At 35.2% G+C, this 71834-nt stretch overlaps 6 protein-coding genes and 1 long non-coding RNA gene across 15 annotated transcripts; 6 read left to right on the forward strand and 1 right to left on the reverse strand.

Annotated features, from left to right (window-relative positions):
* Nucleotides 1-9271: 9271 nt before the first annotated feature.
* LOC118488159 lies at nt 9272-10396 on the forward strand. The gene is made up of 3 exons (XM_035985368.1): nt 9272-9289; nt 9424-9990; nt 10114-10396. The coding sequence occupies exons 1-3, from the start codon at nt 9272-9274 to the stop codon at nt 10360-10362; spliced, it is 834 nt and encodes a 277-aa protein (XP_035841261.1). The 3' UTR covers nt 10363-10396.
* Nucleotides 10397-16167: 5771 nt separating this feature from the next.
* LOC110915699 (kinesin-like protein KIN-14S) lies at nt 16168-21010 on the forward strand. Its single transcript, XM_035986009.1, has 8 exons — nt 16168-16415; nt 16508-16620; nt 16728-16793; nt 16880-16974; nt 17399-17498; nt 17600-17712; nt 18668-18851; nt 20525-21010. The coding sequence occupies exons 1-8, from the start codon at nt 16399-16401 to the stop codon at nt 20530-20532; spliced, it is 696 nt and encodes a 231-aa protein (XP_035841902.1). The 5' UTR covers nt 16168-16398; the 3' UTR covers nt 20533-21010.
* Nucleotides 21011-24631: 3621 nt separating this feature from the next.
* On the reverse strand, nt 24632-28389 carry LOC110918445. Its single transcript, XR_002581321.2, has 3 exons — nt 27784-28389; nt 27649-27700; nt 24632-24904 (listed from the first exon to the last, which is right to left on the reverse strand). It is a non-coding gene; the product is annotated as an uncharacterized LOC110918445 (long non-coding RNA).
* Nucleotides 28390-28391: 2 nt separating this feature from the next.
* LOC110918444 (golgin candidate 5) lies at nt 28392-33577 on the forward strand (the record flags this gene model as incomplete). The annotated part of the gene is made up of 11 exons (XM_035986010.1): nt 28392-28511; nt 28586-28651; nt 28752-28850; nt 28933-29151; nt 30241-30361; nt 31238-31449; nt 31742-31801; nt 32119-32232; nt 32851-32925; nt 33018-33104; nt 33219-33577. Coding segments are annotated over 10 exons (1122 nt in total), but the record flags the coding sequence as incomplete, so codon positions are not given.
* Nucleotides 33578-34464: 887 nt separating this feature from the next.
* On the forward strand, nt 34465-42349 carry LOC110915993 (probable plastidic glucose transporter 3). The gene is made up of 15 exons (XM_022160741.2): nt 34465-34725; nt 35777-35905; nt 37105-37204; nt 37288-37355; nt 37438-37570; nt 37673-37772; nt 37837-37949; nt 38227-38320; nt 38572-38725; nt 39278-39421; nt 39511-39584; nt 40313-40401; nt 40779-40893; nt 41386-41571; nt 42012-42349. Exons 2-14 carry the CDS (start codon nt 35809-35811, stop codon nt 41563-41565), a joined length of 1461 nt encoding a protein of 486 aa, XP_022016433.1. The 5' UTR covers nt 34465-34725; nt 35777-35808; the 3' UTR covers nt 41566-41571; nt 42012-42349.
* A 5017-nt stretch (nt 42350-47366) lies between these two features.
* On the forward strand, nt 47367-51597 carry LOC110916326 (syntaxin-52-like). Of its 8 annotated transcripts, none has more exons than XM_022161069.2 (9): nt 47367-47468; nt 47648-47767; nt 48443-48484; nt 49525-49561; nt 49679-49770; nt 49870-49991; nt 50449-50667; nt 50789-50986; nt 51088-51298. In XM_022161069.2, the coding sequence occupies exons 1-7, from the start codon at nt 47466-47468 to the stop codon at nt 50450-50452; spliced, it is 420 nt and encodes a 139-aa protein (XP_022016761.1). In that variant the 5' UTR covers nt 47367-47465; the 3' UTR covers nt 50453-50667; nt 50789-50986; nt 51088-51298. The 8 variants fall into 8 exon arrangements, 4 of the variants coding, with proteins under 4 accessions (XP_022016761.1, XP_022016765.1, XP_035841905.1 ...); XM_022161073.2 differs by having other exon boundaries at nt 49870-49898; nt 51088-51293; XR_004884701.1 differs by having other exon boundaries at nt 47374-47468; nt 47651-47767; nt 49679-49898; nt 50789-50910; nt 51088-51586.
* A 4032-nt stretch (nt 51598-55629) lies between these two features.
* LOC110918791 (malonate--CoA ligase) lies at nt 55630-63793 on the forward strand. Of its 2 annotated transcripts, none has more exons than XM_022163076.2 (17): nt 55630-55964; nt 56812-56975; nt 57068-57241; nt 57328-57487; nt 57579-57667; nt 58268-58337; nt 58441-58493; nt 58587-58694; nt 59237-59335; nt 60282-60374; nt 60471-60548; nt 60676-60771; nt 62048-62138; nt 62242-62315; nt 62774-62953; nt 63060-63113; nt 63500-63793. In XM_022163076.2, the coding sequence occupies exons 1-17, from the start codon at nt 55820-55822 to the stop codon at nt 63545-63547; spliced, it is 1776 nt and encodes a 591-aa protein (XP_022018768.1). In that variant the 5' UTR covers nt 55630-55819; the 3' UTR covers nt 63548-63793. The 2 variants fall into 2 exon arrangements, with proteins under 2 accessions (XP_022018768.1, XP_022018767.1); XM_022163075.2 differs by having other exon boundaries at nt 55632-55964; nt 56806-56975.
* The last annotated feature ends 8041 nt before the right edge of the window (nt 63794-71834 follow it).

Raw genomic sequence — 71834 nt, forward strand, 5'->3', positions numbered from 1 at the left:
GTCGCAATGCTCGACGTTTTTGGTTAAACGTGTGTGTCATGTGATTGGCTATATATAAAGATTATTTGTGATATTAATATTTGGTAAATGTCTAAAATTCAGATGGCCGACGCGGGAAGTCAAGAAAATCTGAATAACGATAACCAGAGTAACATTAACGTGGTTAATGAAAATTCGGACAATAATATCAACGGAAACCAAATGGATAATAGTGCCGTTCAGCATATTGTGGCACAGGGAATTATAGATGCGATGCCATTTATTATTCAAACAGTTCAGGAAGCGAATAATAAAAGTAAGCATAGCAGTAAGCGACCAACTGAACCCGAAAACAGCGTGAACAATGGACCCATACTTCAAGCGCCCGTTCCCAAAAGAAGAAGAACCATGCCACATGGTTGTTCTTACAAGGAATTCTGGTCCTGCAAACCAATAGAATTATCGGGCAATGAAGGACCCATTGCAGCTTTACGCTGGATAGAGAAAACTGAGGCAGTTCTGAAAATAAGCAAGTGTGCTGAAGAAGATAAAATAATGTTTGCTTCAAATCTGTTTAAAAATGCAGCCTTAGAATGGTGGAACACTATCCTCCAATCCAGAGGAAGTGATAGGATTTATAATATGGAATGGGAAGAATTCAAGAACATGGTAGAAAGGAAATTCTGCCCTCCCAATGAAAAAGAACAGATAGCAAATAAGTTTCTGAATCTAAGAATGACCGGGGTAGATAGTAAAGGTTACACTACCACATTCTTTGAATATGCTAGAATAGTACCTACCCTTGCATCACCTGAACCGGTATTAATCTCCCGTTACATCTGGGGATTAATTGGAGAAATTAGACATGTAGTCAAGGCAGCTAGACCCCAAACCATAGAGGAAGCTGTAGAACTAGCCAATACCTTGACAGATGAGTTAATCCGTACTAGAGAAGAAGACCAGAGGAGAAACCTAACCCAAAGGCTTACTCAAGAATTCCGTTCTGGGAATTCCAATCGTAGGAATGTAGGTTCTACCTCTGCACCCTACTGCAAAGCCTGCAGAAAGAAGCATTCTGGAAGATGCTCTACTTACTGTAATTTTTGCAAGGCCCCAGGACACAAGGAAGAGAATTGCAAGAAGAAATCCAGTAATGGAATGTGTTTCAATTGTGGGGAAAAAGGTCACATTAGGACAAACTGTCCGAAATTGGCTCCAGCTGCAACCAACAAAAATCCTAAAAATGCCAGAGCATTCGTGCTAACTACAGAGGAAGCCAGGATGATTCCAGACGTCATTGCTGGTACGTTTTTAGTTAATGATATTTTTGCTAAAGTATTATTTGACTCTGGTGCAAACCAAAGTTTTATTAATACTTCGTTTTGCAAACTCCTAAATCAATCATTAACTAAACTACCACAAGAATGTCTAGTGGAAACCGCAAATGGAGAAACTGTTAAGATTTCTGAAATCTTGCAGGGAGCAAGAATAGAAATTTTTAATCAAAAATTTATGGCAAACCTTTACCCAATGAATCTGGTTGGATTTGATGTAGTATTAGGAATGGATTGGTTAATAGCCAATAAAGCCAGTATTTTATGTGATCAAAAGACAATTCAATTAAAATCACCAAGAGGTGAAAAGATCTCAATTAAAGGAGATAGACCTTTTAGATCCACTAAATTCATCTCTGTGATGAAAACTGCAAGTTATATAAGAAAAGGATCTATAGTGTATTTGATTTCAATAATCACTAACACTAAAGGAAAATAAGTAAAAGATATTCCAGTAGTGTCCCAATTTTCAGATGTCTTTCCAGAAGAATTGCCAGGACTACCGCCAGACAGGGAAGTGGAATTCAGAATCCATCTGCTACCAGGAACAGCACCAATTGCCAAAGCACCTTACCGTTTAGCACCCGCTGAAATGCAAGAATTGAAGAAACAACTAGACGAGTTGTTGGAAAAGGGATTCATACAGCCAAGCTCATCGCCATGGGGAGCGCCGATTTTATTTGTTAAAAAGAAGGACAGATCAATGCGTATGTGCATTGACTACCGGGAATTGAACAAAGTCACGATTAAGAATCGGTACCCATTACCGAGGATCGATGATTTGTTTGATCAACTTCAAGGAGCTCGATTTTTCTCTAAAATTGATTTAAGATCAGGATATCATCAATTAAAGGTACAGGAAGAGGATATTCCTAAAACCGCATTCAGAACAAGGTATGGTCATTATGAATTTACTGTCATGCCATTTGGTTTAACCAATGCCCCAGCCGCATTTATGGACATGATGAACCGAATATGTAAGCCATATTTGGATAAATTCATAATTGTCTTCATAGATGATATTCTAATTTACTCTAAAAGTAAAGATGAGCATGCAAAGCACTTGCACTTACTTTTAAGTTTATTGAGAAAAGAAAAGCTTTATGCTAAGTTTTCAAAGTGTGAGTTTTGGTTAGAACAAGTGCAATTTCTCGGACATTTGGTTAATCATGAAGGAATTCATGTAGATCCAACGAAAATCGAGGCAATTACCAAATGGAAAACCCCAGAATCACCAACTGAAGTTAGAAGTTTCTTAGGATTGGCCGGTTATTATAGAAGATTTATTCGAGATTTTTCTAGAATAGCCATTCCTTTAACTAAGCTAACCTGTAAATCTGTTAAGTTTGAATGGGGACCAAAACAAGAAGAAGCCTTTAGAATCCTTAAGCAAAGATTAACCCATGCACCGATACTAGCATTACCAGAAGGAACTGAAGACTTTGTAGTCTTTTGTGACGCTTCTAAATTAGGTTATGGATGCGTATTGATGCAACGTCAAAAGGTTATAGCTTATGCATCTAGACAGCTTAAGAGTCATGAAGGAAATTATTCAACCCATGATTTGGAATTAGGAGCCATAATTTTTGCCCTTAAGATTTGGAGACATTATCTTTATGGTAGTAAGTTTACCATATTCACAGATCATAAGAGTTTAAGATATGTCTTCGGGCAAAAAGAGTTGAATATGAGACAGAGACGTTGGATGGAATTGCTTAGTGATTATGATTGTGATATCCAGTATCATGCAGGAAAAGCCAATGTGGTGGCTGATGCTTTAAGTCGAAAATATCACGAAAAACCAAAAAGGGTACGTTCTCTTAAATTAAATCTACAAGTAGATTTAAACAATCAAATTAAAAAAGCACAAGAATCAGTAATCAAGGAAGATACTGAAAAGTTAAAAGGAATGATTAAGGAATTAGAACAAGGAACAGATGGAATTTGGAGGTTCCATAAAAAGAGAATGTGGATACCTAAATTAGGAAATTTACGTCACCGTATATTAGAAGAAGCCCATAAGTCTAAATATACGATGCATCCAGGAAGTGATAAAATGTACCAGGATTTAAGGAAAAATTTCTGGTGGATAGGAATGAAAAAGGACGTAGCAGCTTATGTTTCTAAATGTTTAACTTGCTCACAAGTTAAAGCTGAACATCAGAAACCCTCAGGTTTGTTACAACAATTAGAAATACCAGTTTGGAAATGGGAATGGATAACAATGGATTTTGTTACCAAATTGCCTAAAACAAGGAAAGGTAATGATACAATCTGGGTGATTGTAGATAGATTAACCAAGTCAGCTCATTTCTTACCAATGAAGGAAACCTTTAGTATGGAACAATTAGCCAAATTGTATGTAAATGAAATTGTTTCATTACATGGCATTCCTTTATCAATTGTTTCTGATAGAGATAGCCGTTTTACTTCTCATTTTTGGTCAAGTTTCCAAAAAGCAATGGGAACCAGGTTAAATCTAAGCACAGCTTATCATCCTCAAACAGACGGACAAAGTGAAAGGACAATTCAGACAATGGAGGACATGCTTAGAGCTTGTGTAATTGATTTTGGAGGTAACTGGGACGAACACTTACCATTAATAGAATTTTCTTATAATAACAGTTATCACACAAGTATCAATGCTGCACCATTCGAAGCACTTTATGGACGAAAGTGCAGAACCCCAGTCTGTTGGGCAGAAATTGGGGAAAAACAATTATCTGGACCTGAGATAGTACAAGAAACAACTGATAAAATCATTCAAGTCAAGGAACGACTGAAAACAGCACGTGATCGCCAAAAGAGCTATGCTGATAACAGACGCAAACCATTAGAATTTCAAGTGGGAGATAAAGTGTTATTAAAAGTCTCTCCCTGGAAAGGAGTGGTAAGATTCATCAAAAGAGGAAAGCTTAGTCCCAGGTATATTGGACCTTTTGAAATTATCCGAAGAATAGGACCTGTAGCTTATCAGCTACGACTGCCAGAGGAAATGGCAGGAATACATGATGTGTTTCATGTATCTAATCTTAAAAAGTGTTTAGCTGATGAATCACTCGTAGTACCTCTTAAGGATATAGAGGTTAATGAGCAACTCAAGTTTGTGGAGAAGCCTCTACAAATTGAAGATAGGAAAGTTAAAAATCTCAAGCATAAGAGATTGGTTCTGGTCAAAGTAAAGTGGGACTCCAAAAGAGGACCCGAGTACACGTGGGAGCTTGAATCCGAAATGCAAAAGAAATATCCACACTTGTTCCAGTAGATCTCGAGGACGAGCTCTAAAACAAGGTGGGGAGGATATAACAACCCTCGGTAAAACAGACATCCTCATAATATTTCCGACACCCTAATATATTTTAAATATCTCAATGTGTCTTTATATGCACCCCGTATGTGAAAACCGAGCCCCAAGATAGATTATACTATATAAAATAAATAAAAACAATAATTATTAAGTTGAGGCGGGCCGCGTAGGGCCTCACCTCAAGTCCATGCGGGCCGCGCGAGTAGGAGAACCAGATATCGTCAAACCATAAGCCCAAGCGGGCCGCGTACCTATTCAGTTTAGTTGATGCGGGCCGCGAACGACCCAATTTGTGGCGTGACCCGGTGCGGCCACGTGTCATCATCGTGGCGAGTCTAGTAGATGAGCCGGACAAGCTAGTCCGTTGACTAGCATTGACGCGGGCCGAGTAGACCCGGCCCAAACTTCACGCGGGCCGCGAGGAAGTCCAATTACAGCCCTATATAAGAAGGCAACGGGCTTTCGGTTTTCGTCGCTCACAACTTTCTTTCTTTCTAAATTTCTGAAGTAGTATACACTATACCCGGGCATTATACCCCCTAAAATAGCGAGGTTCTGCTACGATGTAAGTATTATAACCCCTGGAGACGTATTAGATACGCTGCCCGATTGATCTAGGGTTCCGTAACAGCTGTCGTGGTTCTGCCCGACGTAGTCGTTGGAATGCCGTCTCGGGGAGGGTATTACTAATGTTAAAATGGGTTATTATACTAACACACGTGCATTTGTGTAATTTATAGATTATCTCCAGGAAACCCTTACGAAAAACCTAAAACAGCAATGTGAGTTGATTCGCTTTTTGTAAACCTTTTTGTTTACTGTTCTTACAAAACCTCACTTAATTAAATATATACAAAGCAGTTTTTGAGTATTTGTAAAGAATACAATTATAGTGGGTATGTTGGGGTTTTGTATACAAAATTGGTTACTGGCGTGGTAACATCCCATATGTTGAGTATGACCGTACCACTGATGTTAATTGTGATGTCTTGGATACAAATGTAATTGCGGATGTGCCCTCAATACTGCAAATTGGTTTTTACTTAAACTTGATTAAACTGGGATTCACTCACCAGTATTTCCCACTGACAAAATGTTTTTAAAACGCGTTTCAGGTAACAAAGTGTGAAAGCCAAATAGAAGCCAGCTGGACAGCACTGAAGGCTTGGAAAAGTGGCAATAAAGTTACCTAAGAATAAAATGGATGTTTTTATTAAATAAATAGGATTTATTCCTATGAAACGTGTGTATTGAAAACTTGGGTTTTTACCCATATGTTTAAATGTTATAAAATGTGGTGGTTTACTCTGATTAAATATTTCCTAACTACGGTCCTGATGAAAATTTCCGCTGCCAAATTGGATAAATAAAACGTGATACCACCGAAACTGGCTCACGGCCGCCTGTTCCCGGGAGTTAGGGATCGGGGGCTGTGACAGCTAATGATGTTATGGCACACCGTTGCCGGTCCGGCGGGTAGTGGCCGGCGGGTATGTTGAAGGTGTTGTATAACTCATGTGTGATGTTGGATGTGAACGTTGGGGTATGACTATTGAATGGTGAAATCTGTTTTGATTTTTTTTTAATAACTATATACACACACATCACACCTTTTTTAACAAAAATACTACCATTGCTTTCATGCTCTCATCTCTATACACTCATTTTCTCCCAAACTTTTTTCACAATGTCTGACGAGATTATCATTCCACCGCTTAATATCCCCGATCTATTGATAGTAGCCTACACTATTTTTTGGATGTTACGGAGCGAGCCGAAATAGAATACATGACAACGTCTACAAAAAGAATGGTGCCACATGATCGTGGAAAAGGATAGAATGTTTTGTTTGAAGATTAATTTTCAGACAAGCCGAAATATAGAAGGTATACTCAGGCAAAAGATTCGAATGTCGAAACGTCTATTTTTAAAAATTGTAGCCGACATAGAAGAAAAATACAAGTGGTTTCTAGAGAGCCTGAACGGGAGGATAAAAAAGAGTTTTAAAGCTATATAAAAATGCACATCCGCCGTTAAACAACTTGCAACCGGTGATCCTTCTAATGATTAGGATGCGTATTTATCTATGGTCGAGAGGACGTCACGTGAATGTGTCGTGATAAGATTATACGACGAAGAATATTTTTACGGAGACCAACAAGCCACGATAGGTATGACCATGGTACCAGTACCGTTACCGAAAATATCTGTACCGATACCGAAAATATTGGTACCGAAATTCGTAAAAAATGGGTACCGCTACCTGTATCGAAAATGTTCGGTACGGTACGATACCCGTATTTGAATATAAATTTCGGTATTTTACCGGTATCGTACCGAACCGGTACTGATACCGAAAATGCAAAAAAGTGGATACCGGTACTGAAAAAAGTTCGGTACGGGAAATTCGGTACCAAATGTTCATCCCTTAGCCACGACATTGCATTGTTGTCCCAAGTAGATGAAAAAAGACATCACCTTCTAGGTATGATCGGTAGCATTCACGACACACATTTTTATTTGAGAACGTGTCATACGGAATTGCGAAGACAACATATGAGAGGTGAACACCGATACCCTACGATCATGCTAGAAGCGGCTGCGTCACAAGATTTGTGGTTTTGGCATAGTTTTTTTTTGTCCGCCTGGATCACTAAACGACATCAATGTTATCTAACAATCTCCAATTTTTCTCACGCAACAAAATAGATCTACGTCGAATTATCTGTTTCAATTAAACAGACACTTATACAAACATGGATAATCTCACTGATGGGATGTAGCATATTTGGTCAACGTTTCACGTTTGTGAAATCGTTTCGCTATTTAACTGATCCGAAGGAGAATAAATTCAAGTAGGCGTAAGAGGCGGCAAGAAAGGATGTGGACGGTCGTTTGGTGTACTGAATGGGAAATGGGGTATACTTAATCAATCATTTCGGGATATGACCGTAGATATGAATATGAGTGTTATCTATGCATGCATGCTATTGTGCAACATGATTTCGAAGGAGGACGGAAATGCAATATCACCGGTACACATAAGAGATCTCCCGTCGAGCTAGTTTTGACGAAAATGTCCTTACGGAGTTGCAAAATTTCCGGCTTCAATATGATTTTTTGGAACACATTGCATCTCTAGATCTACCATAACTTAAGGAACCAGACTCAAAATAGTTTATTTATGTTTTTATAGTATTTTTTAGTTTATTTGTCATTTATGATGTGTCGCATTTATATTTTTAATTATGTAACTTTTTTTTATTTAGTGTTTTATATATGTTAACTTAAAATGATATATCTATTATATATAATAAATGTGATAAATTTTGTTGATGTGTCAAGCTATTAGCCCCTCTAGATTGTGCATTTTGGCGGGAAAACATGCGTGTGTTTTTTTCATTATGTAATACCCGGTTTTATCGAGTCCGACCCGCAATCATGGATCCTTTCTAATATCTTTTTTTCTCTTACCAAATCTTCATTACTCATTCTAAAATCTCTTTCTTCAACTATTATCTCACATCTCCCCATAAACCCTTTCTTCTTCATCCGATTCAATATCAATCCATCCATATTCATCTTTATCCGATAATCGGAGCTTGAATGTATGTATTAATAACTTCCGTGTCTCTTGATCTGTAATAATCCGTTGTGTATCTTCTTTTTTTGTTATTTTTATTTTCGAAGAACCGATCTTCGTCAGTGTAGCACCGACTGTAAGTTGTCTTATAATTATATTTATAGAGTCGTCTGAGTTTTATTATATGTGATTTTAACAGATTTATGGTATTTTATGTTTTTCTTGAAATCTTTTATGTGTTTGATGTTTAATTTTTTTATCTCTCTAAGTTTCTATCTAATAAGCTTATTGATGAAGTTATCTTCCTCACTGAATTTTTTGGCTTTGTTAAAACTTATTGCATGTTAGTATGTTTTTTCGAAATAAAAAACCCAGATCGGTATTTATGTTTTTATGTGTTAGTTTTTTTTTCAAAATTCCTTGATCTATTGATGGTAAAATTGTTATGCATAATTATTAGTTTTCTATTATTTTGGTTTTATATCAGATTTTGTTTTGTGGAGGTTTTTATTGGTTTACTGTCAAAATATTTTTTTATTTTGGTTATTTACAGTAATACATACTGAAAAAATTAAGAATGGTTACAATGGATTATGTTCTTTATTTTATAACAGATGATTTTTGTTAATATATTCATTTTTTTGTTCACACGCAGATTAGTATGACGTCTTTTTATACAATTTTTTCATCGGACTTTCCTGAATATTTGGTATGTTTATCAGTTTTATAATTACCTTACAGTTTTTCTTCATATTGTTTTTAATATGTTTTCTTTTTTTCAAGGAAATACCATATGAATATAGCAACAGGTTCCTAATGTATGCTGAGCCAAACAATCAAGCTGTTATCAAGTGTGTGAATGGTAAAGAATTTGAAGTTCTATTTACTAAGCATAGAGGTGGGTTTGTGTTCATGGATGGGTGGCAAGACATTGTTGCTAAACTATCATTTACCGACGGTTGTTTCCTCATGTTTAAGCAAATCGAGTTATATTCTTATTTGTTAACACCCTTTAAGAAGATGCAACCACATCCGATATTTGGTTCTAATGTTCCTTTATTTATGTCCATGTCTACGGAGGAAACTGTAAGCAATGTTTAGTACTTCTGCCAACCCTTCACACAAGACTCCAATGATAATCTGGTTATTATATAAATTTTAGTTATTTATTTTTTTAAATATCAAATTTAAGTTATTAACCAAACTGAATATATATGCAGCTCATTCCATCTGATTTCGTTGAAGGAACAATACGTTTACCATCTATTCGCAAGTTAACATTCAAGGTCCATGTTAATTGGTGGGACAGTTTTGATGTGATGATTGCTAAAGACCCTAATCTTAACGTTTATTTGATTTACGATGGATGGGACAATGTTGTTTCGTACGTACCTATATACCCTGATTATTACGTTGTGATGAGGTACATTTTTGAGAAAAATTTCCAGGTGGTTGTTTATGACTTGAATGGTTGTGAGGTTCTCGCGCCGAAGCGTGTATACACGCCTGCTGCTGTAAACATACCTAAACCCGTTCCTTCAATTATTGAAATACCAGACTCTGACGCTCACACTGATCATGAAAATGATGTTGATGAATCTGATCCTGATTATAATGAGTCCATTGGATATGATTCAGATGATGCTTCTTCCATTATAACTAACTCTGATAGCGATGGGATGGACAATGACGAGGAGGATGTTGAAGTTTCGGATTCTGAAGAAGATAGTAAGTTTGATCCGGACTACCATCCTATTGAGTTTCAATGGAAGTACGACAGGCATTTTGTAAGTGAAGTTTATATCCCTGTTATTTTTATCAACAATTTTATAAAAAACAATTTTTAGTATTTGATGTAGCCTTCGTATATATATCAAGTAATAATATTTTTCTTTTATTATTTATTGTAGCGTCTTAATTCCGATGTTGCTGAAGCATCCAGAATTGACATGACTATGGAGATGTGTGTGCAGAACTTGGCTGGAGAGGATACGATGATTTCATTTCGTGCTGAAGCACACGGTAGTGGTTTTCGATATGAGGCTTTGCAATGGCGTACCAAGTTTACGAAACCAAATGGTATAAATCATCCTACCAAGTGCACGTTTGTTTATTGTCAAGTTCAAAAGAAGTTGATTCTCAAGAAGGTTGTCCAGTAGTACCGTTTGCACGTTCTAAACAATATAAATATAATTTGCTTTTCCGTTATTTTTGTTTTTTTGGCTACTTTAGAAGCTTGATTTTGGATCTTTATCTTATAAATATGTAACCTTCTTTTTGGACTACTAAATGCTATATAATTATATTATATAAGTTATATTGTGTTTGTTATATCAATATTGTTTGTAATCACATTTTTGAATTTTAAAATATTAGTTGTGTAACTGATATCAATATTACAGTTGTGTAACTTCTACATATTAGTTGTGTAACTGATATATTAAACAAAAATGATGACGGTTTGTTATTGATTATCGTAATAGATTTTAAAGAAGATGGTAATTTCTAAATTAATGGAACTAATATTATTATATTTGGAAATCGTTTTAATTGTCCGTTGAATAGATTGATATGTATATTAAATATGTAACTGATATCAATATTACAGTTGTGTAACTTCTACATATTAGTTGTGTAACTGATATATTAAACAAAAATGATGATGGTTTGTTATTGATTATCGTAATAGATTTTAAAGAAGATGGTAATTTCTAAATTAATGGAACTAATATTATTATATATTTGGAAATCGTTTTAATTGTCCGTTGAATAGATTGATATGTATATTAAATTATAGTTCCCTTTTTATCAATAGATTTGTGTATTAATAAAATATTCTTATTTTACGATTAACTTTTACAATACATGTTGCCGTCAAAATTGCATATATCGATATGATCAATCAATGATTTGACGTGTTGTGTAAGTTGTCATCATGATTTTTTTTCCAGACAATCAGAATACGAATTTATATTTGTCTCACACATATAATCATTGTTGTTGAAATTATTATTTAATATGCATGTATCAAGTATAAAATATCCCAATTGAATGGAAATACTAATTTATTTTTGTTAACCTACTTTCAAAAGACTGAAATTATATATCTCCAATTAATGACAACAATAAATTGTGAACTGTGAATTGAATGGTATATAATTGAATGGAAATACTAATTTTATTTGTTAACCTAATTTCAAAAGATGGAAAGATTTTATCACTAATTAACGACAACAATTAATAGTGAACTGTCAATTTAAACTTGAAATTCGAATTAGAAGACATTGTATAGATAGAAACTATTTTATAATAATTACATATCAATCACATATCTATCATCTAAAAATACCAATGATTTAGTCTTAATATATATACAATTAGATTATCATATTATTTCAAACATTGTTCGTCTTTTTTTTGTCTTCAGTTTTCCGATTTTCTATTACAATTATTGTAATGGAAGAACACAAGATTACAATGTTGTCTAAGCTGACTGCATTGTCAAATAACTACACATTGAAGTTGAAAATCATCTCTATTTGGAGAAAAATGATGCATGCATGTAAGAACGAGATATTCCGGGTTGATATGATATGCATGGACGAAGAGGTATGAAAAATATATTTTTATATATTCATATTGTTTCATTTAGTATATAATTTTATTTAAGTATGTATTTTATATTGTTGACAATTCAATTTATTATCATTGTGCACTTACAGGGGCATACTATTCAAGCAAGTTGTCTTCACCGTATTTTGCCAAAGTTTGACCAGTGTCTTCAAGCTCGATCAATGTATTGTAATTAGCAGACCTTCTCTTGCTCCTTACAATACAAGTATCAACCATACCAAAAATAACCAGAAGCTGACATTTAATATGTACACACAAATTCAAAGAACCGTTGATTGGAAAGGTCCAAAGTATTGCTTCTCATTTGTGAAATTCTGAGACATTGTTGAAAATATTGTTGCCATTAATTCACCTGTTGGTATGTTTTGGCATTTTTTTTGTCATTATTGTTTAATCCGTGTACATCATTAGTTTTTTTTATTTTATATCTTACATATTAATTTCTTTTTTTTGTTTTTTTATTAATTTAAAGACTTCATAGGATATGTTGAAGTGTGCTTCAATCTGGAAGACACTAATAAGAAAGATGGAACAATAGGCAAACGATTGAATTTGAAGCTTAAAGATATTGAGTAAGTTTTTAAATTTTTTATTCGTAATATTTTATACCGTATTTATGTTACAACTTTTATATATATGTCCTTTTTGTCTATATACATAGTGATCAACAAGTTACTGCTACTCTTTGGGACGATTTCGCAATTGAGATGCATGGATACTTTAACAATCCCAATCGTGAAAAGCATGTTGTGGTGTTGGTTCATTTTGGTGTTGTTAATATGTATAAAGGTACCAATTTGCGAAGTTACTATTTATATTGCATCATATATTAGAATTTAAATACGTCTTTTGTTTTAGAGTTAATTGCCAAAATCACCCCTGAGGTTTGGGCACATTTGCCATTTTCGTCCAAAATGACACTTTTATACCATTTTGCCCCCCACGTTTATAACTTTTTGCCATTTTCATCCAAACCACTAACTTAGTTTATTTTTTCTGTTAAGCTAAAGGATATTTGGATGAAAATGGCAAATATAAACCACAGGGACGAAAATGGCAATTATGCTCAAACTCTTTTTAATTTATTTTATTTAGTTAATTTTGTCACATATATAATAAAAAATAATATACATGCATTTCTTATACGAAAAAAATAATAGTTTTGTCACATATTTTTTTTTATAAATTTTCATCCATCCACTAAGTTAATTTTTTTCTATTAAGGCGAAAGATGTTTTAAATTTTATAAATTAATTTTTTGTATCAAGGTTATTATATGTTGTCATTTGTTCAATAGAACTTTGTTTTCTTTCTCTAAGTAACATGAATATTTCGATTCTGTTTTTGAGAGTTTAACAAGAAAATAACTCGTTGTGAAAAGTGTTTATCACAAAATATTAGATGGCATTATACTTACTATTTGGTGGGTAATTTTAAGATTTGGTAACGGTACGTTGTTTGATGGGGGCACTAGCTTTTGTTTTTCGTTAGGGGCGAATTTAAAAGAGTAGAAGATGAATTAAAAACTTGGTACATATGATAATATTTGTTTATTTGACATTTTTCTATAAGGTCACAAGCATTTTAGTTTTATAAAAATTAGAGGTTTAAGTAGATTTATTTTTATAAAATTGATCTATATAAACAATTGGAAATTAATTTATGTATTAATTTATAAAATTTAAAACATCCTTCGCCTTAATAGAAAAAAAATTAACTTAGTTAGTGGTTGGATGAAAATTAAAAAAAAAATATGTGAGAAAACTGTTATTTTTTTCATATAAAAATTGCATGTATATTCTTTTTTATTATATATGTGACAAAATTAACTAAATAAAAGAAATTAAAAAGAGTTTGAACACATTTGCCATTTTCGTCCCTGTGGTTTATAGTTGCCATTTTCATCCAAATATCATTCAACTTAACAGAAAAAATAAACTAAGTTAGTTGTTTGGATTAAAATGGCAAAAAGTTACAAACGTGGGGGGCAAAATGGTACAAAAGTGTCATTTTGGACGAAAATGACAAATGTGCTCAAACCTCAAGGGCAATTTTAGCAATTAACTCTTTCTTTTATTATAGTAGATAGATTATCCTTTTACCCTTTGTCTCTGTAGAATTTAACCACATGGACCGACCACACAATTTACTTTATTCTATAAAACTAGGTTAGAACCTCGTGTATTACACGGGTTGAATAAATGTTAATTTTATATACTAAATAATAAAAAATTATATCTTTAAAAAACTCGTTTATTACACAGGGGAACATATATAATTTTATATATTAAGTAATAAAAATTACATATGAAAAACCTCAGGTATTGTACGTGTTGAGCAAATGTAACTTTATATATCAAATAAAAAAAAATATCTTTAAAAACCTTGTGTATTACACACTGGTTGAGTAAATGTAATTTTATATACTAAATAATAAAAAATATATATCTTTAATATTCCTTATGTATTGTACAGGTCGAATAAATCTAATTTTATATACAAAATAATAAAAAAATATAATTTTAAAAACTCCGTGTATTATACGGGTTGAATAAATGTAATTTTGTATAGAAATAATAAATAAGTTATATCTTTAAAAACAATGTGTATTATACGGGTTAAATAAATCTAATTTTTATAATCCAATTAATAAAAAAATATTTTTAAAAATACTAACGGATATACTCAATACGCGACGGATATGGACTTTGCGAAGATACGTTATTCAAGAAACGAATTATCAGTCATTTGAGTGATAAAATGTGGGTACAACTCCGACAATTTGATTTATAAATTATGTAATAAAATCGATATAATAATTTTTTTATAATGAATATAAAAAAATAATATATTAATATAAACTTAGGTTTTTGTTAGATATGATTTGTTTCATTTAGAAATATCTTAAATTAACTTTTATAAATTTGAGGATAATATATTATTAGAGAAATATTATTTATTTATATATATTGTTTATGAGCTATATATATGTAGCTCGTTGATTTTCACATATTCTTTTATTTTCTTTTTAATTTTCACAAATAATATGAATATATAAAAAGAATGAAAATTTAAAAAAAAAAAATCTTTTAAATAGTGGTTTTCTAAAAGGTTTTAAAATTTAGTTTAATATCTTATATTATAGATAACTCTCATACTAAATATTATTAGTTTAATATCTTATTGATAATTATTATTTACTTTAATCTCCTTCTCATTTATAATATTACTAGGTTATAACCTCGTGTATTACACGGGTTGAATTAATAAATTTTATATATTAAATAATAAAAAAATAATTATCTTTAAAAACCTTTTTTATTGCACAAGTTGAATAAATATAATTTTATATATTAAATAATAAAAAGTTATATCTATAAGAACAATATTGTACATGTTGAATAAATGTAATTTTATATACAAAATAAAAAAGTTATATCTTTAAAACCACGTGTATTACACGAGTTGAATAAATGTAATATTGTTTACCAAATAATAAAATAATACATCTTTAAAAAACCTCATTTATTACAGGGGTTGAATAAATGTAATTTTATATACCAAATAATAAAAAATTACATCTTTAAAAATATGCGTATTACACGGTTTGAATAAATGTAATTTTCTGTACTAAATAAAAAAAAATATATATCCTTAAAAAATCTCGTGTATTGTACGAATTTTTTTCTAACCTTTTTGGCCCCTAACGTCTTTTTCTAACCCTTTTGGCCCCTAACATTTAATGGATGGGGTTAGTGTTGGGGGGCCAAAAGGGTTAGAAAAGAAGACGTTGGGGGCTTAGATGTTAAAAAAAAATTTGGGCTAAAAGGGCAAAAGTGATATAACTACAGTGGCCAAAATCGTAATTTTCTCTAAAGGATTTTTTAACATCTAAGCCCCCAACGTCTTTTTTTCTAACCTTTTTGGCCCCTAACGTCTTTTTTTAACCATTTTCGCCCCTAACATTTAGTGGATGGAGTTAGTGTTAGGGCCAAAAGGGTTAGAAAAGAAGACGTTGGGGGCGCAGATGTTAAAAAATTCCTTTTTAGGCTAAAAGGGTAAAAGTGATATAACTACAGGGGCCAAAATCGTAATTTTCTCTAAATCTAACTACTATAATAAAAAAAAACCAACTTTTGAACACGTGTCATTCATTGAAGGTATCCTAAAATTTATATTTATTTATCTAAATAAATAAATAAATAATTAATTCATATTCATATATATGTATTAATTTACAACATAACTGATGAACAGTGCTACAGTGAATTAAAGTTAACGGCGTTATAACAGTATGATATATGTTTTGTACATTTGCTGTGTGTGTTGACTTCCTTCTTTTCTTTCAAACATACACACACAGCCCTTAGAGAGAGAAAGTTAGTCGGATCTAGAGAGACAGAGAAACGTTAGACAGCAGACCGATGGCGGTGGAGCCAACTATGCCCTCCGACCGGCCTCCTCATCCCGGCTACGCACTCTGTCGGTGATGATGATGGTGGTCGTGTTGCTTGTGGGTTTAACATCGGCGGCATAGATCGGAAAATGTGGGGGACGGCGGAATGAAGATGGTGACTAGGTTATGTTGTTTTGCTCTCATCTCTCACAAATCTATTTACGTTGTTGGATTTGATGATAAATTTGATGTTCGTTGTGCGTTTCCGATGTCAGCTCTTGCATATTTCTCTTTGTCCCTCTTGAATTGGAAACCCTAACTATGAACATGAAGCTTTTGAAACTAGATCCGGATGAAACCCTAGAAAAATCGCCTGATTCTGATGCAGGTTAGAAATTGTAACCCTAAGCGTGTTTTATTGTATATTTTGCATTGTAATTTCTGTAATTAATTGTTTTTAAATTGGATGTTTCCTTATTCCGATTTCGATTTCAGAACATGTTGAAGTGCAGTCTGAATATGAGCAGCAAACCCTAGAAGAATCCTCTAATTCTGATGCAGGTTAGAAATTGTGACTCTAAGTGTATTTAGTTATATGTATTGTAAATAATTGTTATTAATTGGATGTTTTCGGCTTCCGATTTCAGAACAGGATGAATGCAACAGTGAAGTGCAGTCTGAACATGAGCAGCAAACGCTTCCGATATGTGAGAAATTCGAAAAGTTGAGCAACAAAGTGATGGTATGAATTACAAATCCTTTGTTCTTTTTGTTAGTTAAATAGTTACCTGCATTAGTTTTGTGTATACTTGATCTATGCAGTTAATATCACTGATATATCGGTGATATATTGGTTATATCGGTCCCTTAGTAAAATATCGGTGTTAAATATCGGTACCGATATTATCGGTGATATTGACTGATCTTTGACCGATATAACCGATATATCACCGATGTTTGACCGATATAACCGATATATATCACTGAATTATTGGTGTTAAATTGCTATATATAAATTCTGCATTATACTAAATTACCGAAATCCCACGGATATCTCATTGAGATAACCTATATTTCAAATATTGATCCTTGACCGATATCCGATATTTTACTGCATTAACTGCATAATACTTGATATATGAATTTCTGCAATTATTTTTTTTCAGAATTTGAGAAAAGATCATATGGCACTCTGTGACGAAGTTAAAAGTATAACTTCTGATTCTTTTCCTGGATCTGAAGTTTGGACTGCTCTTCAGAGTCTTGGTAATCTCTTTGATTACACTTATAATTTGTTTTTGGTTTCCTTTCTGTTGTAATCATGATTATGACTGCTAATTTTGTTCATGGTTATGTTGTGCTATAAGGTGAGGAACATGAGGCGTTGAAGAAAAAGTATCAAGAAGAATGTGAATGGTTGAAGAACAGATGTCAATTAGAGTGCTCGGAGAGAAAACGGTTATATAATGAAGTCATTGAACTTAGGGGCTGTTTGGCAAGCCTCTTAATGAATCATTAAGAGGTTGGACCTCTTATTCGGACAGAGGTTAGCTGTTTGGTTGGTAAAATACCAACCTCTTAATGGTACCATCCAGTCTGTACCATCCAGAGATAAGAACATGTTGAAAGAAAAAAAAAGACTCTTGCACCCTTTTCCTTATCTTCTCTGTAACAAAAGCTAGGGTTCACCATTTCCCCCTTTCTCCTCTCATCAACACCACCTCCGCCCCCATCCCTCTCCTGACCACCTCCCGCCGCCCTCCTCCTCCCTCTCATCACCACCGAGCGCCGACCTCCTCCTCCCTCTCCTCGCCACCGATGATGCGTCCAACTCCATCCCTCTCCTCACCACCGCTCGCCGCCTCCTCCTCCTCACAACCTCCCGCCGGTCGCCGCCTCCTCCTTCTCACAACCTCCGGTTTTTTATTTTTGGAGAAGATGGTTCTGATTTCTGATTTCTACTCTTTTCCTATTTTTTTTATTTTTGGAGAAGATGGTTCTGTTGTGGTGACGTGCTCAGGTTCGTGTTGGGTGATTTCTGGTGGATGTAACCTGGGTAGTTTGAAGGTAGTGGTGTACAAGATGATGATGGATGGTGTTCAAGACGGTGATGGTGGTCTTGGCACGGCGGAGGTTGTTGACGGTGGTCTACGGTGGTTGATTAGTAGTTGATGTCGGAGAAGGTGGTGGTTGAAGGCGACGATGATTGGTCAGGGAGAGAAAGGGGAAGAAGGGGGGGTTGATGTCTGAATACTGATGAATGATGATGATATTGGGTTTTGTGGGGAGGGGTAAAAATGTCATTTTACACTGTCATTCAGATATGGAACCAAACAGCACTTTACTGGTTCAGCACTTACCCATTCAGACCCTCTTACCCATCCAGACCTCTTATTCATTCAGCACTTATTGGTTCAGATGTTGCCAAACAGCCCCTTAAAGGAAACATTAGGGTGTTCTGCAGATGTAGACCACTAAACCATGATGAGATCGCTAAAGGGTCAACTTCTGTTGTTGAATTTAATTCAGCTCAGGAAAGTGAACTAAAGATAATCGGATCCGATTCGTCCAAAAAGCAATTCAAGTTTGATCATATATTTAGACCTGAGGACAACCAAGGTAATCAGAGGATAATGTGAACGACTTTATTTTGTAAGTTTTCTCTTTTGACTGCTATATCGGATCAAAAATCGGCTCGCCCCGCCGCGAAGCGCGCCTGTAACCCACTAGTTAATATTAAATCTTATCATACTTTAATAAAATATTACCCTCAAATTTAAATTGTTAATTTAATATAGTTTTAAAACAAATACCTCTCTTATATACTTATCTTATATTAAATATATAAATAATAAATTAATATTAAATGTTATCCTAATTATTTAAAAACATAACTTTTTTTTATTATTTGGTATACAAAATTATGTTTATTCAACTCGAGTAAAACGCGAGGTTTTTAATGATATAATTTTTTTATTATTTCGTATATTTTTCAACCCGACTATACACGGGTTTTTTTAAAGATACAACGTTTTTAGTATTTAATATACAAAATTAGATTTAATATTTTGTGATTCTTTGGCTGATTGTTGTTATAAACTCTTTGTGAGTGTGATTAAGAACCAAAATTGGGGTTTTTTGTGATGGTTAATCAGATGCAAAGCATCCATCTTGTTGTTGATTTGTGGGGTAGGATAAATTAAAAAGTAGATGAATTAGATTAGTGATTCTGCGGTTTCGAATTCGTCTTCTCAGAGGCGTGGTAGATCTGTTTCCAGACGAAACGATGGTAATTTTACTGTTTCTAATGTTGGTAGTGAAGCTAGGGTTGTTTCGAATGGTGATTTGAGGAGGAGGCGTTCAGTTTCGGTTGCTCGGAATCAGATTAGTGACTCTGAGGTAAAATTTGGTACTTAATTAGTTAGTTGTATGTTGTGTTTGTAGAGTGGTTACATGAGGTGTTAGTGAAATGAAGTGTATTTGTTTAGTGCTTTTGGTTTATTGATTAAGAATAATACTAATTTTCGAAGAGAATTTCGTGAAACTAGACCTTATAGAAGGATTAGCCAGAAGCTGGATTATCAATTAGAGAACAAAGTATAGAACCAGTGACACAGGCATATAGATTGAGAGTATTTCATTTGTTCATTGTGATATGAGATCACTTAAATGAGGTGTGTTTGTTTAGTGATTTTGGTTCGTTGATTAGGAATGATGCCAATTTTTTAAGAAAAATCTATGAAACTAGACATTATACTGTTATAGGAGGATTAGCGAGAACCTGGATTTTCGATTAGAGATGTATGTTTATTGCGGAGAAGTAACTATAGAACCAGGGACATAGGCATATGGATTTGAAAATATCTCATTGTCTACTGTGTATGAAATCATGTAAGCTTGGCTTTAAAAAAGCGGTATGCGCTCACAGGCATTTAGGTTTCGAAAGCCTAGGTGCGAAGCATGAGGTGACGGCTTCACCTATTTAAGGCATTGCCCTGTGCCATTAAATAAACTTTATGCACAACTAAAAGCTGCATCTCATTTACATATCAGCTTTCTTTATCAAGTGAACCTGCTTTGGCATCAGTTGATATAGTCAGTGGAACATTGTGGAAACCATGTTTTTGTTTTAATCTGACTTTTCATTTCCTTTGTACCCACTTTGTAGTCTATATCAACCACAGCTAAGGGCATTAGATTTCTTTTTATGCTTTTCTAACTTATAGAATTGTTGGATTCATATATTGTGTATTTTTATATAGCTGACCAAATCATGTGTATATATTGCGCAGTGATATAGATTTTTCAGGGAGTTCTGCTAGTCAACAAAAATCTAGGAGCATGAATAATGGCAATGATCGGGTCAGCGATTGACTGAGTTGTTGATGGTGATGGAGAAGGGTGGTAGTGGTTGAGAAGATGGTGGTGGAGCCGACGACAGCAGCGGCCGCCGGAGCTCCGGCTCATGACCTGTAGCAGTGGCGGCAAGCATTCAACAGAAAAAAAGTAGAAGATTAAAAAAATAAAAAACATAAAAGTGGTGGGGTAGGATCATCTAGGACTATCCTCCCATACCCTCTAGTTTTGTGGGATGGACCATCCTTGGGAGGACTATGATGTGGCGCCTACGTGGCGGATCATCCTCCAAGGGAGGATGGGCACCATACCCTCTAGATATCTTGCAACTCGTATTGTGTAACTAGTAGTTATATATTATGTATTTTAGATACACAAACGATAACTATTAATCGAATCTTAAAATCCTAGTTATTCCCAAACTAGATCTAGAATCCCCAATCACCTATAACTATAAGTGATGTTGGACTTGAAATTTAAATGATGTTGGACTAATTAAAACAAAAGATAGTGGGCTTACCGTGTGTAGAGAATGTACTACAAAGTTTAAACAACATCATTCAAATTTCAACACCTTGGTTTAAGATTTTGCTTGATCATATTACTGGTTTAAAATTTTGCTTGATCATATCACTGTCGATTTTTTTTATTTATTTATTTAATTGGGCTTTCAATTTAAACGATGGATAATAACTATTGTTCAATGATCACAATTCTCATCATTCTAGAAGGCCCAGTTCTGGGGAAAACCCGTCCGTCTGAAGGCCCACTGCGGTAAAACCCAGAGAGTTAAACTTGAGGCCTCAAGTAGAGAAACCAAGTGACTAACTTGTCTGGACCATACTAATGTTACTTTTATAACACCATATTATCTTCTTGTCACCTTCATACTCATCATCAAACACGATACCAATAACCCACTTAAACCCGTCAACATGTATGACTCATTTAAAAAAAACAAGTTAAACAGGTCGTGTTCGGGTTGACCCGAATTTACACGTGTGTGGTTTAGGGTTCAATTTGTTACACGAATAATAACATAATACTATGTGTCGAGTTCAAGTTGCACAATTCAACCCGTCAATCCGCCAACCCTTAACTTATCAACTCACCAACCTAACAAGATTGACACCTTTGTAGATACAAAATAAAATAAAATAAAAGTAATTTATTTATTTATTTAAATATAAAGATTCTTTTAAGAGTTATGATGCAAACACGATCTTAATTGCATGCATGAATTCATTCCATAACATGCAAACATGATCTTATTTGCATGAATTCATTTCATAACGGTCGGCAAGATGAAATCATACAAATACGGTATCATCATAATCCATAATTCACAATCTTATTTGTTTTTTATTTTTTTTTTCCAAATTCAATCTACAATACAATACAATATCGATGATTGTGAAATTACCGTCACAACAACTTGTAGGATTTCGCGATGCGTTTGATCGAGGAATTTGGAAGACGTAAATTGTAAAGTTGGAGATGGCGTGGTTGCGCGGGAGGGTTGCGTTGGATTTAGCAGGAGCCGTTAACAAGATTAGCGAGAGCGTTAAAAACATTGAGAAGAATTTCGACAATGCTCTTGGTTTAGAAGATCAAAATCACCCTGGTGCTTCTACTTCCACCGTAGATGGTATGTACGTGCATACTCAATCGCTATGCGGGGAACACAGACACAGCTAATCACATATTTTATTTTTAAATCAACAAAAAAAACTATATCAATACCATTCTCAACTTAAAGTGTATAAAATGTTGGTTTTTATGGTATAAGTTTTTTTAAAATAAATATTAACGTATGAAAAAGTTATGAGCGTTTAAAAGATTGTACTAAATGTTTTAAAAGTTGTAACTATTATAACTCTTAAGATTATGTAAAATTATTTTTTTTTGTTCTCTTTAGGTTATAGTTTTTTGAATGAGTTTTGAACAATGAGTGTGGAGATTTTTGAACTTATTTATAAAAGGTTGATATATAAATGTTGAATTTGAAAAACAAAGTGAAAAAATAAGTATTAGATTCGGTTAATTACTTTAGTTATTCTTTTTGAATGACTATTCAGCGGTGAATTGCCTTTTTGTAGTTATGATTACCTCGAAAACCTCATTATGGCGCAACTTTTTGCCTGTGATTTTTCTGTCGCTAATAAAAAACAACAAGTTATCATTATTTATGTGACTCGAACCAGCCTGAAAAATTCAGACAAAAAGTAAAACGAATCGCGGTGGAAAAATAATCCTGGATCTGCCACTGGTGATGCTACTTTTTTTGTTTTCTGTGTCATTGATGAAAGGTTTTTTTTTTTTTTTTTTTTTTTTTTTTTTTTTTTTTTTTTTTTTTTTTTTTTTGGGAAAGGCCAACATTTGATGAAAGTTTTAATTGCTTGTTTCCAGCTTCACACACATGGTCTCCAGAGTTCATGGCCTTTGTGGGACAAAAAGATGGTAATGACCCTGCTAAATTGTCCAAAAACGCTTCGAAAGAATCAGAATCTTCAGAAAAACATGATGATTCGGTAGAAAAACACGATGAATCTTTAGAAAATCATGAATCTTCAAGTCATCCGAAGGAGGGAGCTGCTGCTGATGACTCGATTAACTCTACCGAAGAGCATCAAGATCGTCCTGCAGAAACAAACTTTGAGATGCATGCGGAACTCGATAGCAGCACTGAAAAACACGTGGATACGAACACTGGTATTCGTGATCAAACAGATAGCATTGTTGAACTTCCTGAGGAAGCAGAAAAAAATGCCGAAAAAACAGTAGAAATTAATCCTGCAACATCTTACGAGGCAACTGTCATTGCTGATAACCACGTTAAAGTTGAAGCCGAACACATGGAAAACTCAAGATTCGGTTCCACAAATTCTTTTGTATCAAAAGCAGATGAGTTTGCATCATATGATGGGCAAGATGCAATTGAGTCCGACCCACACGGGCTTCAAAATCGCGCGCCTGAGGCGTTTGAAAGTGTTAAAGAAGGTCCACTGCATTTATTGGCGAGTTCGGATGATGCTTTTGAGATGGTTCCTGATGTAGCTTTTAAGGATGAGAATGAAAATGCTAAAGTGTCTATTGTGAACCAGTTTGCTGGTGATGAACGCAGCACGGGCTCAGGGAGAAATACAACCGACAATGCAGATTCTACGGTTGAAATGCAGACGTTAAAGATGGAATTGAAGAAAATGGAGACTGCACTTCTTGGTGCTGCTAGACAAGCTCAGGTATTTAAATAATCCTGCATGTTATAAAACTAAGAGTAAATTACAAAAATCGTTCTTTATGTATGTCACTTATTGCAAACTGTATCCTTTATCTTCGATAATTACAGAAAACGTACTCGATGTTTGCAAACCCTTGCAAGTTATGCCCTTTAGCCATAACTCAGTTAATTTTTTGTGGTTAAATCTGACCAAATGGACCCCACATGAGGGTATTTTGGTCATTTTACTCTCATGCAGGGTCCATTTGGTCAGATTTAACCACAAAAATACCCTCATCTGGGGTCCATTTGGTCAGATTTAACCACAAAAATTAACTGAGTTAGGGCTAAAGGACATAACTTGCAAGGGTTTGCAAACATGGGGTACGTTTTCTGTAATTATTGAAGATAAAGGACACAGTTTGCAATAAGTGACATACATAAAGGACGATTTTTGTAATTTACTCTAAAAGTAATTACGGGGTACATGCACCAATCAGTCTGTGTCCCGATTGTTTGAGTGTTATGTGTCTTAGGTCGAAGGCTTGATACAAAACTACAATCGAGCCGGGGGTTTCACTGGAAGCAGCCTCTCTATTCCTACGGGGTAGAGGTAAGGCTGTCTACATCTACCCTCCTCAGACCCTACCTTAGCTTTGCTATTGGTGGGATTTACTGAGTATGATGATGATGATGATGATGACTCTAAAAGTAATTACGCATGTTATAATTTCATCTCGTACGTATTGTACGTTAAGGGATATTGTATTTTACACTTTCCCTTATATAAAAAAAAGCTGACGTTCTTGTTGCACGCGTGGTATTTGGATGATATGTTCTAAACAATGTAGAAAAGACTCTTCGTTTTTGCAATATTTTTGTATGTTCAGTTGTCCTCAAATCATTACAATTATCTGTTACAGGCAAAAGCTGATGAAATCGCAAAGCTGATGAATGAGAACGAGCAGTTGAAATCTATAGCCGTTGATCAGAAGGTGTGTGCACGTTTACGCTTGTCATTGAGAAAACCGGGCTTATAGTTCCATACTAACTCTTAGTTTCTATGCAGAGAAAATCAGATGCTGCTATTGAGTCTCTGCAAGAAGAATATCGTCAAAGGGTGTCAGCCCTCGAAAAAAAGGTAAATTGTTCGTATAGATTATTTTGTCATGTTCAAAGAATCAAAAACCGCGTAACTAGTGTTTCTAATAATTTGTTGCTATATGTTAACTCAGGTTTATGGTCTTATGAGAGAAAGAGATACATTACGCAGAGAGCAAAATAAAAGAAGCGACGCCGCCGCTCTTTTAAAGGAAAAAGATGAGATAATCACTCAAGTTATGGCAGAAGGTACACAAACTTAAATCAGGGTTCAAAACTATTATAATTGTTTTTAGAGTAAATTGTCATTTTCGTCCCTGATATTTGACCATTTTTGCGACTTTCATCTAATGGTTTGTTTTTCAGCATCTGGGTCCTTGTGGTTTCAAAATATTGTATTTTCGTTTCGTCCCTCAGGGCCAACCTCGTGAGACGAAAGTTGCAATAAATTGCCAAACCTTAGGGACGAACATGGCAAGATTTTGAAACCACGAGGACCCAGATGCAGAAAAACAAACCTTTGGATGAAGGTCGCAAAAGTAGCCAAACTTAGGGACGAAAATGACAATTTACGCTTGTTTTTATGAATATCAATCAATACTACTTGCTAGAATAATTTTTGCATTATCTTAATATTATATTTGTTTTTAGAGTAAATTGTCATTTTCGTCCCTGATGTTTGGCCATTTTTGCGACTTTCATCTAATGGTTTGTTTTTCCGCATCTGGGTCTTTGTGGTTTCAAAATATTGTCATTTTCGTCCCTCAGGGCCAAACCTGGAGAGACGAAAGTTGCAATAAATTGTCAAACCTTAGGGACGAAAATGGCAATATTTTGAAACCATGAGGACCCAGATGCAGAAAAACAAATCTTTGGATGAAAGTCGCAAAAGTAGCCAAACTTAGGGACGGAAATGACAATTTACGCTCGTTTTTGTGACTATCAATCAATACTACTTGCTAGAATAGTTTTTGAATTATCTTAATATCATCATTCTTTTTAACTTAATGTAGGTGAAGAGCTTTCAAAAAAACAAGCTGTTCAAGAATCTACAATTAGGAAACTACGGGCACAGGTACACGATCGAATATACCATTTAGCCGTTAGAAGCTTAAACTGTTTCGTCGCACATGTTCTTTTCGTTTATATTTTGTTTTATTTTGCGTATTCTAGATTCGAGAGTTTGAAGAAGAGAAGAAAGGGTTGACAAGCAAGTTACAGGTTATCATTAACACAAATTACATAAAAACATAAAAACCGGTTATCATGATATAATAACGTTTCGAAACAACTTTCAGATTGAAGAGAACAAAATGGAGAATTTAAAAAAGGACAAAGCAACCACAGAGAAGCTGCTGCAAGAAACGATAGATAAGAACAAAGCGGAACTTGTAGCACAAAAAGAACACTTTACGAATGCGTTAAATGCAGCCAAGAAAGAAAAATCGCTAACTGAGGCACGAGCCAACAAAGAAGCCAGAACTGAACTTGAGAGTTATTTAAAGGCGACTGAAGAACGAGAAGCCATGCTAGTTCAAACTTTAGAAGAGTTAAGGCAAACTCTCAGCAGGAAGGAGCAGCAGGTTTCCGTCTAAATTTTACCAAAATCAATATATAATTCATTTTTTTATAACTAATGAATTCGTTAGTTATGATTAGAAAAAAAATGTTATTACAAAAGTCATCGAAATCTATGAATGATATATCTAGGAGAGTAAAATGCCGTTTTCGTCCATGAGGTTTTGCCACTTTTGCGACTTTCATCCAAAGGTTTGTTTTTGCACTTCTGGACCCAAAAGATTTGAAATCTTGTCATTTTCATCCAACTCGTTAACTCCATCCATTTTTTCCCGTTAAATGAGGGGCATTTCCGTCTTTTTAGCTTTTTTATTAAAATAAAAAACATAAAAAATGTCTAAAAAGACAAAAATGCCCTTCTTTTAAGGGAGAAAAATGGATGGAGTTAAATAGTTGAATGAAAATGGCAAGATTTCAGACCTTTTAGATCCAAATGCGAAAAAACAAACCTTTGGACGAAAGTCGCAAAAGTACAGAATCGATTACCCGACCCGACCCGAGAACCGATCAAACATAAAATACAAAACCGATTCACTACCCTAAATATAGGGTCGGTTCTGGTCCATTGATCCAAGTTGGGTTTCACCATGAAAAGAACCGAAAACCGACCCGACCCTATTTTATATGAAAAATTGGAACCGATCTAAATACCTAAGTACTTGGGTTCGGGTCGGGTTGGGTATATTTTCGGTTCGGTTCTCGGTTATTTTCGGTCCGGACCTAAACTTGCTCACCCTTAATCTAGGAAGTTAAAATAATATTGATGGGTGGGTCAGACGGGCTGCGTATAGTGAGGGTTAAAACATGTCAATTTTAGTACAGGCCAAGTTGGTTCGATTGATTGTTGACATGTAAACATTTTTTTTGTCATTAATTCAATTTTATTATTAATAATCGAATGCGGTTTTTATAATTTAAGGAACAATATTGTTACAAAAGTAATCTAAATCTTTGAATAAAACTTTTCAGGTGGTTACAAGCTTTAAAAATAGACTTTAAGGCGACTTTCAACATGTGTGACCCATCATTGGACCCATTTTGACTTGTTCTCCTTTAGCACATTTTTTTCTGATATATAACAGTTGACCCGTTTAGATAAACACAGACAAAACCACCCATTCATAAGTAAACGGGTCGATATTGCCAACTTTATTACATTACCTTGTTGCAGGCAGTTTACAGAGAAGATATGCTTAGGAAAGACATCGACGACCTACAAAAACGATATCAAGTAAGTTTTGCAGTTTCACTTCCATAAATATGGCATTAAGTACACATTGCATTCTTAGTTCTTACTTTGTGTTGCACACTGAATACGGGTCAAAACAAACAATTCTTCAGCTATGTTGTCAAAAGCGCAAAAAGTGCGCGCCTAGGCGCCCGGGCGCAGCGAGGCGCGCCTATAGCACCTGGTGGTAGCCTAGGCGCAAAAATGTTTTTTTTTTTTAAAAACCGTGCTGAGGCGCAAAAAGCGCGCGCCTAGGCGCAAAGAACGTTGTTGAGGCGCAGGGAAAAAGGTAAAACAGCACAAATGACCACTGAAAACGAAACCGGGTGGGTGCAAAACTGCCTCACGCGTGTAAAACTATTAGCTACATGATCTTAAATGGCATATATAATAGTTTTTTGAATTTTATATGTGGAATCTTATTTATTATCAAAGCATACCATATTTTTTATATTTTTTTCTCTATGTGCGCTTTTCTTAAAAAAGCCTACGCTTTTTTTGCGCCTTGCGCCTAGGCTCCGGGCGAGACCAATGCGCCTCGCCTGCGCCTTGCGTCTTTGACAACATAGTTCTTCAGTACAGGTCGGTCGAAACATGTAGAGTTGACCCGCAAACACTTTATTGACTTTTTAATTTTATCTTTTGTTTTTACAGCATAGTTGTTTATTTCTTTTAACTTTTAACATACACTACCATTATCATCTGTCTTCAGGCCAGCGAACGTAGATGTGAAGAACTGGTTATGCAAGTTCCCGAATCTACGAGGCCTCTTTTGAGGCAGATTGAGGCAATGCAGGTATTTTTTTTTTTTTTTTTCATTCGACACATTATACGTTGAGCTTGGTTCGTACGCTGATATTTCATCTATAGGAAGCAACTGCTAGAAAAGCAGACGCTTGGGATGAAGCGGAGAGATCACTAAATCTGCAGCTTCAGGTCCCATAAATAGTTTATATAGATATACGTGTGTGTGTGTGTATTATTTCAAGCGTAACATCTTTATATCCGTAAGCTTCCCTGATAGCTCAATTTGCAGGATGCAGAGGCCAAAGCTGCAGCTGCAGAGGAAAAAGAGCGTTCCGTTAACGAACATTTATCCAAAACATTATCTCGAATTAATGTTCTTGAAGCTCAGGTGCTTTGGTTAGACGGAAAATTGTACAAACATTGATTAAACCGGGGTCTAAGTGTCGTAACAAAATCATATTTTGTTGCAGATATCATGTTTGAAAACCGAGCAAACGCAACTAAGTAAGTCTCTTGAGAAGGAAAGACAACGAGCATCGGAGAGTAGGCAGGATTACCTGGCGTTAAAAGAAGAAGCTGATACTCTTAAAGGTCACGTGCACCAACTCGAAGAAGAAATGAAGAAACTCAAAAGGAAACATAAGCTAGAGATGCAAGAAACTTTGACACAACACAATCTTCTTCAGCAGGTATCATTTGTGGTACATCAACATTTCATAACATGTTAATGAAGGTAGTTAGTATTAGACTATGAGCCCACGTGCTTAGTTAGGTTTCTAGGGTTACTCGTAATCCCTATATATTTTCTAGAATGAACATCTTGTTGAGAACACTGAGGTTTCTTCCCCTTGGTCGAACCATTTCCGAGTTTGGTAGGTGGCAGCCCACCGGATTCTGTACCCGTGGCGGTGGCAGGACTAGGCTTACATATGCTGCTTGCTACTACTGCTACTCATATGCTTCTGTTTCACCGGAGAGAGAAGACGACGTTGTAGGCGAACTTTGACATGGTCTCCGGTCTTGAGATGGTGGTTAGATATGGTTTTTAGTGTTTAGGGAGATGACTAGTTCCGTTGACGCGCCGGCTGACCACGGAGCAGCTCCTCCGCTGCCTCACCACCGCCCTAGAGTCAGAGAGGTCGGCTCCAGGTTCATATCTCCATTTTCATCTGCCTCAACTCTGGCATTTGACCGATCATCAAAGCCGTCGCCTTCACAGAGAGGCAGTCAAGCACGGGAACCGTTTTCTTCCTCCTGGTCGTCACACGAGAACATTCCGAAGAGTGTACAAAGCATGGAAACACCTGAATCGTTGTTACAGAGGAGACAACTTGTGGTTTCACAATCATTGACTGTAAGAACAAGTAAATCTTCGACGGCGAATGTTACGTTACGGCAGCCACAAAGCCGATCGGGTTTATCAGTTGCCTCAAAGTTGCTTAAGTCGGCTGGTATATCAATTTCGTCATCCAATAATGAATCTCAACCGGAATTGGAATCTGTTCAAGGTGGTTTCTGCCCTAATTCGCCAATCTCCTCCCGCCGCCCAACAAACATGTCATCCACCACATCTCTTGCTCGGAGTAGCAGTAGCAGCAGTATATGTAGGCCTAGTCCTGCCACCGCCACGGGTACAGAATCCGGTGGCTGTCACCTACCAAACCCAGTGGGTAACCCTAGAAACCTAACTAAGCCCGTGGGCTCATAGTCTAATAGTTAGAAGTATGGGAGTTACATACTTAAATAGATTGTGTTGTTGATGAATGATGATTATACAGGATATAGAACGTGAAAAAGCAGCACGAATAGAACTAGAAAAGACATCTCGACATCAGGTTTCTACGGTTCCTGGACATAGTCCTATAGCCAAAACCAAGTTTGTCTCTGCGAACGGTGAGAGTAGCTCCGTTTTTATAAAATTCCTAGAGGTGGCAATTTCAACCCGTTTGTTGTTGGCTTAGGCGTGTACAATTATTTTGTTCTGGCTAAAACGAAACATGTCAAACACGTCGAAAGTTAATTAGGGGTGCAAACGAGCTAAGCTGAGCCCGAGCTCGACTCGTTGGTAGTTTCTCAAGCTCGAGTTCGGCTCGTTTATCATCTTTTAATTAATATATTAACTAAAAATAATATAAATAATAGACTCGTTTAGGCTCGCGAGCTTAATACGTGAACTCGGGCTTGTTTACTAAAGAAGCTTATTTTTAGGTTCAGGCTCGGCTCGTAAACAAGTTCAAATAAGCTCGGCTCGTTTACTAGACAACTTTAAATAATGAGGAGTAAATGCTACTAAATATTAATAATAACTAACATTACACTTAGCACTTAGGGTCGACGAGCCTGACGAGCTTCACATGTTAGGCTCGAGCTTGGACTCGATAAATAAACGAGCTTTATTTTAGGCTCAAGCTCAGCTCGGGCTCGATAAAGCTCGACTCGTTTCGAGTTTTTTCTTAAGCCAATCTCGAGTAGCTCGCGAGCCGCTCGGCTCGTTTGCACCCCTGTTTATAATGCATACATCCTTTTAGATCATTTTACTTAAAATAAAAATATTTATTACAATAATACAACTTCTCAAGGGTTTATTACACCAACATGTAACTTACTTTCACCGATGTCATTGTAAGAAAAAAAAATGAGTTTTTTTTCTTTTTTCTTTTTCATTTTATCTAACATACTTTCAAGTTTTTATCATTGTATGTAAGTTTTTCCCTTCACCTACACAAATGTCTAATGATATGATTGATATCCTTAGCGTAACGAATTCTTATACAGGCTTGACCCGCAGACTTAGTGCTCGCAGTTTAAGTAGCATGGAAGAGAGTTTCTTTCCGCGGGCCATTGTAGACTCGTATCATACTTTCTCTGAAAGAAGCCACAGGGAGCCTACGATAAGCCCGTTTTATCTAAAGAGCATGACGCCAGATGCTTTTCAAGCAGCTCTACGTCAAAAGGAGGGTGAAGTTGCATCTTACATGTCTAGATTAGTATGAAACAACGCTTATAACATTCACGATGTGGTTAACTAATTATTATAACTAACACATTAATGATTAATCACTCGTAAGTTTCTTTGATAAGTAAACGGAAAAACTGCTTTTGGATTGAGCGAACCATTTTCGCTTCCTACTAAAATGACCCATTTCAACCGACCCGTTTTCATCTCCAACCCATTTTCCTCACAAGCCTATTTTGCCACATCTGCACATCTAGTTTTACTGTTTGTCCTCATACATGTGTCTAACTCCGCAAATGTTTTTGTTTCATCGTTCGTTTTAGGCGTCCATGGAAACAATTCGTGACTCTCTATCTGAGGAGTTGGTTAAAATGACTAAAGAGGTATGTTTTCCTTCTTTCGCTCTTCTTATTTTTTCACGAAAATTTCCCTCAACTAATTTCGGTATATCAAAATCCCAAAACGTGTAAAAAATACACAAAAATGTCTCTCAATCTAATTTGAGTGTATTATTAACTTTCTTCGCGTGTTTAAAATTTAATGCCTATAATACATCTGATTGTGTTTTAAACCGTTACGTTTGGTGTTTTTCTATTACCATGCAAAAACACAATGCCTACATAGACTTTTCACACTTTTTAGGAAAAATGCCCTTTGTAGGCTAACACTTACCATGACACGTGTATTATTTTTGTTGCAGTGTAAAAAATTGCGGTCAGAAGCGGCTTTATTACCTGGCATTAAAGCAGAGTTAGAAGCACTAAGATTCAGACACACTGCTGCGCTAGAGTTGATGGGTGAACGAGACGAAGAGGTAATTTCGACTCATTTGCTCATGAACGGGTCAAATGAGTCAAAAGTTGTCCAAAGTATATTTTTAATGCATATTTATAACACTAAGTCATAACTAATAGAGTAAACTGCCATTTTGGTCCCTGAGGTTTGGTCACTTTTGCCACTTTAGTCTAAAACTCAAACCTTTTGCATCTGGGTCCCTGTGGTTTCAGTTTTATTGCCATTTTGGTCCAAAAAATGAAATCAGGTCATATTTGTCTTATAAAATCCTGCCATTTTGTCCTTTTCCTCAGAGGCAAATCAGGTCATATTTGTCTTATAAAATCTAGTATTTATTTATATAAAAAAAAAAAAGAAATGATCATTTTGCCCCTGAGGAAAAGAACAAAATAACAGGATTTTATAAGACAAATATGAGCTGATTTCATTTTTTGACCAAAATGGCAATAAAACTGAAACCACAGGGACCCAGATGCAAAAGGTTTGAGTTTTGGACTAAAGTGCCAAAAATAACTAAACCACAGGGACCAAAATGGCAGTTTACTCTAACTAATAACTACCCGTACAGAACCCCCCCCCCCCCATTTTGCATATTAACATATAAAAGAAAACAAAAACGCCCTTTTGTTTTGTGTAGCTTGAAGAACTTCGTGCAGATATTGCAGACTTGAAAGAAATGTACCGCGAACAAGTAAACATGCTTGTAGATAAGGTAATATTAATATATCCTCCAAAAGCAATATATTCTAAACAACATAAAAACGATTTAATCTCGGCCGCTCGTTTAAATGTACATCCCTACAGATCCAGAAGGGTTCATCAATAAAGTTCCCTCAGTAGGTCACTAATCGAGATGGTTTCTTCTAACCGAAGATCGTATTCATAGTACAGGTTTGGTTGTATACCTTGCAACATAACTAGTAATAAAACTATAGTCACCTTTCTATATTTGTTAAATATTTTTAACCTCATTTTGTATGACAACAAGATTATTTTGTGTTGCAGAACTTGAACATCGAATCGCCCTATAATGTATGTTTGTGTAGTAAAATTTAACTATGGGCAGTCCGCAGTCGAGTATAGTTGACTTCGACTTGGTGATGGTTAGGCTAAGCTTGAACTTGGTTTGATAGACATGAGTCTTGATAAAGTAGACTCGAGCTCTGGCTTGATAAATATATGTACATATATTGGTCTTGGAACTTTTGGTAAATCCGAGTCGAGTTATTGTAGGTATTATGTGTTTCCAATCTCAAATTTGTATATAGAATTGATTGAGTCTGAATTATCCGTTGAAAGTTCATTTATTTGTAATCCTAACATTCGATAAATATACTACAAAAGCGTCTTTTAATGATGGCTTTTGGTGCGAGTTCAAGTCCAACAAAGTTACGTGTATTCCATGTTCAGAAAAAGAAATTACTTAAACATACTTAATTTTTATAACTATGTCATGATGTATAATTGTGTATGAAGTATGAACATAGGTACACAAATTTAATTTTAAAATTTGTCTAGATTTTTTTTTTTTTTTATTATCTCACTTTAAATTCTACTTTTATTGATCTTGATTTAGTTATTCCACTTTATTCACAAAAATCCTTCCAAATTGTATTGATCCAAAACTGCTATAGTAAAAATAACATTCAAATATCATTAATACCAAATAACATCTATCTATCTATTATATATACTACAATTACATGTCAACTTTCAGCATTCACACTTACAACCCCTCAAAGACTTCGTAATCGAGTTTTACGTGATTATTCAAGTTGATTTACGTTTCAACGTAAAATCTCTTCGGAAATGAGTCAGGTCAAATATAATATGTGTTTATGCTTATTATTATATAGGTTTTCAATTGTTCTACGTTTTGACGAAAATTTTATTTTTTTTTTCCATAAATGAGTCGGGTTAAATATAATACGCTTTCATGCTTATTTTTTATCTACGTTTTCAGTTGATTTACCACGTAAATTTTTTTCCAGATAGTCACAGTAACGCGTGGAACAATTTACTAGTTGAATACATATAAAACTAAAAGAAAAAAAATTCCTTTCGTAAACTCACACAAATTAATATTCTTTGTATTTCAATAAAAAAAATATTTATAAAAAAAATAATTAAGTGCATAATCAACCAACCAACTTAAGAAAATAAAAAAAATCAGGTGGGGAGCAACATCCATGCATCCACCCATTAGATATCTTCCACATGTCACTCATGTAAACCATAGATTAAACTTTCTTCAAACTTTTTAACAATGTAAACAAACAGCAACCGGATCTAAGTTAAAGATCGTGGTATACGTGTCACACTCCTGCTTGTCATCTTCATCAAACAACCCACACACACAGTTGCATCTTCCTTAATTTGTGTAAAGTTAACTCCTCGTATCTCCCGGCGCACGTTATCATCTTCCCTTTTTCCTCTCTGTTCTGACTTCTGACAACAGATCCACACTGCCACTAATCCGTCACACCGGCGCATTTTATCTTCACCCGTTCAGGTAATCACCTTTCTTTTCTTCATTCGGATCCACATTGTTGGAAAACAACATAGTGTACGTTACGGTTAAGTATTATTATTAAGGGAGGTTAATAACGAGTAAATCGGGTGGTGTGGGTTTTAAATTTTCATTTACCTCAGATCTCCATCCGAAACATAGGTGGGACCAGGATGAGCACGGTACCCGCTCGGTACACCGGTACCGGTACAAAAACACGGGAAAAGTGGGTACCGGTACCGGTGGTACTTACCCCGGTGTTTAACCTGTCAATACCGGTACCGGTACCGAATATATCCGGTACAGTCCGGTGCCGGTACCAAATGCTCATCCCTAACAAAAAATGGGAAAAGTGGGTATCGGTATCGGTGTTTTACCTGTGAATACCGGTACCGAATATACCCGTTACGGGGTACCGAATATATCCGGTACAGTCCGGTACCGGTACCAAATGCTCATCCCTAACAAAAAATGGGAAAAGTGGGTATCGGTATCGGTGTTTTACCTATGAATACCGGTACCGAATATACCCGTTACGGGGTACCGAATATATCCGGTACAGTCCGGTACCGGTACCAAATGCTCATCCCTAACAAAAAACGGGAAAAGTGGGTATCGGTATCGGTGTTTTACCTGTGAATACCGGTACCGAATATACCCGTTACGGGGTACCGAATATATGCGGTACAGTCCGGTACCGGTACCAAATGCTCATCCCTAACAAAAAACGGGAAAAGTGGGTATCGGTACCGGTGTTTTACCTGTGAATACCGGTACCGAATATACCCGTTACGGGGTACCGAATATATCCGGTACAGTCCGGTACCGGTACCAAATGCTCATCCCTAACAAAAAACGGGAAAAGTCTGTATCGGTACCGGTGTTTCACCTGTGAATACCGGTACCGGTACCGAATATACCCGTTACGGTCTGGTACCAAATGCTCATCCCTACAATCCACTTTGTTGAATTGTGATACTGCTGCATTGGTTAGTAGTGAGTGGTATGTAATGAAATGGGATAATTTGATTTACAATTAAGGTATGCGCTGCAGGTTTTGTTTGTTATAAATTTATAGGGAGGGATATGAGAGGGCGTCAAAGGGATCATACACAGACTACTTACAAGCGCGCTTCGTCGAGAGATGGCTTGAATGCGCACGATAGAGAAGACGGTTTAGGAGGTATGGTTATATTTCTACATCCCATTTGGAGTAGGAGTATAAAGTTTACCGCTATACCACTGCTATAACCTATATAGTGGACCTTTACCGCTATATGATTTTGGACTGCTATAACTGCATAGCTGTGTAGGTTAAAGTGAAAAGTTTGTTACAAGTTAAACTAGGAAGAATACTTGTGTTGTATGTTATAATAAAGTTACATAAGGGCCTTGTTATATAACTAGTCCCTTGCAAGATAAGGTTGTGTCATAATTTAATTTGTCAATTTGATTGAAGTTGAAAAGTTTGTTACAATTTAAACATGAAGAGTAAATTTATATTGATTGCGTAGGTAACAAAGTTTAAACTGTTACGCTTGGATATCAAGGTTGTAAGAATCGCTAGGCGCTAGTCGGCAGGTGAGGTATCGACTAGCGATTAAGCCGAATTAATAAGGATTAATCGGATTGGGGTTCTATATGTAATTTTCAGTTTTATATGTATATACATACATTTTCTTTATGTATTTTATTTAAGTAGACATGTTTTAACAGCTTATTCGACCCGTATTTTCAAGTAGATAGGATTCATTGCCAGAATTGACAGGTTTTGGTAGGGCTGCAAACAAACCAAACGTTCGGCGAACAGTTCATGAACCGTTTGGCGGGAAGTTCGTTTATGTTCGTTTGTTTATTAAACAAACGAACACGAACAAGAAATTTCGTCCGTTTAGTTAAATGAACAAACATGAACAGAGATCGTGTTCGTTCGTTTATGTTCGTGAACGTTCGGTAACGTGTTCGTTTGTGTTCCATAGTTCATTAATGTTTTTAGTTTTTATATGTATTTAAATACTTCAAAATTCCGATAAATTAAATATCTTATAAGTGTCAGTGTATTATATATTCTGTTCATGAACGATTATTTGTGTTCGTTTGTTTCCATTTGTGTTCATGAACATTAGTTTGTGCTCATTGTGTTCGTCAACATTCGTTGCCTAAAATTAACAAACAAACACAAACGAACACGAACAAGTTCATTTCCTTAACAAACGAACACGAACATAAAATCTCGTTCGATAGTGTCCGTGAACGCTTCGCAAACACATATATTTCTTAACAAACGAACACGAACAAGGTCTTGTTCGTGTTTGTTCGGTTCGTTTGCAGCCCTAGGTTTTGGTGTTTCATATGGATGTATGATTATTTACTTGTTTGTAGGGAGTGATGCAAAAGGATCTGCAAACCCACCTTGGATTCGTTCGCTTCCACACGTCATCGTTGCAGCCATTTCATCATTCTTATTTGGCTACCACCTTGGGTACACACTAAAAACCACTAATCATAACTCATGCTATTCCTATTCCAGTTTAAACGTTTTTTCAAACGTCTTTCTGAATCCAGGGTGGTTAATGACACGCTAGAAAGTATTTCTTTGGACCTTGGCTTTCACGGGAATACAATGGCTGAAGGTGTGTTTTCATTTCAACTAGACTCTTAACCGTAATTCGTATTGTTTTCTGCATTACTAATTTCATTTATTATAAAACGAAGGTTTCGTGGTAAGCTCCCTTTTAGGAGGTGCTTTTGTTGGATCTACAGTCAGTGGCTGGATCGCTGACGGGGTTGGACGTCGAAGAGGATTCCAATTGTGTGCCATACCACTGATAGTCGGTGCTGCAATGAGGTATCGTTATTACTTACGCCCTTGAGGTTATGCTATGATAAATGATCACTTTACTGACTGCCGTTTGGAGGTGCATAATGCTTTTAAAATTATGATTTGTAGTGCCACATCGGATGATCTTGGGGGTATGCTTATCGGAAGGTTTCTTGTTGGAAGTGCAATGGGGGTTAGCCCTCCTATCGCAGCTCTGTACATTACAGAGGTATGAAACTCGATTGAATTCTTCGATATTGTCGTTTTACTGACCTTTGATTGTTAAAAGTTAGGCTTCACCGGCTTTTGTAAGAGGCACTTACGGAAGCTTCACTCAGATCGCAACGTGTCTTGGACTTATTTGTTCTTTCTTCATCGGGATCCCAGCAAAGGATGTTACTCGTTGGTAGGGAGCATAATACATACATACATACAGTGGCGAAGCTTGAGATTTCCGACCAGGGGGTCGAAAACGTATATACCAAAAATTTCTATAAAACCGGGAGGTCAAAAACGTATATACCCAAAAATTTCTATACCAAAACTACATGCTCTCCACTACTGAGCGAAAAGTTCGGGGGGTCGGCCGCCCCCACAAAGCTACGCCCTTGCATACATACTTGTGTTGCATGTTGAATGATGAATTGGATTTGAAATTAATGTTAAGTTTATTATTGGATTAGGTGGCGGGTCTGCTTCTGGATATCTACCGTTCCGGCAGCCTTGCTTGCTCTTCTAATGGAGTTCTGTGCAGAAAGTCCTCATTGGCTTTTTAAGGTAAGAATTGCTCGTATCAATCCTTTCATTGTCCGCGTATACATTTTAAAACTCGTCACATTATATTTGTATTGGTTTTAGTATACATTGATATAAATTTCTCTTTTTTGTGCTTTAAAACCTCGCGTACATGATGCGTGTGCCTTCGCCTCGGCTTATTGAGGTTGTTAACTTTGTACATCATAACTTGGTTCAAAATGATCACAATCAATAAAACCTCGCGTATACTTTTGTTCTTTGAGCGAATTTAGAGAGGAAGAAGTGCGGAAGCTGAAGCAGAGTTTGCAAAGCTTCTCGGAAGCTTACATGTCAAGTCTGCAATGGCAGAATTGTCCAAGTCAGATAGAGGGGACGAAGTAGACGGAGTAAAGCTTTCAGAGTTGTTCTACGGACGCCATTTCAAAGGTGTGCGTGTGTATATACATATATCGCCATATTCACTATACTTTTTTTCCCAATGAAAGTACATGTTTTTTCCAAGAGAAAAATGCCATTTTCGGCCCTAAGGTTTGGCCAGTATTGCGACTTCCGTCCAAATATTTGTTTTTCGGCATTTGGATCCAAGAAGTTTGAAATCTTGCTATTTTCATCCGACTCTTTACCTCCATTCATTTTTCTCCCTTACGTCAAGGGTATTACCGTCTTTTTAAACTTTTTTTTTAATTAAACTAAAAACACTATAAGAAATAAAGATTCACCTCTGTTGACTTTATTTCTTATAACGTTTTTAGTTTAATAAAAAAAGTCTAAAAATACGGTAATACCCCTGACTTAACGAGAAAAATGGATGGAGTTAACGAATCAACTGAAAATGGCAAGATTTCAAACCTTTTGGATCCAGATGCGAAAAAACAAACCTTTAGACGAAAGTCACAAAACTGGCCAAACCTCAGTGACGAAAATGGCATTTTACTCTTTTTTTAGTAATAAACTCTCTAATTTCCTACCCTTATTCAGTTGTTTTCGTTGGGTCTGCTCTGCTTGCGCTGCAACAATTATCTGGCATAAACGCTGTATTTTATTTCTCTTCAACCGTCTTCAAGAGTGCGGGAGTACCTTCAGATATTGCCAATATGTCTGTTGGAGTAGTTAACTTATCAGGTTATATGGCACAAAGTGATATCATAGTATCATGTTTTTCACCGAGATTATTATTATATTAACGTAACGTTTATTTGAATTCTTTACAGGTTCACTTGTAGCAATGGCTTTGATGGATAAGTTGGGAAGAAAGGGTCTTCTTCTTGGCAGTTTCTTGGGCATGGTATAACACTTTTTGTTACATTATTACTTGTGGCTTAGGCCTTTTTTATGCAGATAGGCCTTATGTTGCTATTATTTATATCAATTTGCTTTGCGCTAGGTAGGGCTGCAAACGAACCGAACGAACACGAACAAGACCTTGTTCGTGTTCGTTTGTTAAGAAATATATGTGTTCGCGAACCGTTCACGAACACTTATCGAACGAGATTTTATGTTCGTGTTCGTTTGTTAAGGAAATGAACTTGTTCGTGTTTGTTTGTTAATTTAGGTAACGAACAAAAACGAACGTTGATGAACACAAATGAGGACAAACTAATGTTCATGAACACAAATGGAAACACACAAACACAAACAATCGTTCATGAACAGAATATATAATACACTGACACTTATTAGATATTTAATTTGTCGGAATTTTGAATGTATTTAAATTAATATAAAAACTAAAAACACTAATGAACTATCGAACACAAACAAACACGTTACCGAACGTTCACGAACATAAACGAATGAACACGGCCTCTGTTCATGTTTGTTCATTTAACTAAACGAACGAAATTTCTTGTTCGTGTTCGCTTGTTAAGTAAACGAACGAACACAAACGAACTTCCCGCCGAACGGTTCACGAACTGTTCGCCGAACGTTTGGTTCGTTTGCAGCCCTAGCGCTAGGTTCACTTCCAATAATTTTAGCTTCTAGACATATAAACCTTTTTATTGATTGATTCAGGCAATGTCCATGGCTATGCAAGCAGTTGCAGGAAGTAGCTTAATATCAGGGTCTTCGGTGGTGTACCTTTCTGTCGGTGGTGTTCTTCTGTAAGTAGTCAACACTTCACTATTTGTACTCAATAAATAAGAAGCGATAGATTTGGAATCAATAAGCTAATAGGCTTGCAGTCAGTAGAAATGGGGGGGGGGGGGGGGGATATTCCACGGTCCTCCCAACCGCCGAGGTGATCCCACCTCGCAGACCGCCACCCAGCAAGCCTGAGTCTGGGGGTAAATCCGCTACCGTAGGGGCATTGGGAACGAGCAAGACTCGAACCCGCCACCTCCGGGTTAGAATGCGGGCTGGTGGCCATTGGGCTGACACCCAATGGTTCAGTCAGTAGAAATGGAGTTACTAATAAAAAGGGAAAACGTTCCTGAATTGTTCGACATGTGACCCCGACTCATATAGTTTTCAAATGCAGATTTGTTTTGTCATTTGCCATGGGTGTCGGGCCCGTACCTGGGCTTCTCTTGTCGGAAATTTTCCCAAGCCGAATAAGAGCAAAGGCAATGGCAATCTGCATGGCTGTACATTGGGTAAGTATTTAATTTAGTTGTTTATAAATAGAGTTAATTGCCATTTTAGTCCCTGTGGTTTGGGCCATTTTGCCAGTTTAGTCCAAAGGTTTCATTTTTAACATCTGGATCCAAAAAGGTTTCATCGTTGCCATTTTGGTCCAACTGACTTAACTCCATCCATATCTGTTAAGTCTGCCAAGGGCATTTTTGTCATTTCATTTAAAAGAAAAAGCAATAAAGAAAAAAGGGTTAATAAAAAGAAAAATGAAATGACAAAAATGCCCTTGGCAGACTTAACAGATATGGATGGAGTTAAGTCAGTTGGACCAAAATGGCAACGATGAAACCTTTTTGGATCCAGATGTTAAAAATGAAACCTTTGGACTAAACTGGCAAAATGGCCCAAACCACAGGGACTAAAATGGCAATTAACTCTTATAAATATATATAAATTTTATTTTCTAGTTATTTTCGTTTTGGTTTAATTGTTTCCGTTGTTGTTATGTGCAGGTTATAAATTTCTTTGTTGGTTTGCTATTTTTGAGGCTGCTGGAGCAACTTGGGCCACTGATTCTGTACACAGTTTTTGCAAGCTTTTGCGTGGTCGGATTTTTCTTTGTCAGGAAAAATGTGGTGGAAACAAAGGGAAAAACTTTGCAAGAGATCGAGATGGCACTTCTTGCAGCTTAGTTAACGGTATATCGTTTGTTTTGTTCGTGACGACAGTTTCCATCCATAGTAAAAACTATCCACTTTAACTGTGTTGACCCATTTCCCGACCTGCCCATCATGCCACCACTTAACAATACTTATCACATTTCTTTACGATTTTAATCTCATTTTTAGCTTTGAGTTAATTACTGTTTTCGTCCCTGTGGTTTGTCAAAAATCACTATTTCAGTCCATTAGTTTAAAAATTGCGATTTCAGTCCCTGTGGTTTTACTTTCATAACCATTTCAGTCCACCTCGTAACCATTTCAGTCCCTGTACTAACAGAATAAATGGATTGAAATGGTTACGAAAGTGAAACCACAGGGACTGAAATCGCAAATTTTAAACTAATGGACTGAAATAGTGATTTTTGACAAACCACAGGGACGAAAATAGTAATTAACTCTTTAGCTTTTATATACAGGTTGGTATGCTCTCGGGTATTAATATGATGTAGCTATGGAATTTGGGCGGATTCAACGCCTTGCCTTTTGAAGCAAGATATGCACAGTGGAAAGAGTCATTGAGGAATAGATGGGTCTCACACGTTACTCGCTCACAATTTTATTATTAGATATAGTTTTATATAAAATGTTCGGACAATGGTTTGTTCATAGTAAGTAGTGAGTATTCGTATTCAAAATCGGACGTAGCAATGCTGTGGACAAAGTTTTGTTTTGTTCATAAGTCATAACCGTAAGTAATAAGCGGCTTAGGAAAAGACTTACTTTCTACCAATACAGACAGGTTTGTTGAGTGATATTGTTATTTGTTAGTTTATTATGGACTTTGGTCTGTATATAACATGTGATGTTAGAAACTAGGCGCACGTCACATCATACATACTCTGTTGGGCGGAAACAGTGATATTGGTCGTATTGGTAGGCGAAAAAGGTGATACTGACCGTATCGCAATTGGTGTATTGATATCATGTCAATGGTGTACCGATATCAGCTGCCTTTATTAATCAAGTTATACAAATAGAAGTGTAAATCTTGGTTATTTTAATCAAAATAATAATTAAATTGATGAGCATGACTCTATTGTATATGGATGGTGTAAATAAATTTAATAGATGACACTAACATTGGTTGATTACACATTAATAGCAATGTAGACTCTACCCCTTTGAAATTCTACTAATTCACCCGTCATTACTTCATAAGACCACGAATACTTTTTTTTTTTTTTTTTTTTTTTTTTTTTTTTTGTCATCACCCAATATATATGTGTTAAAAACATATGTGAAAAAACTTTTCATGTCAATGGATCAAGTTCAACTAGAAAACATTAAACATGGCTGACCCAAACACTTGTGTGTTGGAAGTTCATGTCCGGATCGATAAGTCAACGCTACCGACCGGGTCTTGACCCGCAAGGATTACACCGAGGACAACAAGGTAATTTATTTAATTAGATTAGATGACATATTTTTTACGGACCGATTTATAATATTTTGTTTTATAAAGTTATAAAATAAATATTATAATAAACCTAATCAGATTGGGTTTTATATTATGGACTTTTGTTAATGGGCTGAAAGAAAGGCAAGAGGAAAGGATGTGAGCTTGTGGGCTATATGGTTTTAGTTTTAACCTAATCCTTGGCTATATAAGCTTAAGCATGGGTTAAGACATCAGTTGCTTGTTCAAAACAAAACCCTAGTTGCCACACTCCACTACAGCCACCACCCTCCCTAGTCCCTCCTGCCGCCGCCGTTCCACCGCCGCCGCTTTTCCAGCCACCCCCGCCGCTAACCGACTGAAAAGGAGCTACGTTTTCAGCTTGTTCCTGACCCGTTCTAGCTCACTTCGTTGCACCTCTGTGAAAGGTTGGACTGGCAGGGGGAATATTTAAAAGTGGGGCTGGCAAATGGCCAATGACGTCTATTAGGGATTATTACAGACCAATTTCCCTTTAATATATACAGAGAATTTGATTGTTTATTAGGCCACAGGGGGCGGTCAGTTATAGCTCCGTGATGGCCATGTATAACGCGTTAAACTTTCGTGATGACCACCGCCACTGATTAGTTCAACGCGTGATGAATGGTTAAATGTCCACGATCGTTATTTTTATCACGCGTGTAAAATGGTGGATGTGAGGGGGTGTGGGGGTTTATTGTTAGGTGTTGTGAGTGATGACCATTGCCACTAAAAAAGGATGTGAGTGATAGAATAGTGGCTGATGACATGGCAGGAGTTGATTGGATGCTTGTGAGTGATAGAATTCTATCACTAGTGACCACCCCCTCCCCCCTTAGACCATGTGTAGTGGGGCGTTTTTTTAAAAAAAAAAAAAATTCACAAAAAACGCCCAAAAACGCCCAACACCCATTACATAGGGCGTTTTTTTAAAAAAAATTCAAAAAAGCCCCCTTGGCGTGGTTTAAAGCACGCCCAACACCATTCTCCTTGTCCAATCATCTTTGATCTCCTTTATTGTTACCCACTAAGATTTTTTCTTTATTTTATTTAATGCCCCAATAATGCCCCATCCCCACTACACCTATTTTAGAAAACGCCCAATAATGCCCCTTTGCTGACTGGACCGCCACATGGCGTAAAATGCCCTAGGGTGGGGGCATTATCTTCCCCTACCACTACACATGGTCTTAGAAGCTATGACAAATAAAATTTAAAAAAAATTGAAATCTACAAGGGAAAATCTATCTAATAATATTTCCAGCTCTATCTCTAATTTAATTGCGAGTGTACTAAAATACACGAATGATCTTTGTGGTTTAACAAAATTTTGGATTTAGTCCTTATCCTTTCAAAAGTATGTGGTTTGTACTTTGTAATACAATTAGACAATTTGTCCCCAGCCCATAAATCTAAAGGATTCAATAGGTCCAAGTTAAAGGCTAAATGTGTTACAAAGTGCAAACCACATAAACTGCTCATATACTTTTGGCAAAGTTGGAGATTAAATGTGTTGCAAAGTGCAAATCATATGGACTATCCTTGAACTTTTGGAAAGATAGAGACCAAATCCAAAAGTTGAGTGAGCTATATGGACCCTCCGTGTACTTTACTCTTTATTTTTTTTTATATATGATTGTTAGTGTTACTAACAAAGATGTAATTGAGCGCTTTCAAAAGATGAAAACGCATAGAAGACTATTACAAGATGTAATTTTCTATTACAACTAATAATCACGGTCGGCACTCAGCATGGGCCAGGTGAGCGTCAGCTTATGGCCAAAAACATAAAAGAGCCCATAAATTAGTACACTATCTAAGCGTTGATTTCAGCTCAGTCCGAAGGTAGCCGGCTTCCCCTATAAAGCGTTGTTCTCGGGTTCGAGGCTGGCTATTGGCAATTTTTTAAATTGATGCTGCAACCAAATTCCCTTTTATATTTTATAACAAAAGAACCATTCAAATATCCCCTCATTCCTCCTGAGTTGTGTTTGTTGTGTAAACCTTTAACTTATATGTATCATTCACTTAAGTTTTCTTTTTCCTTTTTGTAAACAACCAAATTCTTTTATTGTTTTAATATTGCTATTAATTATAAACATATTTTGTTTTTCTCTTAACTTCTAAAATATTTTTTTTTTATAAATTATTCGAAACTGACCTGAATTTGTTCGATTCATTATTGTACTCGTAATAGGGTATTAGTGTATGTATTTTACAAAATTCTAAATATAGTGTTATGACGTGCTTATATTTCTCTACTTTTCAATATAAGTTTTATTATAAGCTTACCCGAATTGGTTTGGTCCATTACGATACCTGAATCGGTTCAGTTCAAAGTAACCCAAACTGGGCCCTCGCAAATCTATTTAGCACTTTAACCGGCCTAAATTTGCTTGAGTTTTTTTTAGTACCAATAAGCCTAATATGTTTAAGTAAACGAAATTTGATTCAAATTTTGAATGCCAATATATTTAAACAATTAAACCCAACCCCTGGCCCAAATGTTCAGACATTCAAACCCAACTAAAATAAACACCAAACATCGATTAAGGTGGGAGGGGTGGTAAAAAAAACACATCGTCGCGGGGCTGAGTGAGGCAACAACAACAACAGTGACGTGAGATTTTGAAAAGGGTTTGATCGAATTATTGAGTGACGCAACAACGGCCCTAAATTCTTGTTTTACTAGGGTGGGTAGGGCCTGGGTTTTTTTTATCTCACCCAGGACCCATTTTTTTAAATACTTTTTGGAGACGTCCCTCCAACTAATGAACTATGGTTTTTGAATCACGTGTAATGGTTTAATTTTCAATATATCATCATTTGTTGTTTTTTTTCACCCGGTCCATATTGTGTATTTGTCACTGGATCGGGTCAATAAAACTAGACCCTGGATGATATTTTTATTCATCTATGTCCACCAAAGATGAATCATACAAGATTGATATTCAAGGTTGGGTAAGTAATAAAAAATATAGAAACGTGTCACTAAGAAAATTATTTTAGTAATCGTTTTAAGTTACTAGTTAATTCATTTAAATCAGTTAAGTATTAAAAGAAATAACAGAATACATAGATTTTAATAGAAATATGAAGAACCAGTAAATGTAACTAGTAACACAAAACAATTGTAACAATAAGCAAAAAAAGAAAAAGGAAATCGATAGTAACAAACTAGGTAACTAGTGACATAAAACATCATAAAAATAAATATAAAAACATATTGTAATACCTTATCATAAATTGTTTGTAACTAGTAAGTTTACCCGCGCTACGCAGCAGGGTTTCGGTTGATATCTATCTTGGTTCCGTATAGAAACCGAAAGCAATACGCTTAAGAGAATATAAATATGTTTTTATCGACTGAAAACCATAAAAATAAAATTTTAAATTAATTATCGATGGAAATATAAACTCTATCTTAAATATAACTTTAATGAAAAAGGAACCTTAAACTAAAACACTAAATATTAAAAAAAAATAATAAAGTCAAAAAAAAAAAAAAAGAAAGAAACAAAAAAAAATAGGATGAAAGCATTTTTCACACAATTTGCTAATTGTAATTTACGTCAAAACGTAGACCAACTTAAATTTATACTAACACATGCATAAAAATAAGCACATAAGAAAACATTTACGACGCGTTGCAGTGGTGTTGGAACATAAAGTGACTCGAATTTATACCGTCTAGTGAAAACGTATTATATTTGACCAAACTCGTTTCCGAACAAACTTTACGTCAAAGCGTAGAACAACTGAAAACATACATAAAAATAAGCAAAAAATGTATTATATTTAATCCGACTCATTTTCAAAAAAAAAATTGCGTCAAAACGTAGACCAACAGAAAAACGTATATGATAATAAGTATAAAAACATATTATATTTAACATAACTCATTTATGAGAAAAAATTTACGTCTAAACGTAAATTAATTTGAATTTATACCAACATATACATAAAAATAAACACGTAAAACTCGATTACAAATTTCTTAGAAAGTTTACGGGTTGTAAGTGTTAACATTAAAAATTGAAAGATATAAAAAACGAAAAAGACAAAAAAAAATTAAAAAGATGAATAAAGACAAAAGCAAAACAAAAAAGACAAAAGACAAAAGACAAAAGAAAAAAAAAAAGATTAGTTACTTTACATGCCCTTTATAAATCTATATCTATATATATAATAAATGAATAAGGTTTGGGACACGTGTCGTGTTATGGTGCAACCTCACTTGATTTTTGGCGGGAAAATTAGGAAAAAACACATTTTCGCATTTGGATCCCGCACTGGGTATCCGTACCCGGATTTTTACCCGACTATATAAATGTTCTAAAACCTAATTCACTCATTTTTTCTCTCAGCCGTTCCATCTTCCTAAACATGTTAGGGTTTTTTACATTGAAGTCGCCCTGTTCTTCTCCGTCTTCAATCTTCGATCTTCATCTAAATGGTACACTCGAAACCCTAGCGCCTCCCTCACATTTTCTACAGATCCATATGTTGGAATGGAAGAGTTTCACAGTCACGAAACCCTAGCCATCATCATCTTCCCTGTTTTGATTTAAGAAGAAAACCCGTACACGATTTTGATTTTTCATTCATATTGTCTGACGATTCTTTTCCCATCAGCAGCAACTCTCACTGCCACCACCGCACTCCATCCTACCGTCGCATCACCACCGTCTCCTCTCACAACTGCGTCAACGAAGCACCGTCCAAATACCTGCGCTCGTCTTCATTGTCATTCAGGTCCGATTATCTAATCGCACAAACCCTAGGTTCCGTTTCCTTAATTTTGTTTTTGTTTTCGTACTAATCTGTTTTATTATTTGTGTTTTGGGTGAAATGAATTTGTATATAACTGTGTAAATCTGTTTGATCATTATCTTACGTTAGTAGATTGTGTTTATGTGAAGCTTTTATGTGTGTATGAAGTAATGAATGGCTTATATTAGATGATCGTTCGTTGCGATTAATGTCTTTGTATGTGTATGACGTAATGAAATCGAATTGTTTAGTTTGATGATTGTTATTGTTCATTATATATGATAATTTGTGTGTTTCGGTGGTTTCAATAACGTTTTGATGCATTAGAAAGGGAATAATTTACAAGAATTTAGGTATTTTGGAGAGGTTTTGAAGTCTATAATTTTTTAGGTGTGATTTAGGTTTAGTTTGCTGCATATATTAGGCTTTTCTATGCCTAAGAAATTTTGTACTTGACTAAACCTGTTTGTTGTGTTATTTTTGTGTTTATGGCGATTTTAGGGTGATTTATGTCCGTTCTATAAAAAAGGCTTCATATTATTGGACCATCAACCATATGTTTTAACACTTTTGCATGGCACATGTACTGTATGCAATATAGATGGAGCTGTACTTGAATTTTTCCTTAATGAGACCATAACTCTTTTTCTAATGCAGGGACGTAGGGCGTTGCTGGTAGCTAAAGATAAAAATCCAAAGGTAAAAGATAGTAAAGAAAATCTGGGTGTGTTAAGTAAGCGGGTTGGGTAATGGGTCAAAATGGGTTCAGGTAGCTAAAGTAACATTGGACCTACTTGCAAGTTGCAAACGAAACACTATCTTATTTCATTTTTCTTAAAAAAATGTTAATGTTATAGATATGATTACGGGTCAGGTTGGACCTGCTTGCAAACACTTTGTTGTTTAAAGTTTCCTTAATAACAAAAAAATGTTGTTGTTTTAATTATGATTACAAAACTATACCGTTGTGATAATAATCTAAACCTTTTTTTAATAAAGTGAATTAGAAGGTTTTATGCATTTGAATACATTTTGAACGACTTTCAACTCTTTGGGTTAAATTTATTAGCTTTGATCTATTTGATCCATTTGAGTAGGGACGTTCTTCGGGTTTCGGATTTTACGGGTCGGGTTGTTCGGTTTTTTTGCTAGGAAAAGGTGACCCGATAACCGACCCATTTAAAGATCGAGTTGTTCGGGTAAGGGTTATTCGGGTTCGGGTCGTGTTGTTTGGGTTTTTTGCTAGGAAAAGGTGACCCGACAACTTAGTTTAACAAGTTTAAAAAAGTTGACTGGTCATTATTTTTTAAAATTCATAATCACGTGCATATTTGACAAGTTTAATGATATTTTTATATGTTTTTACATTAATATCGGGTTAAACAGGATTTTAATAAACACAATAAGGTATATAAGTTTTTTTTATGATATTAACCCAAAAAATAACTTTAAATACTACTCATATTTGCTAATCCGGTATTAGGTTTAATAAAATACTAGAAAAAACAATAAAAAATAATCAAGTGTTTCAACTAAAGAATCATGGCTTGGGAAAATGTATTAGCTAAAATAACCACAATGGTTTTTCCCTCCTAAACCAACCACAAATACGAATTACCCATTTACTAAATGGATAGATCCGAAATCAATAATTATGTTACCTAAAATAATGAATCTTACAGGATAAGCTTCATTCTAACATTTAACCCTAATTATCATTCTCTCCTAATCGATTTCAGATTTCCAAAGCATATTCAAAGACCATCCAAATCAAAGGTATCAAAATCTTATTCTTGATGTTTTACTTTAGATCTTCTTTGTAAAATTTTGATTCGAAACAATCAGTGTGCTTCATCGATTAGGTTAAAGTTAAATGATATTATTTTATGATAGCCGAATCTTCTCCACTTCTCTCATATCAATCATTGTTGCAAATGCTCAAGAACGATTCTTGCATATCATCAAGAACTATCCACATAATCAAAGTTAAGCACTTCAATTTCTTATTTGTCGTTAAGACTGTCGGTTTTTAATAATGATTTTGAACGTCGTTTTTTATTGTTATGCTAATGTCGATTTTGAAGAACAATACCAAATATCGAAGAAATCAAAGGTATGTTTATCGTTTTGTCATCTCTTTTTTTTGTTCGACTATGGGCAAGATCAAGTACTTCGAAAAGTATTTTGATGATACATTTGATCACAGGTAGTAGTTTTTCATTTTTTTCTTTATTAATATTAGTTTGATAGTTGTTTTTTGCCTGTAATCAATCTGTGTAGATTATGTTTTCCGAATAATTCGATTCACTATTTGGGATATGTATGCTTCACATTTTGAAAGCAATATATGAACACTAGGGTTGAACGAATCAATCTATGAATGTTCTTCGCTGCTTTAATACTGATCTTGTGTATCTGTTGTCTAGGTAGAATTTTAGGAACATGATGTCAGCAAAAGGTTCGAAAATGCTACGTAATTTTAGTTACACTCACGACTATCGCCTTTTTTTTGCCGATAAGTCTTCTTTACCACCATCACCACCTGATGATTTTCGCTGCGGTTTTAGATAATTATGGATGTTTGTGAGCCCTAATTTGGATGCAATTAAGTATAACGGTGGCTGGCGGTTAATGTGTTAGTTTTTTTATTGTTTCTGTTTCAGATAAATGATGTCTTCTGCGGATTCGTGGATGAGGGAGTATAATTAAGCGTCTAAACTTGCTAATGACATTACTGGTATGATATCAGAGAGGAGTTCGTTTGTAGCAGGGTCCGAAGCTCAGCGTCATTCGTCTGCGATTCGGAGGAAGATTGCGATATTGGGAACTAGACTTGATAGTTTGCAGTCTCTTCTGACAAAGCTTCCTGCAAAACAGCCTCTGTATGTATTTAGCTCAGTTTGTGAATTGTAGTTGAGAGAGCGTTATTATCTTGCTTTTGTCTTTCAAAATTTTTTAAAGTTGTAACAAAACTATCAATTAACCTATTTTTAATATTTTCAGAACGGGGAAAGAAATGAACAGACGCAGACATATGCTTGCAAATTTGAGAACAAAAGTAACACAGATGGCGTCCATGTTGAACATGTCAAGCTTTCGTAATAGGGACAACTTGCTTGGGCCAGGTACTAAATATCTGGGTTGGTGGCTGATGATGGGAGATTATGGCGCCGGAATTTCAGGTCGATGGTGATGGTGGTGGTGGGGCCCACTGAATTTTTTTACAATTCAATATGATAGATGGGTCCTACAAATATATCTTTAAATGCTTAATGAATTTTTACAATTGCTTTTATTGGGAGCCCTTCACCATTAATCAGTATGGTATTGAATATAGGAGACTTGATGGCTCATTGTCTTCATCTGCAAGGGATAGTGCTGTTAAAGATTTCAACACTGATCCTGAGGTGGCTTCCTATTCTTTATAGTTATTACATGAAAATAAGTCCACTGATTGCTAGAGTTAGCAAAACGGGTGGGTCGGATAAATGTTTGGGTCAAATAAAATTATTTTTCCTTATATGAGTTGAAACAAGTAAGGCTAACCAACTTATTATTATAGGGCTAAAAAAATCACACTGAAGTTTCAAAATGGTTGATTTGCCATAGTTAGTTAAGATAACCTGTTAACTTATCTTGAAGTAGAAAAGTTGGAAATTGGCTACCTTAAATAAAAAAGTTCTAAACTTTAATGCAATCAATTTTTTTTTAAACAAATTAGCGTTGAATGATATTACAAAATTTTAGTATTTCATAAATAAAATGATTTAGGAGGTTTTATCAATTAAAGATTCACTTTGGGAGATTTTCAATCTGTTTTACACCAATCTTTTTTATTTGATCTTTTGAAGGTTTTATCAATTAAAGATTCACTTTGGGAGATTTTTAATCTGTTTTACACCAATCTTTTTTATTTGATCAAATGTAAATCGGTTTACGAAACAATTTTTAACTGAGATTTCACTAAGAATTAAAAAGTAATAAGCTTTACACGAAAACTATGAATACACATGGAGACAAAGTTAGGATACTGATGAAACGGAACAAATAAATTATTGTGGGAAGGGAAAGAAAATACTAACGAGTTTCAAAATATTGTTTATGTACCTTTTATTATTGAAAACTAAATTTTCCTAACCCGTGATGTTCCCGGGTGATAGCCTAGTATAGGATATAGAATTATCATAAAAGAGATAAGGTGAGATAGATAAAATTTACCTACTAAATATAAATAAAATAGATAAGTTATCACTAATAGAAGTAGAGTAATGACGCTATGAAACATGAATTAGTGTAAAACTAGTTATAGTTGAATGGTGTCTAGCAACACCTTAATAATATGCATGATGCAAGACGTTAAATACCGTTATGGGGACGTCTAGGAGGGCCTCACCAAGAGCATATCTGGCACGAAGGGAGAATGGGAGATGTGGTCCACCAACTCTCATCAATCACTTCTATCATTTTATTTAATTTTTTAGTTAAACGATTTTCACTTTTAAAAGGTATAGTTGATTAAAGTAACATTCTAACAAAAACTTGTACACTTTTTATTAAACCACTATATATTAACTATAAAACTATAATAAAATTAGCAAAGTTTCTGAATAGTGATTTGATCTTTTGATTTCTCTTCCTTTTTTGTCTTTTTGAGTTTTTTTTATCCTTTATTTTTTAGTATTGACGATTACAACCTTTTAACTTTTTAAAGACTTTGTAATTGAGGTTTATGTATTTTATTTTTATGTTAGTGTCGGCATAAATTCAAGTTGATTTATGTTTCGACGTAATTTTTCTCGAAAATGAGTCGAGTTAAATACAATTTGCTCTTAGGATATAGAGAGTGGTTAAACACTTTCAATAGGTAAACTCTCAAATCACCCAATCAAACAGTGCCACGTCATTTTACCTATTTTGTTTACCTATTCATCAAAAACGTTGGCGGTGGTTAGACACTTGGAATAGATAAACTATTTTTTTTTTTAACTTATGTGTTAAGATAAAACAAGTAAAACATCAAACTTTTATAAATAAAAAAACCCATTACATTAAAATCTAAGTTAAAAAAAAATAATAATAAAACAACGCAACAATAAAAAAACTAAAAATTACAAGGCCAACCATATTTTTTTGCGATCTCATCATTATGTTGCTCTTGAGTATCGGGCACAAATTCTTCTTTGGAGTCATCTTGTATGTCTCTCGGTGATTGTGAGTGTGGGGTTTGAAAAGCAAACGGGTCAAAAGAGTTTTGGGCGTCGAGGGGATAATCATAAACACCGGGTCTAACCATCGTCGGACCGTGTAGCAACCAATTTTGGTGGGGTTAGCTATCGTAACCGAAATTCGGTTGCATGGTTTGGTTAAAAAAATGGAGGTTGGGTTTGTGTAGCAAAGCCAAGTTGGGGATGAAACGGCGCACTTGAACCACCCGAACCACCACGTTTATCTTGCGCCCTGGCCTTCGAACCGGACCCCGAATGCTTTTTCTTCCCTTCACCTTTGTTTGAGCCTTCCATTTGTTTGAAAAGATTTGAATGTAAAGGTGAAAATTATTTGTTTGTAAGATTGTGTTTATAAAAATGGCAGTGAATTGGGTTTGTTTATAAAGGTGAAAATTATTATTATTATTTTTATGTTAAACGACTATATAGCCGTTGGATTGCTCAACGGTCAAAAAAACCAAACACTTCCCGAGCGGTAAAGGTTCACCGAACCAAACACTTCACCGAGCTGTAAAGGGGGTTGGCAGCCATGTTACTGCGCGGTAAAGGAGTTTACCGCCCCCCTTTACCGCCCGCTCCATATACCCTTATGCTTAGACCGTGTGTAATGGGGCGTTTTTTTAAAAAAATTTTGCCCGAAAACGCCGCATAACGCCCACCCCCCATTACAGGGGGCGTTTTAGGGCGTGTTTTTCGAAAAAAAACCCTCCGGCGTTTTAAAAATAACGCTTAAAAAGATGGGGGCCACCATTTTCGACCGTTCTCAAACGGTAACATTCCTTTATTTATTTTTTTTAATTTAAAATATTCCCAACTATATATATTTACCCCACATTCACACCATTTTTTATATAAAAACTCACTATCTCTCCCACTTTCTTCCAACTTTTATAAAAAAAAACCCACTTTCTTCTAATTTTTATACAATCATGCATCCATACCGCCCTCCTTTTGGTGTCCCCGCTAGACCTGCAAACCCGAACACAACCCAACCGCAAACCCCGTACAATCTTCAAGACATGGACCCGAGCTTTTTAACTTACGCGGCTTACTTGAGTGGCGCCCCTCCGTTTGTTCCTCCCACTTTCGGCTATGGTCAAGCCGGCGGGTCTCAACCGTCACAACCCGAAGCCGAACCCGATGTGGAAGTCGTACCGGAGACGCAACCCGAACCGGTGCAAGAAACATCGAAACGCGGCAAAAGGTCGCATAAGAAGAAGGATAAGGACGCACCGCGGCGTACAAAAAATATAATCAAATGGACGAAGGAAGAGGAATACGCGTTGACTCGGGCGTTTGTCGACATTTCGGAGGACGAAGAGACCGGTAACTATTTTATATAAATATTATTTTACTTATTTTGTTAATTTATTTTTTAACAAACAACTTATTTTTTTTAGCAAACTTTCAAACGGGCCCGGTTTTTTGGGATAGGGTCCGTGCACTCTTCTTTAGCACGTGGGGTCAAGGCGAACATCGGGACAAAGACTCCATTTCTAGCAAATGGACCGACATCAACAACAAGTGTCATGCGTTCCAAGAAGTCTTCCAACGTAACTACGATAATCGGCCGAGCGGTGAAGGTGACGTGGGGGTTTTAACGAAGAGTTTGGAGGAGTTCGAGAGAACAAAATGCCCTTTCACGTACTACAAGTGTTGGGAGCTACTACGAAAAAGTTCAAAGTGGGCGGTAGTTAATCCAATGACGTCTAGTAGTAGACGTCGGGCTAAAAGGTCAAAAACATCATCCTCCGTTGACCCGTCAACTCCGACATCGGATGCCCGCAATGTTGATTTAAATGAGGCGGTGGACGTTGACGAGGGCATTCAAGAAGAGTTGGTCCGACCCACCGGTAGAAGAAAGGGAACCGGGAAAAAAACGGTCGAGTCGTCTTCCGATCTCGAGTTAAAGGATGATTTCGAGGAGATGAACCGTCGTCTCCAAGACATTCGCGATCTCGGCCACCAACGTTATGAGATTATGAAGGAACGAGTGGCCGAAACAAAAAAATTTAACGAGATGCAAGAGGCGAGGCAAATGGAAAAGGACATCGAGTTTTTGTCCAAACTTATCGACCACCTACAAGGCGATGCGTTGATCCTTGCGCAAATGCGTCGCCAAAAAATTAGAGAAAAATATGGACTCTAGATCATGTTATTTTTTTATGTTTTTTTTTATTTTTTTCAGCTTTTTTTCTGTTTTTTTTTATTTTTGGTTTTTTTTTTCAGTTTTTTTTATTTTTTTTCAAGTAATGTAATTTTATTTTTAAATTAATGAAGTTTATTTTATGTTTTAAATTAAAAAAATAATTGTGAAATGATTGTAAAATGATTGAATGGGGGTTATTGGCATAATGCCCCACTACACCACTTTTGCTATAATGCCCCCTTGCTGACTAGGACGCCACGTGTCGTATAATGCCCCATGGTGGGGGCATTATAAGCTTCTACCACTACACATGGTCTTATTATTATGTGCGTTTTCGGTTGTCCTACGGTTTGGCGTAATTTTTTTTCGAAAATAAGGTAGGTTAAATATAATACGTTTTGGTCCTTATTTATTTTCATGGCATAAAGTGTTAGTGTGATTTAAACCCTTCAAATGGAGAGAGTTATCGAGGCAAAAACACATATGATCACCGGGTTCAAATTTGGTACGAACTTCGTATCCGACTTGATCAAGAAACTTTTGTCTCTTCCGATGATGACGATTCAATGAAAACAAACGTGTTGTATTATTGAATTGAATTTCACGACTTTTTGCCAGTTGGGTTTGCTATAAATCCAACCCCCTTCACCGCCAATAGCGATGAACAGATGCTCCTCATTTATTACAACAATTCATCACAATAACTACAACAAGATTAGAGCTTTCAACCACTTTCTCACCCACTTCTTCAATCATCCTCTATTTACTTCTGCTACTCCCTTCTCACAATCTCGTCAATTTTCTGGTAAGTTTTGATGATTTCTTTCTTAAAGATTACTCCGTTTTGTTTTCTTGAATGATTTGATGATCTTGCATGTGTAATTGTTAAAGATTTAGGGTTTTAGGTGGGGGGAATTGTTGGTTTTCTGTTGCATTTGAAATTGGACCCTCCAAGTGTTCGACAAAATGCTTGACTCAGTAAAAAGCTCAATTATGCGTCTTTGATCATTAGGGATCGTCGAATTGTTTCATTATTATTTCTTGCTAACTGAGTGGTATAAAGATTAGGGGCTACAATTCTTGACACACAAAAAAAACATGTTTTAGGTTGACTAACACCGTTAAACACGATACGGATAACCTGCTTATAACTCGTCAACATGTATGAATCATTTGAAAAATGGGTTAAATGGGCCGTGTTCGGGTTGACCCGGATTTATGTGTGTGCAGGTGGGTTTGGGTTGAATTCTTTGAGATGAAAAATTATATGGGTCGGGTTCGGGCTGCGCATTACAACCTGTCAACCCGCCAACTCGACACGATTGACACCCCTTATGTGTGTGCGGGTTAGGGTTGATATCTTTGACATGAATAATTATATGGGTCGGGTTCGGGTTGCACATTTCAACCCGCCAACCCGACACGATTGACACCCCTAAAATATAAATTATAAGTGATTATTTGTGCTTGCATTGATGGAGTTTTATAGATGCAATCCAAGGTTATAAATAGCCCTTTTAGAATATTAAAGAATAATCTGGAACATTAGAATGCACAATTGACATGCATAAACAGTATCTATATGTGTTGAATTACGGTTTTTTTTTTTTTTTTTTTTTTTTTTTTTTTTTTTTTTAACTTCATAGCTTCAGGTTGTAGAACATTCATGGAGGTTGTTAAAGCAATTGCAAGTCATGGCGCCACTTCTCATGAAAATCTCGCTCTCAAAGCCGACGATAAGAAATACGGCTACAATCATCTAGTTTCTTCCGCTTCAAAAATATCTCATCTGTTATCCAGCCATAACCAAAAAACCGTGAGTTCAAAATACTTTAACGCGATTCAAAGAATATCTGTAAGTTACAGCTGTCTAAACTAAAGTTTAAACTACCATTATCGTTTTTGCAGGCCAATGGAGCCACAGGGAATACAAGTTTAAACGGTGCTAGAATAGGTGTGGTGGCTAAACCTTCTGCTGAGTTTGTGGCCGGAGTACTAGCGGTATGGTTGAGTGGCGGTGTCGCAGTGCCACTAGCGCTAAGCTACCCGGAAGCTGAACTACTACACGTCATGACTGATTCGGTTTGCTCTGAAAAACGACTTTTTCCTATTTTCTACATTTTTTTATTTTGTGATAAAATAGCTTATTAAGAAGTGTGTTTTTATAGGATGTATCGATGATTTTGAGTACCGAGGATCATAGCGAGCTTATGCGAAAAATTGCGGAGAAAACCGCGGCTCGGTTTTCTCTGATACCTGATGTTCCTAGTAATGATGTAAATGACGGTGTACTGCAGAAAGAAATTCAATTTTCAAATAAAGTAGAAGGTGTTTATGCATTTTAATTAATATATAAATTTATGTACTAATATATTGTCGGTTTATTTGCTACTTCATGTCTTTGTTGTGTTTCATACAGGTGATGACCCTGCGTTGATTTTGTATACTAGTGGTACAACCGGGAAACCTAAAGGAGTTGTTCATACACATAACAGCATTTTAGCACAGGTAAAAAAATAAGGGGAATTGGCCTGTAATAATCCCACCTAGACCTTATTGGCCATTAATAATCCCACCTCAGAATATTCCCCCCACCAGTCCCACCTTTCACCTATTTTTCCTACAATGGTCCCCTGTTAAAAAAAACTTAACGGAGTTAAGCTTTTTTCCAAATTACAAACAGATTTTTAGGGCTTTTGATCAGAACGATGATACGAGTCCATTGATGTAAAACTTACTTCGAAATGGTGCTCCAAGTGACTTGATTTTGGCTAATTGGAAATTTAAACGCCCGAATTGAAGCACCGTTTTCATCGTTTGGAGCACCGTTTCGAGGCAAGTTTTACATCAATGGACTCGTATCGTCGTTCTAATTAAAAGCCCTAAAAAATTTGTTTGTAATTTGGAAAAAAAACTTAACTCCGTTAAGTTTTTTTTTAACAGGGGACCATTGTAGGAAAAATAGGTGAAAGGTGGGACTGGTGGGGGGAATATTCTGAGGTGGGATTATTAATGACCAATAAGGTATAGGTGGGATTATTACAGGCCAATTTCCCAAAAAATAAAATATATACAAATTGTAATTGTTGCTTTTTTGCTTGATTTCAGGTGAAAACATTATCAACAGCTTGGGAGTACACATCAAGTGATTGTTTTCTGCATTGCCTGCCATTACACCATATCCTAATAAAACGTTACGATATTTCTGCTTTTATTATGTTATACTTGTTAATTGATATTTATAACATGTTTTTTTGAATGATCCTTAACGTTATCTATACATGTGCATGGACTTTTCAATGCATTGTTTGCTCCTCTTTATGCCGGTTCCATGGTTAGTTATTACAGTTATTATGTTATTACTTATTAGCAGTTATAAGTCTATTAGCACGTCAACGTTTTGAGGTTTTATATGTATGTTTTTAAGGTTGAATTCATGCCAAAGTTTAGTGTGAGCGGGATCTGGAAAAGATGGCGTGAATCGTATCCGAAAGATGGAACTAAACTTAATGATGCAACAACTGTATTTACAGGGGTATGTCTTTCTTCCTCTTTGATATATTTTAAATTAATATATAGGGTAATACGCTATTTTAGTCCCTGAGGTTTGGCTGGTTTTGCGACTTTCGTCCAAAGGTTTGTTTCTCCGCATCTGGATCCAAAAGGTTTGAAATCTTTCCATTTTCGTCCGGTTTGTTAACTCCATCCATCTTTCTCCGTTAAGTCAGGGGTATTTTCATCTTTTTTGTTAACTTAAAGGGCAATTTGGTCTTTTTCACTTTATGTACAAGCATTTAGCATAATGTACAAGTATTCAAAAGACCAAACTTCCCTTTAAGTTAACAAAAAATACGAAAATATCTCTGACTTAACAAAGAAAATGGATGGCGTTAACTAGCCGAATGAAAATGGCAAGATTTCAAACCTTTTGGATCCAGATGCAAAAAAACAAACCTTTCGACGTAAGTTGCAAAACCGGCCAAACCTCAGGGACGAAAATGGCATTTTACTCTAATATAAATTTCAGAGCCATTTTACCTTTCATGCTTAAATATCTGAAATCATTTTCGTTTTTAGGTTCCAACGATGTATACGAGGCTGATACAAGGCTATGAGGCTATGGATCCAGACTTGCAAGCAGCTTCTGCTTCAGCTGGAAGCCAGCTGCGTCTAATGGTGATTACTCAACAGATTTTGTGCTTATAGTTGTGTGCGTGTGTGTTTATATATATGATCTCGATTGACGTAAACGATGTGCATGAGATTGGGATTATGATGTGTGACATAATCAAAGGGAAAGATAACGGGAGGGAGGGACTAGGTTGACTTATTGACTTCTTATTAGCATCATACTAGCTAATGCTGTAAACGAACCGAACGTTCAGCGAACAGTTTGTGAACCGTTCGGCGGGAAGTTTGTTTAATAAATGAACAAACACGAACAAAAAATATTGTTTAATAAGTTAAACAAACGAAAATGAACAGAGGTTGCGTTCATTCATTTATGTTCATGAACATTCGGCAATGTGTTCATTTATGTTCGATATATTCATTTGGGTTCGTTCATTCTAAGGTTTTTGTGTTATATTTTTATTTTATTGGTTTTAGTTTTTAAAAGTTTGAAACCATAGTTATACTATACGCCTCCTCCAACATTCCATTTCAATTTTAGTTTGTGTTAAAGCTTGACAAATTTCTTAATTTTTGTTTTAATTATGTTTATGATAATATGTCTACTATGTTTGGATAGTTATGTTAAGTACTTATTTTTGGTGGATCCTTCGTAATCTTTCCGATGAAAAATGCAATTTTTATCTTAAAATGAATATATGGCGTTCATCTGCGTTCGTTTACGATCAGCAAGTGTTCATGAACATGTTCATTTTCTTAATGAACGAACGGGAACAAGAAATCTCGTTTCGGTAAGCATTCGTGAACCGTTCATGAACATGTTCATTCCTTAATGTTCGTTCGCTTCGTTTACAGCCCTAAATTACTAGCATCATATGTTGACTTATTGACTTCTTACTTCCTGTACTTAATTTGATTCATTGTTATTATATTATTGACTTCTTATTTCCAAATTGATATTATTTTAACAAGAATATAATTTTTTCAATAGATGTGTGGATCCTCTGCTCTACCCCTACCCGTTATGCAACAATGGGAAGCCATTACAGGACATCGACTATTGGAACGATATGGCATGACAGAGGTAAACTATATCGTTTTGTTTTCTATAAGCTCTATTGACTGTTAATTAACGGTCATCTTCCTAACGAATAACGATTATGGCTAATTTCCGTTTTAGTTCGTCATGGCACTTTCAAATCCATTAAAAGGCGTACGGAAAGGAGGCACTGTTGGCAAGCCCTTTCCAGGCGTGCAGGTTAGCAAATATTTTTTAATCAGGGATTATTTGTAATTTTTTTTTAATTGTGAAAATTATACGCTCGTAATATTAGAAGCTAGGAACCCAATGGATATGACTACGGTTATGTTTTTGGTAATTGCAGGTCAAGATTCTTGCAGACAACGATGGTAACGAGGGGGTTGGTGAGCTTTGTATCAAAAGCCCTTCGTTGTTTAAGGAATACTGGAAACGTCCGGAGGTATTTTTATATCTTTTTGTATTGTTAAGTAATGACATTATGCCACATATGTTGTGATATAATATTGAGTCAAATTTAAATGTTAAATAATGCCATTATGCCACTCTGTATTTTGATAATCTAGCGCATAAAAATTCGAAATTCGATTCGATTATCAACAATTCGATTCGGTTATCAAGAACTCGAATTCGATTCAATTCGAATTCGAGTCCTGTAAATCGAGAACGAATTTATAATTTCAAATCCGATTCGATTTGAAATTCGAATTCAAATTATACATATTTATTTATTATATTTATATATAAACATTTATAACTTTAAGAGTAAACTGCCATTTTGGCCCCTGTGGTTTGGTCAATTTTGCCATTTTAGTCCAAAACTCAAGCTTTTTGCATCTGGGTTCCTGTGGTTTCAGTTTTATTGCCATTTTGGTCCAAAAATGAAACCAGGTCATATTTGTCTTATAAAATCCTGTTATTTTGTCATTTTCCGCAGGGGCAAAATGATCATTTCTTTTTTATAAATAAATACCATATTTTATAAGACAAATATGACCTGATTTACCCCTGAGGAAAATGACAAAATTGCAGGATTTATAAGACAAATATGACCTGATTTCATTTTTGGACCAAAATGGCAATAAAACTGAAACCACAGGGACCCAGATGCAAAAGGTTTGAGTTTTGGACTAAAGTGGCAAAAGTGACCAAACCTTAGGGACCAAAATGACAGTTTACTCTAACTTTAATTTGGGGTACCGTATAAATTAATCTATAGATTTTATCTAAGTCCTAAAATAGTCCATTACTAAGCTCAAATAGCCCATAACGAATTTACATAATTTAAATGAATTTGAATCAAAACGAATTTATTCGAATTCGATTCGAATACGAATTGGCGTTTTAATTTGAATCCAATTGACTGGATATCGAATTCGAATTCAAGCAAAAAAATAATTATTCGAATAATTCGAAAATTCGTTATTCGATGAACACCCCTACATAAAACCATCAAATCATTTTATTCAAAAAAATGATATCGTTATTGAAATAATATTTTATGTGTAATTTGACACACCATTTATTTATAAAAAAAGCTTACAACTTTTTGAACAAAAAGTGTTTCAAGCATCAAGCCAACCCAACTACCCGACCCATTACCAACCCGTTCAACCCATTTATTTTGCCATAAGATCAGGACTGTTTTTAGTTTTTGTTTACCGGATTAATATTTTAATAATTAATATCCAGCATGCTGAATTTGTTTTACCTGTTAGGTAACCAAGGAGTCATTTATAGAGGGCGGGTTTTTCAAAACTGGTGATGCTGTTAAAGTTGATGAAGATGGATATTATGTAATTTTGGGACGTAAGTTCCGTTTACTATTCTTCCTTCTGTCATATTTTTCTTCAATACTTATTGTTCGTATAATTATATACACTCATGTGGCAATTTTACGTCCTACGATCAGGTACCAATGCCGATATAATGAAGGTAGGTGGATACAAATTGTCGGCGCTAGAAATTGAGGCAATTCTTTTAGAAGTAAGTACTCTTATCCAATTTTCATCTATTAAACTAAGCAGTCAAAAGCGGTGCTATAACGGTTAGTGGACCTCAGGGTGTGTAGCAGTCCAAATAGCGGTGGCCTATAGCGGTTATAGCAGTAACGGTGTTTAATTGTGTTAATTTTTAAATTAAATACTTCAAAGTTACTATTAGTATTTGATTTGCGACAGGTTTTTGATAATGGAATGATATTACTATGAATTTTGATAATACTATTAATATTTTTCAAAGATATATTTATATATATATAAAAGTACATAAATTATGTATGGTATAAAAATTACCGCTATATCACCGCTATACCACCGCTATAACCTATATATCATATAGCGGACCTTGACCGCTATTCGATTTTGGACCGCTTTAACTGCATAGTAATAGTGATAAAATGCAAAATGCATTTTAAGTAATTTAATTTTCTTAATTGTACACAGCATCCGGCCATTTCAGAATGTTGTGTGTTAGGGTTGCCGGATAAAACTTACGGAGAAGCTGTAACTGCGATAATTGTGCCGAATATGGAACTAAAAAAGATTCGTGAGAAAGACTTAAAGCCTGCTATTACTTTAGATGAACTATGTTCATGGGCTAAACAGAAACTTGCACCATACAAGGTATCGTATGACACGATTTATTTGTTAAAAAAAAAAAAATAGACCGTAGTTATGTAAAGTTACTACGAGCATGTAGAAATTTACTGATCTTGTATACCATCTTCAGCTGCCAACTCGATTATTTGTATGGGACTCGTTGCCTCGAAATGCCATGGGAAAGGTAAATATAATACTTTATTGAGTTAATTACTGTTTTCGTCCATGTGGTTTGTCAAAAATCACTATTTCAGTCCATTAGTTTAAAAATTGTGATTTCAGTCCCTGTGGTTTCACTTTCGTAACCATTTCAGTCCACCTCGTAATCATTTCAGTCCCTGTACTTATAGATAAATGGATTGAAATGGTTACGAAAGTGAAACCACAGGGACTGAAATCGCAATTTTTAAACTAATGGACTGAAATAGTGATTTTTGACAAACCACTAGGACGAAAATAGTAATTAACTCTACTTTATTAGCTTGTATTTTTTACATACTATATTGAAGTATTTTAGTTTTCGTAAATGCATAATGATGTCTAATGCATTCATTTGTGTTTATTTTTTAGGTGAACAAAAAGGAGCTGAAGGCGACATTGGCTGCTGAAGAACAGTAAACCAATTTTTCCGTTTGTCCGGAGATATGAATAATATATATTTTGGGTATAACTTGATTAATATTATGTTAAGTTGTAAGATATTGTTGGACTGGTAATGCATCATTGTGATGTTGACCAGTGGCGGAACCATTACTTGTTTGTCGGGGTCATCATAAGGCTCTCTTTTCTATGGGCTAACTAGAGGGTCCAAAACATTTTTTTAAAGAAAAATCACAGATTTTGTATATAAAATCTGAGAAATTCCTATGTCAGCGGACCCTCTTGACTGGTTGACCCCGCTCTAGTTCCGACCATAACTGACTGATCTCCCACCATCTATCACCACATATCAAACCAAACGAAACTAAACCCCACCCGACGTAACCATATTGATCATATACTGTTATGAACCATTCTTGAAAAACACTATATTTTTAAGAAGTCTATTATGATGGGGAACTTTTGAAAAGAACTCACTTTTCATCCGTTGCAGATCTAGCTCTTTGTAACTTTTCAACCGAGTCAATAGTAACGTTGCTAGTTTCGGCCTTCGGGCTTGTTTTTCGCCATTTCATCAGCACACGGCCCGTAAGCCCAACTACACGCCACATAATAGAACATATTCACCAAGCTCATTATAGCAAGAACCCAATAGTAATCATCATATCGCCCTCGGGGTCTTGATCTTACCTGAATTGAATGTTGCTAATGCTATGAAGTTTATCACCACTGAAACGAACTGAATTGGTCACATGTCACCACCGTTTTCCCAACGATACTTCCGTGATAGCGTTGACCTGAACCACCGTTCGTCATTAATGTAAAACATGTTGGACCCTTCTTTGATCGTAGTTTTACCACCATGCCAGACTCCTTAATCAACCACCAACAAAGACAACAACCACCTGTTGATTCGTCCCTCGGTCACCCTAAGAATCCCTAAGACTGCTCGCTCTTCCGTTTCTTTCCCAATACGCCCCTTGGTTTTTCAGCAAAAAAATAATCTAACTTCCCGCTGCGATTAACCTCCTTGGCGAGAAAGAGTCTCCCACACAATAAAATACGATCAAGCAACCAGGTTGAACCTGCCCAAAACACTTGTCCGGTTTATGCCTTACCCGACTAAACCGAAACTATTGTCAACTTTACTTGACTAGTGTTGAAGCTCACCCTCTTTAATCTAGGCCTCTACATGTGATCGAGCAATCCATGTGAACCCTTCCCATGTACATCATAAGATTCCATCCAAACTCCATGTATATAGCCACAAATTTGACCAATACTGATTCCATACAAAAAAATGGATTCCAATGCCGTCACAAGAGATTAATTCCACATGTTAACACCCGCTTGCGGTATACGCATATAATGTATATATGTGTGGGCCATGGGGGGCAAAAGTGAAAGTGCACTAATTTTAACGTTATTTTACTAATTTCGTGAAAATAATGTTAAAAGCTGAGAACGGTTAATCATGCATCATGTGGTGACGTTGATAGCTGAAAGACGAAGACAAAAGGGTGCATGCACTAATAGGTCTTTGTCTCGATTGCTGAGTATTATGTGGCTTATGTCCAAGGCTTGATGCACAATTACTATCGAGCCGGGGGTCTCACTGGAAGCAGTCTCTCTATTCCTACGGATAGAGGTAAGGCTGTCTACATCTTACCCTCCTCTGACTTTACCTTAGCTTTGCTATTGGTGGGATTTATTGAGTATCATGATGATGATGCTAACTCTTCAAAGATGAAATTATTTCTTTTGTGGCTCTTTTCAATCATACCACTAACATATTTGAGCACACTTAGGGCATGTTTGGCTAAGCTTATTATAGTTAAAAAGGACTTTTGGAAAAATGACTTTTGGGAAAAGGACTTTTTGAAAAGGAGTTTTTAAAAAAAGTGTTTGGATTAGCTTATTGATGTAAAATGACTAAAATGGGCATTCTTTTAGATATAAGGGGGGTAAAGAAGGGGTATATTAGTAATTTGTAGTTTGAAAAGTTAAAAACTGGCAAAAAAGTCACAATATTGTGACTTCTTGAAACCTCCTTTTACTTCTTTGCAAAAAGTCATTTCTAAAAGGACTTTTGGCTTAGCCAAACACAAAAACAACTTATTGGCTTTTTGATAAGTCAATAAGCCAATACGTTGTTTTGAAAAGCTTAGCCAAACATGCCCTTAGAGTCTACCTACTCAAACCTTTTCGAAAAAACTACTTTTATTCCATCGTCACCACAATTTAACAGAAGCATGGCAGCTTCTTCTTCGTCAATCAATTGATTTCGAACTCAATCAATTGAAAACATATACTGCCGACAATAATATGTGACAACACCAAACTCGTTTACCACCGTTACAACCCCGCGAGAGGTTGCTCCTCCTTTCAGAAAACGACTCTCAAACCGCTAAGCTCTTATACAAATTGTTGGTAATCAGACCCTTGATCGAATACACTAATACAAGATGAACTAACTTGTTCGACTTTTTTTATTTATTTATCAATGAAAGCACACCAAATTACAATAGCCCTAACCATCTATTTATTTTGAAAATAAACGGAATGAGATCAAATACAAACACTTATGTTTATAAAAACTGTAAGAACAACACATAATTGATAATGTCTCTCAATAAAAAATTAGTTTAGGGGTAATTTAGACGTTTTGACCCTATTTATTTATAACTAATTAAAAATAATTATTAAAATATCCCTAAATCCATGCAAGTTTAATTCAAATTAAAGTTTGAATTTTTTAACATATCCATTATTTGGTTACTCTCCATGATCGGACTAACCTGCAAAAACCACCACCCAAAAAAAAATACAATCAACAGTACATTATATAATTAGCATAACATCCTCAATCGTTCTCTATTATCAGTACATCGTCCTCAATCGTTCTCCATTCTTAACATAAACGATATTAGCTCAACATCCTCAATCGTTCTCCATTATCAACACATCAAATGTGCTGATTATATCTACTTTTGGTTTCAGATTTAACACAGATGTGTTGATTATATCTACTTTTGGTGTTTGTATTTTATTGCAATTAACACATAATTAACACACCCCCATACACTATGTCAGCTCATGAATAACCAACTCATCTATCTCACATCTATGGTAATTAACACTTAAACAACACAACACAAAACCAACATTAAACCTATCTAAAAAACACCTTATAGACCACCAAAAATTCCCAATATATCAAACATTACAAAACCCTACGGTAATTAACAATTTATCAACATAAAACTCACAACCCGATCCAGCACAAAAACCCTCAAACAAAAACACATTATAGAATACTTTACCTACCAAATATGTAGCGATGATGCTAATTGTTGATTATCGCTGGGCGTTTGCTTCGAATGCACAAGAGCTTGTTCAACTTGTTCTTATTCATTCTGTTGTTCGTGTTCGAGGCTGATCGCACAATGGGGTTTTATATGGAATTGAACTTTATCGCACAAAAGGGATTAATGTGGGTGAGTTGTTTTGATATTGATCCTTATAAGAATTACACAACAAAATAAGAACATACGTATAGATTTAAAATCAACACAATATATTTTTCATGCTAGCACATTCCAACTACATAACTAGTACAATTATAAAACACATTTTTTTAACTTTTTTAAAAGTCACTTTTATAAATGAAAAAACGTATAGCAATATGGTACTAATATTAAAAATAAAATAATACTTGATTTTATGGTATAATTTAAAAAAAATGAAGTATATAAAAGTTATTATGAAACAACCTAACCTATTAGCAATATGAAGGGAAGAATAAGAAAATGAGATTGTAAATCTTATTGATTGATCTCTTTTCACCATACACAAATGTCATTATACATATAGGCACATACATTAATATTAAAGGAACTAAAGAGATAGGAGTTAGGGGTTGTTTGGTAGCCTCTGAATGGTCATTAAGAGGCTACCTCTTAATGGAACCATTAAGAATTTTACCAATGAGAATGTAGAAAAATGTGACATGTGATGATTTACCATTCAGAGGTTACCTCTTAACCATTCAGACTTGTGGTTACCTCTTATTCATTCAGAGGTTTTAAACCATTAAGAGGTAGCATCCGAATGGTCATTAAGAGGCTACCAAACAGCCCCTTAGATAAGTTATGTATGTGGAGAGTCACAATATAAATGATGCATTCATAACACTCCTCCTTGACTATCCACATACCTTTAATACGCTTGGTGATGCTGCCTCGTTAAAAACCTTGCTAGGAAAACCCAGTGGGACAAAACCTCAGCTAAGGGAAAAAGAGTGCAGCGCGTATTTTCTCCTCCTGATAGTTTTGGATCAGGTATGTTGCCTCATTAAAAACCTGACTAAGAAAACCCAATGGGACAAAACTTAGTCAAGGGAAAAAGAGTGCAACTTGAATAAGTCTCCCCCTCATTTTAACATGTGTCCTTTAAGTGACGTATGTCCATCTTCTTTGAAAGTCAAATAAAGCCTTTGTAGCGAATGATTTGTTGCTTGATCCCTTAATGTGCAATCCTTTATGTTGAGCAATGTTGTATAATCTTCTAACGAGACTTTAGGTGCCTCTTTCCAAAAATTATCATACGTCCACGACTGTGTTTCGTTACATTCCTGCATCTACAAGACTAACCAAACTTGTTTTGATGGGTTAGTAAAATATAATCAAATATCGTTTATACCTGAAATATTTCTTTAAACTCATTCCAATGTCTCTTCGCTTGACAAAGGTTATATCATGACAATAAGCTCAAGTGAAAGATATTATAACCATACATAGCTAGCAAAACATATTAATGCACTTATGCATTTAACGATGGTACTTTTAGAATGAGAATCTCTACTTTGGTAAGAGATGATAATAGACATTTCTTATAACAAATGATTTAACAACCTTTAACGTACTTTAAGGTTCAAATATATCCATACTAAAATATCCAAACATCATCTTCTAGATAAACTTGAGGGGTTAGTAAAATATAATTACATATATACTCGAACTGCAGTTCGAGTAATAATTAGACCGTGCCAAGGTCATTCAAAAATTCTCCCTCTAAAAGCTCGACAATTTCTCTCGATGATGCCTAGACATCATCACTGTAAACTGCGATTATAGTGAACTTTTAAAAGTAGAACGTCGATAAAACATGGCTAATTTAATCAAATTTATATCCCTCTTTATGCAAATATTTCGAGTTGTATAACACTCGATCTAGCTATTTTAGTCCATACATATTCTATGAACTTGATATAGTACGTTCTTGAGGTTTTGACATCATTAATGCTTCTAGCATTATCAATTCATGAGGGAATTCTTTCCATCTTAACCAAATATGCATGTGCTTTCACTCTTAGAAGTTTTGCTATATAAACTTGCCCTTTTAACACATAGATATCTATATCATATGCAAAAATATCAAGAACACTTGCTTTTATCTCCAAAATTCATATTGTACCATGTTTGTATACAGTGTACATTGAGATGCCATAATAACCAGGTACACATTTTCTATGTATGTTTATTGGAGTATTGGTGCACTATAATTACATCCATAAGGTATTTCAATTAACCTCTTAAGCATTCAAATGCTTTAGGATACTCATGGGGAGTTCCAATTATATTCAATTCAATAACATATACAACATGTATATGTATTCAGATCTGAATTTATATAATAATCATAATATTCTCGAGAATTTATTTTATATGACTTATTATCAAGTGATACATAACTTTCATAAGACGCATGTCAATTCTCTTTTATATATTACCAGACTAATAAGATATTGGAAAGTCAATGCATCCACCACTGAAGAATAATCAATCATAGGTCTTTGTGAAAATTCTTGTGCCACCAATTTTGACTTATATCACTTAATTTTATTTTCACATGATTCGCGTAAAAGACACTTTTGTATCCAGCATATTTTACAACTTTAGTTGTATGGACTGTTGGTCCAGAAACTTTCCAGTTCATTAGAGAACTAAACTCTGCCTTATTTGCGTCTTTCTATTTTGGCCAATCATTTCTTAATATTCATTCATAGGCAGATCTTAAATCTTGATCCTTATCATTTAATCATTTTAAGCGCTACATTATATACAAAAGTATAACGACGTCGATTTTTATTTCGATTCCATACATATGTTAGACATGATACAACTTATCGAGATCTCTTTATTTTCAGGTACCTGAGGTTCTTCTTGAACCATCATGTCTATTGTCTCGTCTTTAGATCTTATTACTATAACTTCGACTTGACCATCTTAATTACTTGCTCCAATTTTCGAGGAATTTTATTATTGGAATCGACTAGTCTACCACGCTTCAGGCGTGCAATAGACTCATTACATAATATGTGGTTGTCCTCTTGGACAAAAATATAACTGGAGCATAAGCAGTTGATTATGTGACTTACTTAGGGGGTGTTTGGGATTGCATTTTCAACCTGATTATTTGATTATTGTGTTTTGAAATCGCAAAAAATCTATTTTGAGTGTTTGGTAAAAAATTAATAAAAAGTGATTTTCTACGTTTTGTAGAGTTCAAAACGTGATAATCCATAAGTAGGTCACCCCTTGCTGCAGGAAAACGTGATAATCCAAAAACTGATTTTTTACGTTTTCACTTATTTATTTTTTTAAAATATATATACTTGCCAAACACTCAAATAGTTGATTATCTGATTATTGTGATATCAAACAACATAATCAAATCCAAACAATGTTGATTATCTGATTATTGTGATATCAAACAACATAATCAAATCCAAACACTATCTTTCTGCAGCACGTTTTGTTACAGCAAATTATCTGATTCTGATTATTCAAAACGCATAATCTATTTTCAAAACTCAACCCCAAACACCCCCTTAGTCACTCTATTTAGGTCAGTGAACTTGTCTGGTAAATTTGTTCTTTAATATTGGTAAATAAATTATACTTTAAACTTCTAGTTCATAGTTTATAGTCTGAGGATCAAGATGACATGATAATTCATTTCACTTTTCACTTTCCAACTGCTTGTTATCTCCCCCTAATGTTGGGAACATTCATTCACTAAAGTGAAAACCAATGAGCCATAAACGAATTTCTCACTAATGGCTTTAAGTATTTAATCGTAGATGATTATTTATACCCAACATATTCTCAAACTTTTTAGAAGTCCCATCTTTGTGCGGTGTGGTGGATGCGTTTCAATATATGTCGCACAACCAAAATCGTTGATGAGACATATTTGGTTCCTGACCAAAAACCAACTATATGGGGAGAACTATAACTTATTGGCTTGATTTGAATTGATGGTACTATATATGAAATTACATGTACCTAAATGAACTTTTGCTCATCTCATGATTACTAGCTTTGTAACCAATAGTAGACGTTTATTGATCCCAATAACACTTATTCCAGTGATCGTTAATAACTTGAGAATCAAATTCACAATTATCAAATAAATATACTAATCCGGATTAATATGCTTGCTATCACATTAGCTAAGCCACAATCACACAAACTTCAGGTTGTGGATTTGATAACCATTTAGACGATGCATCGATTTAAAAAAACTAAATGGTATCATTTTGGGATATGTATATCCTTTAATCGCTTCCATAATATTTAGGTATACACACCCTCGTTTATTTTGCAAATATATAATTTCCCTTGAGAGCAAACATTACATGCTAATTATTATCTTGAAGAATCTTCTAGTTCTTCATTATGTTTCACATCATCATTGACTCGGTGTGGTCTAACCGGTCATGCCAACTAATTAAATAATTATGATCCATAAACTCCTGGTTTATGATCGTATGTGTATTACTTGCTCGTATGTAATACAAAACGTATGATACGAGAGAATATACTATAACTTCAAAGTTAAAACCATCTCATTATGCAATCACTCCTTAGTTTGCCACTTTTGGTAGTCCATCTTATTATTAAAATGACCATCATTACAATTCTTAAGTCATTCTCATCATTACAAGTTTCTCAATTAGGTCCATCATTACTTATACAATGATTAATATATAATCACATTCACTTTTGAGAATGGAGTAGAACCAAAACAAGCTTCATAGTTTTTCATTATTTACTCGGTCACATGAGTATAAAATCATTTCATTTTTTCATGATTCTTATAATGATATTGCTACTTTAGGAGCATATGTCTCAAGTGTGACAAATGAAAAGAGTTTAATCGATTTTTCCTTGTAAATAATGTTCTCTTTGCTTACTATCAATTGAGAACTAGATGAGTCGTATAAAATTTATCAATTTTA

Source organism: Helianthus annuus, chromosome 16 (genome assembly GCF_002127325.2).
Source record: "Helianthus annuus cultivar XRQ/B chromosome 16, HanXRQr2.0-SUNRISE, whole genome shotgun sequence".
Taxonomy (NCBI): Eukaryota; Viridiplantae; Streptophyta; class Magnoliopsida; order Asterales; family Asteraceae; genus Helianthus; species Helianthus annuus.

Coding starts and splice junctions, on each gene's coding strand:
- LOC110915699 (XM_035986009.1), top strand. Junction 16,794..16,879: donor ATCCTCTAATTCTGATGCAG/GTTAGAAATTGT, acceptor TTCCGATTTCAG/AACAGGATGAATGCAACAGT. Junction 16,975..17,398: donor AGTTGAGCAACAAAGTGATG/GTATGAATTACA, acceptor ATTTTTTTTCAG/AATTTGAGAAAAGATCATAT.
- LOC110915993 (XM_022160741.2), top strand. CDS start 35,809: ATGAGAGGGCGTCAAAGGGATCATACACAGACTACTTACAAGCGCGCT. Junction 35,906..37,104: donor TAGAGAAGACGGTTTAGGAG/GTATGGTTATAT, acceptor ACTTGTTTGTAG/GGAGTGATGCAAAAGGATCT. Junction 37,205..37,287: donor TTATTTGGCTACCACCTTGG/GTACACACTAAA, acceptor TTCTGAATCCAG/GGTGGTTAATGACACGCTAG.
- LOC110916326 (XM_035986011.1), top strand. CDS start 50,525: ATGATATCAGAGAGGAGTTCGTTTGTAGCAGGGTCCGAAGCTCAGCGT. Junction 50,668..50,788: donor CTTCCTGCAAAACAGCCTCT/GTATGTATTTAG, acceptor TAATATTTTCAG/AACGGGGAAAGAAATGAACA. Junction 50,968..51,122: donor TTATGGCGCCGGAATTTCAG/GTCGATGGTGAT, acceptor TATTGAATATAG/GAGACTTGATGGCTCATTGT.
- LOC118488159 (XM_035985368.1), top strand. Junction 9,991..10,113: donor GGAAGTACGACAGGCATTTT/GTAAGTGAAGTT, acceptor TATTTATTGTAG/CGTCTTAATTCCGATGTTGC.
- LOC110918791 (XM_022163075.2), top strand. CDS start 55,820: ATGAACAGATGCTCCTCATTTATTACAACAATTCATCACAATAACTAC. Junction 57,488..57,578: donor ATTTTCAAATAAAGTAGAAG/GTGTTTATGCAT, acceptor TGTTTCATACAG/GTGATGACCCTGCGTTGATT. Junction 59,336..60,281: donor GAAGCCAGCTGCGTCTAATG/GTGATTACTCAA, acceptor TTTTTTCAATAG/ATGTGTGGATCCTCTGCTCT.